This window comes from Anabrus simplex, chromosome 1, assembly GCF_040414725.1.
Source record: "Anabrus simplex isolate iqAnaSimp1 chromosome 1, ASM4041472v1, whole genome shotgun sequence".
Lineage (NCBI taxonomy): Eukaryota > Metazoa > Arthropoda > Insecta > Orthoptera > Tettigoniidae > Anabrus > Anabrus simplex.
The window spans coordinates 1,431,636,781-1,431,708,869 of NC_090265.1; the positions used below are offsets into that span (position 1 = coordinate 1,431,636,781).

Here is a 72,089-nt window from a genome sequence, read left to right on the forward strand (position 1 = left end):
TGACAAAACAATACTTCCCTGCAGATATAGCCTTTGATACACCTCCCCATATGTGATTGTTGAAATTTTCATGACGGTTTTGTTTCTGTCTTAACAGGACAAATAAGGGTCTATGTCGGGTTCCGTTTAATTTTTGGTTTCTTTGTCGGTTTGTTTGGTTGTAGAGGAGGCCATAAACATAAAACTCGATGTATGTCATGAAAACTGCTCATACAAAGAAAATATATAGAATGTATTTAAAACCTTTTCCTTATATGCCTTTTTCCGATACAGTGAAAATTGAGGGAAATATCAGTGGTGTTCGTGTGAAAGTTCAGGTCCAAGAGCCGATAGCTAAATATATGGAGAGTTGTTACGAAAATCATCTGGCAACGTTTTTTAATATTAACCCGATACTTGGTGTTTCATACCAGAAGGAAGACATCAAATCAGAAGCAACAATAATGCTAAATAAATTAAACTGCAAAAGGCTAGAGACAGCCTGGAAGCTAGTACGTCACGACAAGCCGCATATCTACCAATGTGCATCAGAATCTCAGGATCAATATGAAGGATCGACAAAAGTGTAGTCATGTGCAGCTTAAGTGATTGTCCCGTGAGCGATGGGTACAACAGATAGTAATAACGTAAGCATCATAGTACAAATGGCTACAAGACCACATGTACCTGAAAACTATGGGGTCAATCGATCAATCAATCAATCAACACTGATTTGCATTTAGGTCAGTCGCCCAGGTGGCAGATTCCCTATCTGTTGTTTTTCTAGCCTTTTCTTAAATGATTTAAAAGAAACTGGAAAAGTTGAAGTTCAAGAGCACAAAATGGGGCAAATATTAATTTATAGGAAGGGGAGTTAGGGATTGGAATAACTTACCAAGGGAGATGTTCAATAATCTTCATATTGTACTCTTTCCTACTTTTAAAGACGCCACTCAAACATATTCGTCTACTAATGTCATTCAACTCTATCTCTCCACTGACAGCTCGGAACATACCACTTAGTCGAGCAGCTCGTCTTCTTTCTCCCAGGTCTTCCAAACCCAAAATTTGCAACTTTTTGTAACGCTACTCTTTTGTCGGAAATCACGCAGAACAAATCGAGCTGATTTTCCTTGGATTTTTTTCAGTTCTTGAATCAATTAATCCTGGTGTGGGTCCCATACACTGGAAACATACTCTAGTTGGGGTCTTACCAGAGACTTATATGCCCTCTCCCTTGTATCCATACTACAACTCCTAAACACCCTCATAATCATGTGCAGAGATCTGTACCCTTTATTTACAATCCCATTTGTATGATTAACCCAATGAAGATCTTTCCTTATATTAACACCTAGATACTTACAATGATCCCCAAAAGGAACTTTCACCCCATCAACGCAGTAATTAAAACTGAGAGGTCAGTTGCAGTTGCTCACAATCTTGTAACTTATTTATTACTCTATAGATACAGAATAACATCATCCGCAAAACGCCTTACCTCTGATTCATATATATATATATATATATATATATATATATATATAAGAAAACATAAAGATCCAGTAATACTGCCTCCTTGAGAAATTCCCCTCTTAATTATTACAGGGTCAGATAAAACTTCCCCTACTCTAATACTCTGAGATCTGTTTTCTAGAAATATAGCAACCCGTTCAGTCACTCTTTCGTCTAGTCCAATTGCACTCATTTTTGCCAGTAGTCTCCCATGATCCACCCTATTAAATGCTTTAGACAGATCAATCGCGATACAGTCCATTTGACCTACTGAATCCAAGGTATCTGCTATATCTTGCTGGAATCCTACAAGTTGAGCTCCAGTGGAATAACCTTTCCTAAAACCGAAGCGCCTTCTATCGAACCAGTCAGCGCTGTAATACTACTTCGGCGTGTTCAACGAATTTTGAGATTATGTTGATTTTAGTAAACGGCCCTGTCATTCACAGACGTCAATCACATCAACGAATCACAGCGAAATCTATAAAAAGGGAGACGAATGCACAGTAATACTAAAAAGAAGCCAATTCAGACAATATTTCCTAGGTGCATACGGTAGTATCCAATATAACATTTGGCATATGGTTTCTAAAAGAAGAAATCCTTGCAGTACTGTACGCTCTGTCGGCTTTGTTTTCGTATAGCTCTGTACCCTATATGATTTAAACATATGGAAATTTCACCATATCATAAACGTGAAATAGAATGGAAATTTGTATCTCACTAATAGATGCATAATTTAAAATTAATTCAATTTATTTACGTAATAAACAATTTGTTGTTGAACAGTTAGTGGATTTTTATGAAGAGCGTATATATATCTCTGTAAGCGATTAATTTTAGGACCCTAGACTGATGTAACATTATTTTCGCAGTTTGCTCGGCCGAGGCTCCATGTTCGTGTTCTCGCTGGACCAGTTCTGCCAGCTGCTGGGAGTCGCTCCAGATTGGCGAGGAGAGGCGCTGCTGGACCTTGGTGCGGGAGACGGTAGGGCTACGGAGGCAATGGCGCCGCTCTTCCATCATGTATACGTCACCGAGATCTCGTGGTCTATGAGATGGATCCTCTCCAGACGAGGCTTTCAGTGAGTAAACAATGCAACCAAGGGTTCGATTACAGACTCTAGTGGTTTTGGTGGTGGTGATTATTGTTTAAAAGGACACAGATCGGAAGCTCTTTCTGTTGTAATCGGGAATTTTTACGTGGCGCAAAGGATATTTAACGCAGTGAAATTGTCCACGGAACGCAACGCAGTGAGTGGGTGAGGTAACGCCACTTGATTGGACGATTTTGAATTGAATCCCGAGGTCAAAACGCTTTCTAATCGGCACAGACTATAGTGTACGATACTCACTCACATTAGATGTATAGTTTCTCTGAAGGTTGAAATTCAGTTAACTCGTCCTCTTTAAAATATATTTGCTAGTTGCTTTACGTCGCACCGACACAGATAGGTCTTACGGCGACGATGGGATAGGAAAGGCCTAGGAGTTGGACGGAAGCGGCCGTCGCCTTAATTAAGGTACAGCCCCGGCATTTTCCTGGTGTGAAAATGGGAAACCACGGAAAACCATCTTCAGGGCTGCCGACAGCGGGGTTCGAACCTACTGTCTCCCGAATACTGGATACTACCCGCACTTAAGCGACTGCAGCTATCGAGCTCGGTTTTAAAATATTTATATACGAAGATCTGTCTACTGAGAGCTAGTTCTATCAGCGGTGAGTAGCCACACTGACTTATTCGAGGATGTTCTCAAAAAACATAATCGTAGATAAGTGATTTTACGCCCTGATTTGTGAGGATAGACACAAGGGTTTGCTTCTTCTTCTGCCACTTTTCCAACATCTGCGGGTGCGAACTATGTCGCACATGTTGAATTGGCTCTTCCTTACACCAACCCTATGTGGTGGTGATGGTGATTATTGTTTTAAGAGGAAGTACAACTGTACAACTATCCTCTGTTAACACTAATCAGAGGGAAAACGTAGAAGGGGTCCGACACTTCGCAAAATGAAGGTATAGGCGGAAGAAAGACAAGGGCCGCGAAGGGCGTGAAAATAATTCCCTAGGATTCGCAAACCTAATACCGCGGGGGTCGGAAAAGAACAAGAGTTGGCCAAGGGAAATTGGATACGATAGGTGAAAGTGAGGAGCCTGACACAAGTAAATGGAAGCAATGTCAGGACTCAGCTAAAGGTCCCGTGGTCGCCAGTCGATGCTCCCCTGGGTCCCTTTTAGTCGCCTCTTACGACAGTCAGGGGATACCATGGGTGATATTCTACCGCACAACTCACAGGGGGACAATCTTAAGAGGAGGGATGCATTTACTATTGAGTGTTTCTGTGGTGATTGGTAGTGTGATGTGTTTGTGAAGAGGTGTGTATTTGGAAAATCACAAACATACAGTCCCCGAGTTTGAGGAACTAACGAGGCGCGAATTAAAGCCCCGATCCGGCTGGGAATCGAACCCGGGACCCTCTGAACCGAAGGCCTCGATGCTGACCATTCAGCCAAGGAGCCAGTCATGGACTTGCTTAAGATATTTATTTATAGCTGGACTGGATGGCTCAGACGGTAGAGTGCTGACCTTCTGAATAAGTTGACGGGTACAATCCCAATTCAGTCCTAAGATACGCAGATACAACAGCCTCATGTCGTCAGAATTACGGCATGTAAAATAACTCGTGCAGAACATAAGTTCGATATATTGACGCCTGTGAAAACCATAAACGTAGGTAATCGGACGTAAAATTAAAAACATAATTATCGTTTATACAACGTATCATCCTTTACTCAGACAGACCGACAGCTTTTCACCCCTGTATACTGAAAAAAAGTCGATAACACGTTCTGAAATTTATGCTGGAAAAAGTGGAGTCTGGGACATTTTCTCCGGAATCCATCCCCTGTCTGCAATACAGTACTTCATAATATTATTCATTTCTCAACGCTCAGTAGGCATGCGACAGACCTCGTTAGTTGACACATTTCATTACCTTGGCGCTAGTAGAGATCTCATGACCTGACACAACACTTCGCTGTAATCAGTCACGTTAAATAGATTTTTAAAAGAGTATGTTGTATGTTGTAACATATTTTCCCCCTTCACTTACCCATTCCGCATTTATTGTGAACCTATCAATGCCAGTAGCACAAAATGTGCTGTCCTGTTGAACCTTTGCAGTCCGCGACAAAATGAAGAATGCTTTGCAACAACTGTATAAGATGTTACCAATTATGCTCTTAAAAGTGGCCGTAAGGCAATATTTATTTTGTGAAAATCATAGCACAGAAGAGAACGATTAGCAAGGCCAGCTCCGCGATATATTTGAGAAACTGCACCATTCCGTGTTGTGAGGTGCGCATTGTTGCCTTGACGGGGATATCCACATCCTCTACACCAGTTCGCCTCATGAAAATGTATTATTTGCCGCTAACTTCGAAACATGTACTACAGTTTAACACAATGTCGGTAAATCGTGATGTCCGTTGACAATGACAATGACTTAAAGCCGGTTCGATGACATAAAATGTAAAATATTACTCATACTCGCAGAATTGATGTTATTAGGATTATCATATGTGGCTGGTCCTAAGGTCTGGAAGTAGTATGTAGTTGTAAAGTTTGAATGTAATAATAATAATAATAATAATAATAATAATAATAATAATAATAATAAAGTAAACTCGTGTCCTCATCCCGAGGTGGTGCAGCTCTTTTCAGGCACACCCCCATTGGAGGTGAGCTGCACGTACCATTTCAACCACATACCAGCCTTCCTGCCATTCTTAAATTTCTGGCAGTACCGGGAATCGAACCCGGGCCCCCGAGGACGGCAGCTAATAACACTAACCGTTACGCTACGGAGGCGGACAATAATAATAATAATAATAATAATAATAATAATAATAATAATAATAATAATAATAATAATAATAATAATAATAATAATAATAATAATAATAATAATAATAGCTTTACGCCCCACTAATTACTTGACGGTTTCCGGAGACTCCGAGGTGTCGGAATTTTTTACCACAGGAGTTCTTTTACGTGCCGGTAAATTTACCGACACACGATCGATGATCGAACCTGCCAAATTGGGCTCAGAAAGGCAGCGCCTCAACCATCTGAGTCACTCAGCCCAGCTCGAATGTACACGTAATAACACCTATCTCAACTAAAGATCCAAACATTTGCAATTAAACGCATTACTGAAGATCTTACAATATCCTCCCCTGCGAACCATGTGACCTTGCCGCGGTGGGGAGTGATTTTAATCGTGGCTAAATATTTGAAAGATATTCCAATTATGTAGTATTCCGAAGCTTAGGAAAACTGTGATAGGAATCAAATTTAATGGAAATATACAGCCTATTTCCCAGTCAATCGACCGGGTCAGGATTAAAGCCCTTAACTTCATAGACTTCATAAGGGAGTAATCATGGTCAGTTAAACGACGGATGTGTAATCAAGACAACATGTGAGGGAGAAATTTCACCTCTTGGTAGAAACGTGCATGGGCGAAGTTTTATTTTCTGAGCTCGGTGAGAGCTTAATAGAAAATCAATGAGTTAATGCTTTATATCTGTCATTTTTCGTCTGCAATATAAATTCACATTAGAATTTCAAGTTTGTTTGTAATCAGCAAATGAATCAGCTGTACGTAAAAAATAAAATCGCGATGTGTATTGGGAAGAAAATATAAATCACACTTGTTAGATGATGACGGAAACATATTTTAATGCATGCTGTAGTAGTATTATTATTCAAGAGAACGCGTGCGAGAATTCTTGTGGAAAGCATTCTCGAGTAAAATGCAAGAAATGTTCACAATGTAGATCTGTTTACGAATAATACATAGAAGATGATGGAGTGTAATATTCCTGGACGAGGAGAAGGAGAACGCTAGAGGTAGCAAGTAATGGAGTATCCATGCACATCCCCACACACAATAAACATGTTTACACATGAAAGGGAATGGTCCGTCGGCACGCCGCGCCGTTCCATATGCATGACTGGCCAGTCTGGATGATACATTCGCTGGACGTGGCTGGACGGGTGTAGCGAGGCGAATACTCTGAAGCGAGTCCGTAGTGCTTCATTTCATGTATGTGTGTTCTGTTCTTTGCTACTGCTAGTATTGCCTGCTTGTCTGTCTTTCATGCGTGACGTACACGCAGTCAGCAGGACGTCTCTTTAGTCCTCCAGTGTAACTGTGGGGAGTTTCTAAGAAGTAGGTAGCTGCACTGTTTTTCTCTCCAATATTCATTCCTGCCAGCTGTCCGCTGATAAAGAAGTATAGGAGAGTTTATGTTAATTCATCGAACGGATACTTGTTGAAGTTGCCATAAGCCTGTCAAAATCGTGGTTTTACATTATTGTTGATATTGCGATCATAGCCATAGGACAGCCAGTTGTATGTGGATTCTGAACATGACTTTTCATTTCCATTGAACAGGATTCGAACTGCGACTGTCTTGGTGGAACGCCAATGGCGGTATCAAATAAGCTTGTAGTTTCACGTGACTATCAAAGTTATTCTTCTTCTTCGTTTTGCCTCATGACTGAGGCGTCGTGACTATCATAATATTCAGCCCTCTAGCCGATGAACCATACTCCGCCATTCTTCCCTATCTAAAGCTTTCAATGTGGTTGCTCTGAGAGAACACTGTAGGGGGCCGTTCACCGTGTCAATCCATCGCGTTGGTACTCGTCCTCGTTGTCTGGTTCCCTGGACTTTGCCCTCAACAATCAGCTTTTGAAGACTACCATCTCGGCGCATTATATGTCCAAAGTAGCGTACAATCCGCTGAGAGACCTTACACGATAGACGAACTTTTATCTGAAGTTGGTTCAGGATTGATGTGTTCGTGCGATGAGCTGTCCAAGGAATCCTTAACATTTTCCTCCAGCACCACATTTCAAAGCTTTCTATCTGTTCACGATCACGTTTGAGGATGATCCACGTCTCTGCACCATACAAGAAGACTGAGAAGACTAGAGATTCAACGAGCTTCTTTTTTGTCTTAATGGTGATGTTGTTATCTTTCCAGATCTTCCGCAGACGGATCATTGCTACCTTTGCTATTTCAATTCTTCGCTTTAATTCATCTTTGGAACCACCAGAACTGGATAGTGAGGAGCCTAGGTATACATACTGATGTCAAACTTTACATCCTCCAATCTGTTTGATATGTGGACTGTTGTTGTTCACACTCTGAATTGCGAACCTACTAGCAGTTACCCGCAGACTCCGCCCGAAAGTACCATGTTGTTCATTAATATCCCCACGATATACTTGCAAAGTTTCAAGGTAATGAAATAATACACATGAGCTGTTGTGGTAATAGAATGCAATATTTTATTGTTTAACTTTGTACGTATTTTTATACTGCGAAAGCAGTAATCTAGTCCCGAAAGATAAACAGTATTATGTGTCACACTATTAGGATCGTAATTGTATACATTGTTGGGAGTTCCAACCATTCCAGTCCTGGAGCACTCTGCATAAAATTGACCATGAGAGAAACACGGAGTTTCCAGATTAATCCCGCTACATTCAGCGATAGTTCTTGAGTCTTGCTTACAGTCATCGCGAAAGCTTCGTTACGCTGATGAATATACAATCTCATAAACCAGCAGCACTGCTAAGCATGCAATACGTACACTGAATCACTCGCCGCCATAAGACCTATCTGTGTTGGTGCGACGTTAAGCAAACAAAAAAAAAACAACACTGAATCACAAAAATATTCGACCACCCTATTTTTTTTTTAATTTGTACTCTTCCAACATTTGAAGTCCAAAAGAAACAATTGCCAGTCCATTTAGTAATGTGAATATTGACGTTCAATATAGCACACACAAGTACCCGTAAAATGTAATTAACTATATGCAATTTTAATTTTTGTTATAAGACACCATAATATGCAGCCACGAAAATATTCGGGCACTTGTCGCGCAGGCAGGAACAGGTGGGAGTGAGGGGTAGTAGTAAGCAGAAGAAGCTCATTATGTTCTTCGTTCCTGTTCTGTAAACACGGACGTTTTACAGTACGATGGGGCGGAAAAGAAAAAAAAATATATCATTTGAAAAGAGACAACTTGCTATTTTCCACCATGCTAAAGGGCGTTCTGAAAGAGATATTTCCGCATTGTTACAAATAAGTAAGAGTACTGTAGGTGATATTATAAGAAGATTGAACAGAAAAGATAGAATTGAAGACAAACCTAAAACAGGGCGACCAAGAAAGTCGAGTAGAAGAGAGGAAACTGGAGTAATAAGTAAAATTAAGAAAAATTAATAAAAATCCAAAGTTACAAGCAGCGAAAATTTTTGCCGCAGTGCTGCGCAGAGAATTATCAGAAGAGAAGGGTATAGTGGCAGAGTGAGCACGAAGAAACCCATGGCAAATGAAATAAATAGAAAGTAAAAAATTGGACTTCGTAAATCAGCACATAAATAAACCTGTTGGTAGGTGGGACGAAGTAATTTTTGTAGACTGAAGTCAAGTGCAGATGTTCTCTTCAAACAGAAGAACTCTGGTTTGGAGAAAACCAAATGTAGAGCTTCAAACGAAGAATCTGCAGCCCACAGTTTAAACACGGAGGTGGAGGTGTCATGATTTGCGGCGCCATGTTTTCATCTGGGATGGACGAATTAGTATTAATTCAATGTAAAACGGACAAGCATAAGTCCCTGAATATTCTAAGGGAAACTTACCAAAAAGTGCTGAAAAGTTAGGGCTTTCGGGAAAGTTCAAATTATATCAAGACAATGACCCGAAACATAAATAGGATATTGTGAGGCTATGGACGCTGTATAATTGCCCTAAAGTTTTGGATACACTTCCTCAGAGTCCGAACTTAAACCCTACTGAAAATCTATGCGATGAAATGAAGAGAAAAGTTAAACCAAACGCCAGTGACATCAAGGCAAACTTTAGAGGCTAGAATAATGAAAGAATGGAGACAAAAAGTTCAGATTACACGAGAAAAAGCTCTCACAGCATGTCTAAACGCTTGGAGCAAGTAATAAAGCAAAAGGGACTTCATACAAAGTATTGAAATGTACTGTGGTGTTTTTGATTCACATGTCGCCCAAAAACCTTTGTGGCTGCGATATTGAGCATGTTTCTTTAAGTATTATTGTTTATGTTGTTTTTGTTAAGTTTTCAAGTACCTATATAAATGCTGTAATGTTATTTATTACACGTGACCCATTTCAATTTATGCCAAGATTGTTCCAATATTGTATTTTTCTGTTAATAAAAGTCTAAAAATAGCACAAAACACTAGTGACCGATTACTTTTGTGATTCAATGTAATAGTTTTGCACTCCTCTTAATTTCTTGAATTAAGTAATCCGCACCTAAAAGCAATGATTCTATACTCATCCATGGAACTGATGTTAATTTTCCTAGATTTTTCTAATTGTGCTAGATTGTATAGTCGAGCAAAATCCAAGTGTAAAGTAAGATATCACAGAAGGCCTTGAAGGCTTAAAAAAACGTTTTTGAGGATGTAAGGGATGGCACTACAAAATACGCAGTTGTTATTGCTTTCACCGCCATTTATTGCGTACTGTTTCTTAGAGGGATGAGACATCTTGAACTGGCGTTACCATGATCCCTTAAAAATCCGGCCACTTGCCGGGAGTGTCCGAGGACAAATTCGGCAGGGCAGATGCGGATTTTTTTTTAATTTTACACCCGTAGGTGTCTTGATGAGGACGAAATGATGATGAAGAAGACGACACAAATACCCAGCTCTCGTACCAACGAAATTAACCAATTATGGTTAAAATTCCCGACCCTGACGGGTATCGAACCCGGGACCCCTGTGACCAAAGGCCAGCACGCTTACCATTTAGCCATGGAGACGGACTTCTGATTCATAGATTCCATTGGGTATTATGGGTCTTCTAACACCCGAAACGGCTCTGAAGATAAATAATATTCTGTCGGCTTATTACTAATGACGTATTAAGATTACCGCCCTTATTTCCAGTAATGAAATGGCGTATGGCTTTTAGTGCCGGGAGTGTCCGAGGACATGTTCGCCTGCCAGGTGCAGGTCTTTTGGTTTGACGTCCGTAGGCATGCTGCGCGTCGTGATGAGGATGAAATGATGATGATGAAGACACATACACCCAGCCCCCGTGCCAGCGAAATTAACCAATGGTGGTTAAAATTCCTGACCCTGCCGGGAATCGAAACCGGGACCCCTATGACAAAAGGCCAGCGCACTAACCATTTAGTCATGGAGCCGGGCATATTTCGAGTAAATCTATATATATATATATATATATATATGGTCGAACCTGCCCTAACGGACACCCTTATTTAGCGGACACCTCCCTATACGGACAGTTTTCCTCGGAACCGATTCTATTTTACATAAGACTAGTGTTAAATGGGCCTCATTTAAGCGGACACCTCGAATTCCGGACAGCGCCATTTGTCCCGTCCACTTGACTTAAGCGGACACTTTACATGTTGCAGGACAATTTATTACGCGGGACCACATGTCATCCTTTCTTTTAAAACCATTCTTCAGACATTAAGGAAATCCCTTTTGAATATTTGTACTATTTCGAGTGCAAGGGGAGAGAAGGTACATCGGAATGCAATTCTACCTAGTGGTGTATAGGCCTATTCCGAGAATTCTAATTGCTCAGAAATGCTGCCAGAGACTGTTGACTTACAAGTTATACCTGGGGATTTTCTTCCGTTCTTGCATCATTCTACTCATAACTCGGATTGTCACTGATTAGGTCGAGCTCAGGTGGTCAACTTGAGAAAGAAAAGACAATACAGGCGCTAATTAGTAAGACAGAAATACAGTACCCACCGCAGGATTTCAGTTGTCTGTAAAACATGAGTAACAACGGACGATCGTATTTAGATCTCGAGGCAAGAAGAAATGTAATTATAGAAAGGTGACAAGGGACCTTCAGTGAGAAAGCTTACCGAAAAATTCAACTGCGGGAAAACTCAAATAAACACTATTGTGAAGAATAAAACTTAAATTTTAAAGGAGTTTTGAAGAATATCGCAGTTAAGAAAACATGTGTTAAATTTACACAGACGAAGCTTCACGATTACTTCACGAAGCTGTAATGTTTGTAAATGATGTAAAATCACTTATAATAACTCTCTATGAAATACTAACACAGAAATGACCCAGAATAATAAAAATGAAGATATGTATGCTTATATTTAAGGTGGACGTTCTTTACCGTTAAAATGTTCGATTATTTTTACAAACTTGTTTTAGCGGACACCTCACATAACGGACATTTTTCCTCGGAACCGACGGTGTCCGCAGAAGGGATGTTCGACTGTATATGTATATAAATTAACTTGTCCTGACTGACTGACTGACTCATCATCGCCGAGCCAAAACTACTGGACATAAAGAAATGAAATTTTGGGGATACATTCATATTAATATGTAGGTGCTCGCTAAGAGAGGACTTATGGATATTCCGTCGCTAAGGGGGTGAAAAGGGGGATTTATTTTTAAAATGAGAATATCTATATCTCAAAAACTTAAAAGTTTACAGACGTAAAAATTGGTATTTGGAATCTCCTTTAAAAAGCGGGTGAATTTTTAAAGTGAGTACCGGTATATCTACATTATATGTCAAAGAACTTCACATTTTAATTAAAAGAGACGTGGTATTTGGAAGGTCATTTAATAATACAGGAACCTGTACGTTTTTGTTTTCGGAAAAAGCACTTAACAGGGGGTGAAAAGAAGTGAAAAAAGTTAAATTGTTTTTTATGAGGATACTTATATCCTAAAAACTAAAGATGTTACAGGCAAGAACATTGGTATTTGGCATCTCCTTTAATAAAGAAACATGTATTTTTGTTTTCGGAAAATACAGGTATAGCAGTGATATTTACATGCGACTTCAAATCAATCAATACTGATCTGCATTTAGGGCAGTCGCCCAGGTGACAGATTCCCTACCTGTTGTTTTCCTAGCCTTTTATTAAATGATTTCAAAGAAATTGGGAATTTATTGAACATCTCCTTTGGTAAGTTATTCCAATCCCTAACTCCCCTTCCTATAAATGAATATTTGCCCCAATTTTCCCTCTTGAATTCCAACCTTATCTTCATATTGTACATCGTTTAATTATAGAAGAAACTTGAATAGTCATTTTAAGGCAAAACACTTAGATCAGGTGGGGGAAGGGCTGATCAAGTGGTTGAATTCTTTTTATGGGCATACTTATGTATTGAAGTCTTTCTATTAAATAAATATAAACTGATAATGACTAATGGAAATTTGGGAGCCATAAATATACAAATAAATAATTCTTAAAATTTGCCGGCTGTTGAGACTCATTTTCCAGGGTCGTAGCCTTGTAACAAGGAGATCTGAATCACTGATACCTGGAAAATAATATTGGAAAAGGACTCCATCTGGTACTTTCCCCCACCCATAAAATTAAACAGAATATAACTTAATATCACAAAAATTTACTTAATCAATTAAACCAGAATATATCTTAAAATCTGAGCATAGCTCGTCGTAATACACCCTTGAACATATATATATATATATATAGCAAAGTAAACAGAATATTAATATGAATAATTAATGTCTCTATATTATGAAGTAACTCTCTCTCTCTCTCTATAGGAACTTAGTTTATCCCGAAACGCATATTATACACACGCAGTGATGACTTTTTCGAAAATGGACTCCCTTTTGCTGATAGCGTTGATATACTGTATTTTGGAACGGCCCAACACGTTACCTCATGTAGCCTGGTTCCGTCAACTGAAGATCTCCAAAAACTCCCAACATGGCATGAGACCTCTTCCCTCAACTCGTACCAAACACTTCTCTGATTACCACCAGTATCACCTCTGCACACTGCAAGCTGCAACTTCCAACTACTGACGCGTGCTTGCACCACACTAGCCCAAGCCAACACAACAGCATGTTAAAATAGCCCAGTTCCGGGAATTTCTGTACCTCAGCTCCGTCAACACGTAAACATCCACTCGGAGAATCGTCACATAGGTACACAACCAGGAGATAAACTGAGTGAACTAAACACGCTAGTCCCAAAAAAATATCGAGATTATATACAATAATGAGAGTTCCAAAAAGAGTTACTAAGCCGCGACGGCTAAATACACACATAATTGAAATATACACATGAATAAATAATAATAATAATAATAATAATAATAATAATAATAATAATAATAATAATAATAATAATAATAATAATATCTGATCGGGGTTTGTCAGGTTACAATACTCCCCCTTTGTTTTCCAACAGATGCAAATGTTGGCAAAAAACACAAATCAGGTGGCTGATGGCCCAAGGACAGCTCCTCAAAATACCCATCAAATATACAATATACAACATTAGGAATCCCGATGGTATCTCCTCAAATTGAACACATTATAAGTTCCAGTACATTTCCTATTAGCATCAATTAAGGAATATGCACACCTCCCTATCCTTCCCGCAACAATAAAAGGACCCTTAAACAATTGAAAAACTTAGACATGGTCTTATCCTCAGCGTTAGATGGGTGAGGCACTCGCAACAATACTTCATCTCCTACCTCTAAACTATCAGAGCACCTATTCTGAAATATCCTAGCACGTTTCTGACCAGACTTAACCAGCTTCTCCCTAGCAAGCTGTACAAATACGTCCTGAGGAACCTCCTCCACGCTCTCCAACCTCAATATCTTGGCCAACTCCTGACTTTCCGATACCATACTGTCATTAATTCTGATACTTGCACTATTAACTTTAACATCGACTTCATCCTCAACAATTTCCTCAATAACCTGAATATGACTACAATGAAGCACAAAACTACTCCTATCCACCTGATAATTAAGCTCAATCGGTTTACGTTCTTCACCAACAAGAAATTTCAAAACAGCAGTATCATAGTCAATCACACACTTGGTTTCAGATAGCCAGTCATTCCCCAGTATAACGGAATATACCAGATTAGGCACAACAAGACAACATTGCAACATGGTCTGACCACCAACCTCAATAGGAACAATAACCTGACTACAAATACGATTACCCTTAGCACCAGCTGCTGTGATAATAAATGTGTTCCTCACAGGAATCTCCTCAATAATCTCACCTCTGCGACGAGCTTCCTCACAAACTTTAAAATTTACACAAGACTTATGACTCCCCGAGTCTACAAGCAATTTCTCCTTAACACCCCATATGGTAGCCTCCATAGCTGGGTTGATCAATAATTCAGACGAACCACCTTCCTTAGCACTATCCTGGTCACACAACAAATCCTTACCAACATCAATCTCAAAAGCCTCCTTGATAACATGGATTTGCACATCAAGTGGGGATCTCCTAACGGACCTATTTAGGACATCCCGTTGGAGTTTAAATTCTGATTCTGCTGATTACCACTATTATTACCTCTCTCATCCCTTCTCCCCTATCATTAAAATCCCTAGACTGATTACTAGAATTAAAATTCCTACTATCTTGATTCCTGAAATTAATCCTGGTTTCTTCCTGCCTATTCCCATTACCCTGATCCCTTCTGCTATAGTCATTCCCATTCCTACGATTACTTTCAAATGCTACTCCTCTCCTGTGATTATTTTCCCCCACACTCCTATTTCCTACCTGCCTACCCAAAGAATCGAAACGTTGCAACAGCCCTTCCATTCCCTTAATGGTCTTAACGTGCTGGATGCACATGGCCAACTAAATATCTTAATTAAAATGTCTAGCCATCCTCCTAACAATATCGTGCTCTGGCAAACTCTCTTCTAAGTTCTGACTAATAGCCACGTGCACAAGAAAATACTCCGTACGAGAAATACCCTCATTACCCTTATACTTCCCAGCCATAATCCTATCTCTTTCCCTACCCTGAATCTCCTCATCCCAAAACTTATCCATAAACAACTCCCTGAATCCCCTTAAACCCTTAATCTGACCTCTATAAACATTATACCAACTCCTAGCTTCACCCGTAAACGCACTTGCTAACATATCATCTACCAAGTCCCACTGTAACACACCTTCTTCCAAGCTCCTAGTAAAACGTTTCTCCACTACCTTGAGAAATTCCAGAGGGTTGAACTGCTTACCATTAAACTTAGGCAGCTCAATTTCCTTAATAATATACCTTTGTATGCTAGAACTCTGAACATGACCTGAGGACCTGACTGATTGAATCTTTTCGTCAACCCTCTGTAATACATCTGCCTTCCATACATCAATATGACTAGCGTTCTCTCTGACCTGATGTTCAATTGCACCTTGTTTACTTATCACATTGTGAATACTGTTAAAGTTATCTAAAATTTTATCCTGACATTTAGAATTATTTTCAACAAGTTTAGCTTCAAAATTATTAGCAACGTTACAAATTACTCGGTTAAATTCACTTTTATTAGATTCAGATATACCCCTAATTTCTTCAATTTGCCTATCATGCTCAGACAATTTACCATTAATTTCTACACATTGAGAGTTTAATTCCTTCCTCATCTCAATAATACCTGAATCGACTTTCTCACTTAACCTCTTTACTTGATTATCCATCCTATCACTAATTTCCTGAACTTGTTTTTCAATTTTAGCAACATTAATTTCCATTTTCTGATTATTATCCTCAAGTTTACTTTCAAGTTTCTGTGTTAACTCATCATTCTGCTCTCTAAGTTTACTTTCAAGTTTATTTGTAAATTCACTCAAAATATGAACTAATTGGTCTAGCTGCTGGTCACTACTATCGCTACTCTGCTCTGATGGAGATGATGAAGCATTGTCCCCGGTTACCATCGAATCTAACACAACATTTAAATTATTATCGCCCATTGTGACTTCACTCTCTGAATTAATCATGTCAACGGTATAGTTTGCTCCCCCTCTACTACAATTAATATGCACTTTCCTTTCCACACTCCTCTTTCTTAATTTTAACAGATTAATATTTTCTCTCGTCCAACTCATCACCTTGCGTCTCCCACATACGCAAAATTTCCACAAGACATATTATACACTCCACAGCGAACAAGAAATCTCCACAACAACTGTACATATCATGAAATCTGAGAGCAACTATACCATTTCTGTGTGCATACCCTATCGTGACTCAGATCAGTCTTGCCCCACGTTGCTAGCGACATTGAAGTCTTTCTATTAAATAAATATAAACTGATAATGACTAAGGGAAATTTATTATGCAAAAAGTAATTGCTAATGTAACGTACATATGTGGATTATTATATTTAAGTTAGGTATTTCGAGTATTTGTTAAAATTACATATACTGGTGGTAAGAATCAGACAGACTTTTCTGGTACATTTCAACGTAGCCTACGTGTGTAATCTTGGGTACAACCGTGAATATGAATATCGAGGTAGGAACAGCCACGTGCATGTGATTTAAAAAAAGTCCGCTAGAAATTAGACTGATATCTTCCTTATTAATCCTCGTATCGGAATAATGCACATGAGAAAAAAGTTTTAGAAATTGCTTTCCATTTTGGTTGTATATATTTTCTCAACTTTATTAATGACTAGGAAATGTACCCGTGCTTCGCTACGGTATTCTACATTGTATACTGATATCGAAGTAAATCACTGTACATGCAGTGAATAAGATTTTTTTAAATTGCATGTCTCATAGCGTTATCCAGAAACAGCAGGGGGAGGTTCCCATATGTTGTTTCCAATGTAAAGTGCGAGTTGTGGAGTTGTGATGATAACGACAGACTCACTTGCCTACTGCCATTCACAATCTAGTAGGGAAGTTTTCATTGTAATGGCAAGAATCATTACCTACTCTACGATCACAAATGATTTGGGGAGTTTTCATTACAATGGCAGGCCCCCTTTCCTACTTCCAGACAGATTACAGTTGAGAAGATTTTATTAAAATGTCAGGCACCTTCCCTACTGCCAGTCAAAATTGAGTTGTGCTGTTATTATAGTGACAGGCCCTTTTATTAATGTTAGTCACGCCAAGTTTGTGAGTTTCCGTTATAATAGCAGGTCACTATGCCTAATGCCGGTCACATTTTAAATGGGGAAATTTGTTTATAATGGCGGGCACACTTGGCTACTCCCAAACACAATCGGTTAGGGGAGTTTTGAACAAAATTGCATGCTACCTTGACTTCTGCCAGTAAAACCGAGAAAGGAATTATTCATTACAATGGTAGTCCCTCCTTACTAATGCCAGTTACACACGGAGTTGGAGAAGGATCCCATTCCTACTGCCAGTTAAAGGCGATGTGGAGAGCAATGATTACAACAGCAGACGCCCTCCTGCTGATAGTCACTATCGATTTGGAAAATATTAATGATAATGATAGACACACCATTTCTACATTGCTACAAATCTATTTCAATGAATATATATAGATCGACATACGAATTATATGCATATTTACAATATTGCAAACCTTCACTTGCAGATTAACTGCTGCTAAACGATACATCATATTGACAAACGGATTGTACCTTAAGGCGCCTCATTTAGATGTCTAAATGGCTGGTCTTACGATATTTTCTCCTATCTCATCTATTTATGGCTAATATTGAGTTAGACACGTTGAATAGGGTGAAATTTGGGTAAGGTTTTCTCACAGTGCGTTACTTTTGGATACTTATGTGACAACTATAAACATAGAATTTGGCTCACATATGGATACTGGGTGGACCAATGTTCGTGTAGAATTAGATGATCCTATCTTTCGTATAAGTGATTCAAAGTATGAATGATACGTGTACAAAATACAGAATGTACGTACAATCGAGAAATAGAGACAAATCTAACGTATAAGGAATAGAGATACGACAAAACGACATAGGACCAAAGTTTTAGATCACTCCAAATTGGATATTGTGCCATCCGTTTTTATTTATTTATTTATTTATTTATTTATTTATTTATTTATTTATTTATTTATTTATTTATTTATTTATTTATTTATTTATTTAATTTCGGTTCCCTATAAGCCTCCAGTCCATTCGGGGAATTTGACATGTTATGGATAGGTGGATGCTAAATATGAAGTTTTCAAGTTATAAGAAATACGCTTTACACGCACCCGCTCTTGTGTTAAGTCCCTTGGGACTTGAACTGAAAAACGGTCCGTTAATGATATCTCCTTTATTAGTCCTCGTATCGAAATGATGAACATGAGAAAAAGGTTTAGAAATTGATTTCCATTAGGGCAGGTAGATTCCCAATAATTTGGGTTGTGTGTATTTTGTGGGAGTGCGAAATCACGGTTTCGGTTTCGTATGAACCCCCAGTCAGTTCAAGGATGTAGAAACAATATTGGCCCTAAACCTACCAAAGGACAGATGGATTCTAAACATGAAGTTTGGTAGAAATATATCCAGTAGTTTTCAAGTTATAAGAACTCAGACAAACAAACAAACAAACAGACACCAAAGCTAAAAAAATATGCAGATGGTCATTCTTACACCTCAAACGGATAACAGAATGAAAATTTCACCAAAATAGTCAATGTACAGACACATGGTCGTTACGATTTTATTTATATAATAAGGAGAACAAAAATAGCTGTTGCTGGTGACTCGACTTAGTTTGACGGCACGACGAGTTGCACAGTATATAGGAAATAAAACTATTTAATTTAAGCATGCATAATTCAACAGAGCTTTAAAAAGCAGACATTTATTTTTTTCGATTTGGGACTGTCTTGATCCTAAATTATTTGTCAATATTTTCGTAAAAATGAAGATCAGATCCTTCTTACTCATCATAAAGTAGGAAGTATGCATGCAAATATTCGCATCCTTCTCTCTGGAGAGACGTGGTGGAAAAATGTCAGTAAACTGATTTAATACATTGTTAATTGGAGAAGTATTGATAGGATCGTTCATGCTTTAAAAAAAAATGCTATTTGCCCATACTTGCACCATGTGATATGAACCTGCATGTAATTGGAATGGAGGAAGCGTAGAGTGTTGAGTGTGAGGAAAGGAACGTTAAGGATGACACAAACACCCAGTTCCCAGCCCAGGGATATTAATCATTTACAATTAAAAATCCTGACCCAGCCGGGAATCGAACCCGGGGCCGCCGAGTGACAGGCGGACGCATTACCCCCTACACCGCGGGGCCAGACATGTTTTCTACTTAGAATGTTGGGAATATTCAGTAATCGTATCTATTGAAAAATGAACATCTGTATACATTATTCATAATATTCTCCGCAAGAACTGGCTGAAAGAGGTCTCAATAATCTTAAGAAATCAATCACTTCCCTTATAACCTTAACCCAAAAGCAAAAAGACATAATCGCCTCTTTTTTTCAGTACGTGTGGTAGTGGTGCTGTTCTGTGTTTTTCATCTTTGGCAACTAATTATTTCGTTCGGTGTTATTAATATGAAGCATAAATGACCCCGGGTTTCCTGATTGAATAGATGACACTTTTCTCAGATATTTTACTTTCACGGTTTTCACCTAAACTTCATTTCATTTCTAGGTAACTGAAAGTTCTAAGATTGAAATGGCTCTGTAGGTCTCAAAGAAAGTAAGGAATTTGTTATTTTATATATAGTATACATTACGGTGTACAAACGCAACAAAATACCGGTGAGGTAAAGTAAAATATACATGACAGGTGAAATGTGAATAGTATGATAGGTTTATTTCTTTATTTCCTCTAAATTTTCTAAGATGAAATACATCTTATTTTGTGGTATAATCATGAGTCTTTAACTGAGATGATGAAAAATGTTTCTAATAAAGTTTTGAGTTATCCTTTCTGTAACTTTTCGTTAATTTAGTGTATTTTCATTTCATGTTATGATTCTGAGTCACGCATTTCCATAAATTAGTAGAGAATCCTAAAATGTACATGCATGTACTGGTAAGCGTAGATGTGTCCGTAGTTATTTTAAAGGTAAGTTATCAAAGCTGTCCTCGGAGACACCTAAGTAGAAACTTCACTTGTTGAAACAGCCAAGTCCATTTAAGAAGATCTTAACCAATAAAGCTGCCCCGTATCGCCGAGATATAATCAAATTATTTTGAAAGCTTTTTTAATGTCTGCTTACCATTAACTTTACGTGACATTGCCTCTCCCAGAGGAGCAGTTTGCGTTAAGACTTGCCCCAATCAGTTTAATTTATACGCAGAACGTCTTGCGACTCTAAAACTCGTCTTATGTCCAGCAATAAGACACACTAAGATGAGACTTAGCAAGGAGACTTAGCACTCCGGAGGTAACGTAATCACTTTTAGTGCACGTCTTGAGACTTCTGCGAAAGCAGTTAAAAACACTTAGGCAACCTTCTCTTTTAATATCATATGGGCAAATGAGTGCAGTACAGAAAGGACCAGAGGCGGAGAAGACTCATCAGCTCACTATACTTAGAAGGGAGAGTCGCGGATGTTACAACCGGACTAAAGACTTTTTCTACCCGAATTTGAGATGGTGTGTACTGTTGGTGACGGGAGTATATGCTCACTGGAAAATAAGAAAACACCCAATAAGAAACATGGCCAAGTTCTTTTTAGAAACACCGATGAATGTGTTGCTTGTATGAAACAAAGACAAATACATATTCTAGCTTCAAAGCTTAAAAAATTAGTATAAAATATCACAGGTGGACATGTGACAACGTTTGATAGCTTGTGTCATGATTTGAATATTGATATCGGTGGTTGTCTTGAACGAACTCTTAGCGAGGTACCTCCGTGGTTGGTTCCGCGACCGGATATACGTCTAGATCTACTCCGTGGACCCAAGGTGAACACGGATTCCTCCGTTCATCGGAGGTATTTCCAGGACTTTGTTCACCAATATCCGGCCGCGAGACTTATCTTCACGGATGGTTCTAAAATCGGAGATAATGTTGGTTGCTCTTTTGTCATTGATGATATGAGTACGAAGGTCTCGCTCCCTAAAGTATGTAGCGTGTATACTGCAGAGCTTTACGCCATTTTAGAGGCTCTGCAGTTTGCACTGCGTGACGAAAGAAGCCACTTTCTGTTGTGTACCGATTCGTTAAGCTCTCTGCAGTCTATTGAAACCTGTTTCTCGCAACACCCACTGGTGCAGCGGATACATGACCTTCTAGCCAGGTTAAGCGATGCTAGCACCAGAATTACTTTCGCGTGGCTTCCAAGCCACGTTGGGATTGCGGGAAACGAACTTGCGGATGAAGCAGCAAAGGAAGCTGCACTTTTACCTCCAAGAACCGTCAATGTACCTGCTAAGGATATTTGTTCTCAGCTACGTCGAACCATCTTGGCGTTCTGGGAATCGGAGTGGCTAGATATCCGAACTCCCAACAAGCTGAGAGCAATTAAGAAGACAACTACCGTGTGGCGGTCCTCTTTCCGACCTTCACGGAGAGAGGCCATAGTACTGTGCAGGCTGAGGATAGGTCATTTACGATCCACGCACTCTTATCTCCTAAAGAGGGAAAACCCCCAGTGTGTTCTTGTGGTGCTGAATTCACCGTGGCCCACATCCTCACAGAGTGCGCCGATCTCTCTGGCCTAAGACGGAGCCTCGGCCTGCAGGAAACACTCGAACGCATACTAGCCGATGACGCGACTACTGCTGATCTCGTCATCCGCTTTATGTGCGACAGTGGACTGATCAAGGGTATGTAAATTACAAGTGTACTGTTACTCAGGGAACGTACGTTCCCTTTTGACACGTTAGTAATCCTTTCGGCCTAATTCTATAATTGTTTTTTGTTTTATTTTGTACTGCGTTTCCAAATTCCTTTGTTGAATAAATAATTTTGTTTTATATTTTAAATTTCTTTTCCACTTATTTGTTCAGAGAGGATGATTACCTCGTTGTACTTCCTCTTAAAACAAAAATCACCACCACCACCACCACCATGTCTCTGGTGGTGCATACAGTGCCGCACACGTCTCACAGTATCTGCATAGATACGTCTTAACATTTCAGGTGTCACTGCAGCACATGCCTCATAAATTCGTTGCTGTAATTGTTCCGAATTTTCTGGCTTTGTTTCGTACACTTTCGATTTGATATAGCCCTAAAGAAAAAGTCCACAGGGATTAGATCAGGCGATCGTCGTGGTCACTACCAGGGTCCCCCTCGACCTATCCACCATTCAGGATATCGTGCGTCAAGGTGTTGCGTAATGGTTCGAAAGTAGTGAGGTGGTGCACCATCATGCTGGAACCAATGTTGCAGTTCTAGCTGCAGTGGAATACCTTCTAGAGGGTATCCTATTTACTTCGGGCAATGAAGAGAATTTATAACTTATAATAATGATAAACCAGCTTGGCATAATATAATAAATAGAACAAAGTAAATTATAATTATTACAAAGACTGCATTAAAAAAAACAAGATTATCGATAGCAGCAAAATTAAGACGACATAATACAGTTGCACAGCCTGAAATAACTTGTGATAGTGGAACCATTTTTAAAACTACTAATACAGCTGAAGTACGTAATAGAAAGAATAATAATTAGAACATGCATAAATAAATAATATCAAGTTAGTGGACAACGGAGAATAGCATCAAATAAAACTATTTATGAGAAAATTGAACTGGTATTGAGCACGATTAAGAAAAAATGTAAATCATTCTTTGGACATCTTATCAGAAGACGTGACACCATAATTGGCAGAATAATTGAACAATTATGCAATAGTAAGACCAAGATTAAATGGATTACAGATATTAAGGATGATATTAAAGAACTTCAAATAACTATAGATGATTTTAAAAACAAAAACAGGCCAAAGTAAGATACTTCAGGACATACACACCAGGCTACAGACCAAGATTAATAAAAGAAAGGAATATTCCAATACAATCTCAACAATAAGAAAGTAATATATCGGGTACTCATCATTCTTCAGTGATGCTCGTTTGGAATCTCCCATTCGCATGGTTTTGCATGGTATTAGTATTACTTCGTACTCCCAAGTCTCCTTCGCATTTTAGCACTCCATCATCATCGCTTTGCTGAAGACTTCTTGTGGTTCTTTAATAGAAGCAGCTTCTTCAGAAACGAGGCCTTCAACTACTTCTTGTACTGCTTCGAAGTAACCGGCGTAATAAACAACAGCTTCTCCAACTTGTAAGAACTGGTGAAGACGGGAGTGGCACATTGCCAACTGTATCCAAAAACATTCTTGCGACGTGGAGCCTTGAGAAATACTCTTTTCTGAGATCAAAACGTTTATATCAAGAAAGGAAACCCGGACTGCTTCAGCGATTCGATGAATTCCATGTGCTACAGAAGTGATGTGTATCATCTTGAGCCTCCCGTGGCCACACTAAGAAAAAGGGCATCATTGGAAAATCCAGCAACTCTTGAGTGACTCACCTTATTGTTCGGTAACACATCCATAGTTAGTAGATATGATATTTCTCTCTCTTCTTCCTCTCCTAACATTCCAAACACCAAGTTAATTACAGATTTTTGATCCACGTCTGTTGTTTCGTCTGGCGATACCCAAATATATTTTCCATCAGTCTTTTCACATACTGTAGTTTACCTAACACCACTGTATAAATCTCAAGTACGCAATTCTTCTTAATTGTTGATTCGTCTGGGACAGGTTGTTTAGTATACTCGTCCAGAAACTGATCTAAGTTATTATTGTTTAGCTTGGCCAATGGTATGTTTGCCGAGATAAACGCTTTACACAAGTCTTCATTGAATTTACTTCGTGTTGGTAGAGGTTTAACTAAACCTGTGGTTACAAGAGGCTTATGTTTTTGTTTCAAGTTTATCATTTTTAATTTATTGTGTTTCGTCGTTTGAATATGTTGTTGAACTTGATACATTTTAGTTGCCGTACATACGGTTAAGCCGTCACAAAAGTTAGTGATTCATGGTGCCCCCATTCGAACTTAGGACATGCGGTAAAGCCGTCACAAAAATTAGTTAGTGATTCATGGTGCCCCCATCTGGAATGTTCTCCATTGTCGTAACAGCTGTGCTACAGTATTAATTACAAAATAAAATACTACCGTCAGTTGAAAAGTCTTCAAACGCGCATACATATGCTTTCAATACATCACTAACAGATCTCGTCTCCTTAGGCATTAAAAACTAAGTAGCAACACCACAGTCCTTTATACTGTGAATTACAACCTGTTCATACACAACGAAAGCAGGACTGACAATAACTGATTGTGCATGAAAGGACATCGTATTTAACTATTTGTGAAGTGTGCTCTGTAATGTTGTGTATTGTGTGTTGCAAAGGTAGCAATTGCAACAGATGCTAAGAAATAACCTTCCTATATTATCCTAAGAGGAAAATGTGTTCAAAGCAATTTTCTTAATATGAATGTTATTCGCGTTCAAGAAAAAGGGTGGATGGAGACGGATTTGTTGTTAATCTAGAATGTCCGCCCGAGAATCGTGTTTTAGAAGAAGGTAATGCTTATGGGGACATTATTGTGGGCATCTTATCGATGCTATAAAAAATGTAGATGTGCCGAACGAACACCCACTTCCACAATAGTTCCAGACTTACAAGACAGCGAATGTGAACAATCATTTTGCTTTCTTTTTATTTCCCCTATTTCATACCCAATTCCATTAGTATTAATGATGTATTTTATTTAATTTAGTTCAGAAAAATCGACGACTCCTTATTATTATTTTTGTCATCATCCTCATCTTCCACCTTTTTTTTGAAATAGGCTACATCATTAGTGTTGTCTGATTATGATCCTTGGAAGTTTCATTCCAACTACCTAAGTTGTATTCATATCAACTTTTACTTTCTCAAATACCGTATTACTCACATGTGTTTCGCACTTCCTATTGAAAATTCGAGTTTAAAAATCGGGGTGCGAGGTATATGCGGGAATGTGGTAAATCGAACCTGATTAGAATGAAAAAATAAAAGTAATAAACACTTACGATTTCTCATAATTACGTTTTATTATGTTTCGTAACATTTTATTGTATATTAACAAAAGTATTAGTTCGTAAGTTTCCATTTGTAGCCGAATACGTTCCCCTGCCATGTCAGCTTCCTCTTCATGAATCGGGCTATCCAGCCACGGCTCACCTTCCGTTCCGTACTGCTAATATTCTACTTTGTCGCTATTTCACGCGCTTTAAATTATAGCGTTTCCCGTGATCCATTATCATGAAAATATTTGATGTTGCGGCAGTGAAGCAGTTCATTTTGTACCTCAAGAAACTTTCCACGTTTCGGCCCGCGGAACGCTTTTCTTGATTTGATAGTGTTTTTAGAAACACAGTTTAACCCCGTCACATTAAATTCTGGGCCCGCGGTGCGGTTACCGTGGTTCTTCCTCAAAATGAATCTCTCGAGCTTTAAAACTTGCCGTAAAATTTTAACTCTTCACCGTAACTCGCCTATAGGCGATTTCGCACTGGAAAGCAAGTTGCAGTGTCGTAATAACGCTGGACTCGATCCTTAAGCGCCCTGTACACAAGGAACATGGTTCGGCGAACTTGGTTCCTGAAGTTGGTTCGCGAACCAAGATCGCTGCTGTTTCGCTGCACATACGTTCGTACAGCATAAGGAACTCGGTCTCACTCTTGTCGTGGAAATGAGCGTTTTGAAAGTTGCAGCTGCTGTTATTGTGCGTGACGTGTTGGGTTGCTTTAAGGAGAAGGAGGAGGAGAAGAAGAAGAAGAAGAAGAAGAAGAAGAAGAAGAAGAAGAAGAAGAAGAAGAAGAAGAAGAAGAAAGGGAATACGTGGTTTAAGGACTGGTTACGGGAAAGAGACAAGTGATCGCAAGTGAAAAAGTCTTTCAAAATTTTCTGCCAATGTCAGATATAGAATACAGAAATTTGTTAAGGCCATTGATCACAAAGCAAGATACCATATGAAAAAAGCGATCATGGCTGAAGTGCGGCTCGTAGGTTCACTTTGGTACTTGGCTACGGGACGAAGTATGGAAGATTTAAAGTTTCAGCGGCAATTTCCCCTCAAGCTCTGGGAAAGAGAATTCCAGAAACTTGCAAAGGTATCTACGAGGTCCTGAAAGACGAATATCTAAAAGTGTTTTGGTATAGGGTGATTAATTTAAAAGTTCAGAGCGGAGTGCCGAGGATTAGGCGCGCTGGGAAGCGGAGTCAGCGAGCGCAATGCCCGCAATGACAAGTAGGCATAGTCGGCTCAAAGAAGCGGCATGATTACGCCTATAGAAACTAAATGAAACTGAACTCACCGGCTACATAGATGCTCTGGACAAATAAGTAAATTAATAAGCAAATAAATAAATCAAGTAGGAAATTAAACTGGACTCACCAGTAATAAATAAATAAATAAATAAATGATAAATAAATAAATAAATCAACTAGGAAATTAAACTGAACTCACCAGTATTTACAGACGATGCTGAAAGTGATCTCCTTCAACTGCAATGCAAGCTTCACATCTTGCAATGAGATTTCGAAACACACTTTGTAGTTCATGGACACCGATAGAATGCACAATGTTCCTAATTTCAATTTTTAATTCTTCTGCAGTTCGAGGATTATTCCTGTAAACTTTTCCTTTAAGATTTCCCCATAGATAAAAATCACATGTGCTTAAATCAGGCGAACGAGGGGGCCATAAGCCTTTACTGATGATCTGATCATCATCGAACACTTCCCGTAACCGTCACATAGAGCTACGCGCCGTATGGGCCGTTGCACTATCCTGCTGGAAATAGCCGTACCTTTTCTCTTCTTCAAGTCAGTTCAGCAAAAAATAGTTCCAGAATGTTATGAGTATAACGGCCAGAAGTAATTGTGTCCTTAAAAAATATCGGACCGACAATTCGTCGGGCACTGATAGCGCACCACACACCCACCTTTACATCGTGCAGAGGTCTCGGCTGTAAAATGTGCGGGTTGTCTGTATCCCAGATTCTATTGTTCTGTGAATTGACATATCCACTCAAATTAAACCAGGCTTCGTCGCTCATAAAAAGAAAGTTCGGATCAACTATACCGTCGTGAACACTATTCATTAGCCAATTGCAAAATCTTATTCTTGCATTTAAATCTGTAGGCAGTATGTTATGGACTGAGTGGGTCCGATATGATCATAAAGTAACACTTCTGTTGCATTACGTGCTGAAGAAGGTGAAATACCACTTTCCTGAGCTACTCTCCGAAGCGACTTATGTGGACTGACCTGGAGTCTTGCCTGTCTATCTTCTAACCTCTTCCGTGTGAGAGCTGTTCTCCTTCGCTTCTTTTTCTTATTGATTACGGAACCAGTACTACGCCACTTGTAAATGAGCTGATGCACGTAACGTTTTGATGGTACTGTCGCAACGGAAAATTGTCTACGGAATTTTCGAAGGCACCTTTTAGCTGGTTTCTTCTTATGTGTATTTAACCATCGTGATAATAACCTCACAACACACCTTAAAAGTCCAATAGTTTCTAGCGAACTGAGGGACAGAGTGCTAAACAGCTGCGCGCTGGCAGTGAACACTTCTTATCTCGTCAGTGTTGACACAAGCCATATGGCACTCGCTCGGGAATTACCACGGCATGCGAGCAGAAGTCTGAACTCTTAAATTATTATAATAAAATTAAATTATTCTCCCTGTACATGGACACTTCCTTGCGATCAACCCGTTTTTCTTTTCTACTCTTTGCCTCTCCTCACTTCCCTACGGAAACTGTATTTCAACGAATTAACTCTCGCAGTTAAAAACGCAAAATCTTCCTCGGGTATCTTCTCTCGCGTCATTCTCAGTAGCTCCTGTAATGCCCCTCCCGCTTATATCTGTCTCTATATTCGTTAGAATTCACTTTCCAAAGACAACGAAAGTCTCTGAAAGACTATAAAATTTGTCAAAAAGCTAGAATGCATGAAGGTCGCAGTGTTTGCCATCCCGACTACCGTTCGCTGCCAATGCCTGGTCTCATATTACCAACTCAGCCGCTCAAAACTGGTTTGTACAGTTGAAGCGAAGACCATGTTTGCATCCTCCACTACACACGCGCGAACATGGCTCGTCCCTGGCAACTCCGCGAACCAAGTTTTACAACTCGACAGAAATCCATACTCACCACGAACATTGAACGTGAGACAACTCACACAAGCGATCTTGGTTCGTGAACTTTGAAAAAGACCAAGTTCGCCAAATCATGTTCGTATGTGTACATCTTGTACATACCGTATACTGAAATTGCAGCCAGTTCAATAGGATCCAAACAAGGGGGCAGAGATGCTGCGACTGCAGGACAGTTCGACCTTGAGCTGAGAGCCAGCATTCATGCCAAAGGGTGGACCTTGTCGTATTTACATTGGCATATAAAGAAAGTTAATGGTAATGCGTACATTATTTTAGGTAATCTTGTTTGTTGCTTCACCGAAAACCCTATAAAAGTAGTTAGTGGGACGTAAAGTCATTATTATTATTATTATTATTATTATTATTATTATTATTATTATTATTATTATTATTATTATTATTATTATTATTATTATTATTATTATTATTAATCTTGTTTGTTAGTGGTTTTGTGTTTAAATCAATATGCATTGTATCCACTTATACTAAAGTATCAATGACAAATTTTTAGTTCTTCTCCGTATGTTTTTCACCACAGTCGAGGAGAGCCTTGGCGCCTTTCTTAGACCATTTTAAGGAGTACTGTACTGTAATTATAATTATTACGTACAGCAGGTACTGTGTTTTCTCACTGGAAATGTTGTTTTATTATCCAGGTTATTGGACATTGAGACGTGGAAAGAAGAGGGTAAATTCAATGTGATCTCTTGCCTCAACCTTCTGGACCGTTGTGACCGACCGCTCACCCTTCTACAAGAACTTCGTGAGGCACTGGCTCCTGAGGGCCGAGTCATCGTCGCTCTAGTTTTACCGTTTCAGCCCTACGTTGAAATAGGTAAGTGGATACCGATATATAATTTTCCACATCATTGTAATGCTGCCTGAGGTCGACTTTATCGTAGTTTAGCTCCTTAAAACAACAACAACGACAATAATAATAATAATAATAATAATAATAATAATAATAATAGAAGAAGAAATATGTATTAAAGGCTAAGACTTTATTCGAAATGCTTACTTCTACAGTCCTGCCGGGAAACCATCACTGTTATTTTCCCAAGACAACCTCATGGCTTTACCCAATCTCAAATTAGATTCCGGAATAAGTTCCCCAGTCGGCTCTCCGGGGAGTACAAGGTTGAGAGGAGCCTCGGCGTATGAAGATTTATATAAACCATTCTTACGAGTCATCATAAGAATAGCAACGTGGAATATACGAGGTCTCTTGCAGACGGGAAAACTTCACGTCATTGAAACAGAAATGAAACTTCATGATCTGGACATACTTGGACTTAGTGAGACACATTGGAGAAGCTGTGGCCATTTTATGACTCAAACAAGTAATACGGTATATTTTTCTGGAAGTGAGGATATGAGTCGTAATGGTGTCGCTGTAATAATTCCAAAGAATCTCAACAATGCTGTTATGCCCATCTGTGATAGAATCATCTGTATTAAGATGAAAGCTTCTCCTTGCAACATCAACATCATTCACGTTTCACTAGAAGAATAAATAGAAGAATTTTATGACCATCTGGAATATACCATTACTAGGATACCTAAAAAGGAAATATTAGTCATCCAAGGGGATTTTAACGCGAAGATAGGTAAGACTATAGATGGTAGACGCATGAGACCTATGGTTGGACTGTTTGGTCTGGGGGTGAGAAATGAACGCGGAGAGCGTTTATTAGAATTTTGTGTGAATAACAACTTATCTATCTGTAACACCCTCTCCCAATATCATCCAAAGCGTCGCTACACATGGATTTATCCTGGGGATAAGGTTAGGAATCAAATTGATTTCATTTTGGTGAGGCAGTGTTGGTAGACTTCAATCCATTGTAAAACCTACCCTGGAGCAGACTGTGGTAGTGATCATATACTGCTATCTATGAAAATGCGGATACAATTGAAATCATTGAAGATGAGAGTAAAACAGGTACGCACTACTGACAAACATATTCTCCATGAGTTTGGTGAAAGAATAAGAACAAAATTCCAGCAAGTAGAGGAGGAAAGAGCTTCTTCTCAAACATGGGACAAGATGAAGGAAATCATCAATTCATCCCTTCCCGAACAAGTTTCTAAGACCCCTCAAGCAAAACATCCCTGGATTTCAACATCTACACTACTGTTGATTGAAGAAAGGAGCACATTGAAGAAACGTGGTATACAAACTGCAGAAGATGAGGAAACATCTAAAGAACTTTGCCGTAAAATACAGCGTAATTGTAGAATTGACAAAACACAGTATCTTACCAATATCTGTAATGAAATAGACCACCATCACAAGCTAAATGAAACACGTGAACTTTACAAGAAGATAAATAGCATCACCCGAGAGTTCAAACCGCGTACATGGGTGATTGAAGATGTACAGGGAAATGTAATTGGTGACAAGAAAGAAGCAATATCCAGGTGGAAACAACACTGCGAAACCTTACACTGCAAAGGTAATACCATAAGAGAAGAGAACAATTGCATGGAATGTGACACAGAGCCTGCTATCCTATTTAGTGAAATTGAGAACGCCATCAAACATTGAAAAAACAACAAAGCCCCAGGCATAGACGGTATTACTGGAGAAATGCTTAAAGTAATGGGAGAGGAAGGCCTCCATGCTTTACGTTCAATATGTAATAAGTATGGAAAACTGGAGAATGGCCTAAAGGGTTAGTTAGAGACTGTTCTAATTACCACAACATAGCATTAATATCACATGCTAGGAAAGTCCTGCTGTACATAATGAATCAACGTCTAAAACTTTCTTGCAATCTCAGATTTCTGCTGAACAAGCAGGTTTTGTGGCAGGTAAAGGTACACGAGAGTCAATAACAAACATGAGGCAGATAATTGAAAAATGCCGCGAGTTCTGTGCTCCTGCCTATATTTTTTTCTTCGATTATAAAAAAGCCTTCGACTGTGTCAAGTGGGACAAGTTGTGGGAAGTTCTCAATGAATATGGAGTCCCAAAACACTTAACGTCATTATTAAAAGGTCTTTATAATAGTCATAATGCAACCATAAGGGTGGATGGTGAATGCTCAGAATTTTTCAATGTGACAAATTGAGTCAGATAAGGTTGCATATTTTCACCCCAACTCTACAATATCTACGCAGAGTATGTAATGGAAAGAGCACTGGATGGCTGGTATAGTGGAATTTCAGTCGGTGGTAGGAAAATCAACAATTTACTTTTCGCTGATGAAACTACACTCATTGCAGGAAGTGGACAAGAACTTCATGAATTGCTCTCTAGAGTGATAACCATTAGTTCGAATTTTGGTCTAGAAATTAATATGAAAAAGACCAAACTAATGGTTATCAACCGACAAAGTCAAATCCCAATCCAAATGTCAGGATGTGGTGTTGGCGGATAATGCTCCGTATACCATGGACAGAAAGAAGGACAAATGCCTCCATTGTAGAAGAACTGAGCATCACAAAACGTTTGTCTTCCCGCGTTAGTGAAAGTTACCTCGAGTTCCAGGGATACATTTTGAGGAGAGAAGGAGACAATTTAGAAAAGATCATTCTGCAAGGCAAAATTGAAGGCACCAGACCAAAAGGCAGAACAACAAGTAGATGGTTAGACCAAGCAAAGAAGATCACCGGTCTACCTCTTCACAATATCTTAAGAAGAGCTGAAGAACCGCTCAGGATGGAAAAATCTCGTTAAGGATGCAGTTACTAATGAAGTGAAGAAATGAGGTCACGACGCTCAGCAATAAGTAAACCGACTGATGATAATGATGATGTCGTTAGAAAGTACTAGCCAAGTGCGTTCAGAAAAAAGTCTGGCTAATTTCTTGGAAAACTCACCGGAAAGAAGAAAATCATTTAACTCTTTAACCGTTAAACTTATCGGAACCTTTTCAATTAGATTCTCTGACAAAGAAAACTTGAAACGGGCCAATTATATAGATGTTAGGCCCCTTTAAACAACAAGCATCATCATCAAAACTTGCGTTTTGTGTCAGAAGGTAAATTCCATAAACTTTATCACAACTTGAAATATTTAATGGTTGTAGCAGAGATGATACGGTATTTACTGCATTGTTTTCATTTATGGTAAAAACTGCATCCAAACTTAACATTTACCACATACGTTTCTAAAAACCATCTGCGAATCGATAATGGCTAGAGCTGGGCGGTATTTAACATAACAGTTAACAGTATTCCAGCCCGGCAACATGTTACCAGAATAACACGTTATTCAACTAAACCTGTGATATTTGTAACAGGCAGCAGTTCTTCCTCAAGCCTTTATTATTTCTTTAGCCGATTCGTCATTCTACATTACTTGATAATTACTGAAGTTATTTTAGTTCATTACGACTTTGCATGGTTCTTGATTTAATCAATTTTTATATATGTTGTAATATAGTTTCACACTGGAGAAAGCTAGGAACTTCCCATAGGTCTTATCACCAGTTGCATGATTTATTCTCCTTCCTCCTATTCGATCGGCTTATGTGTTATGCGTAACATTCGGTATTTTGAGCTACGCCTGTTTCCCGTGACCTGAAACACTGTTCCATTACAACGAGTACTCTGCCGAGGTAACACCAGAAGCGCGCTTCCTGATACGTTTCGTTTTGTTATTCTGTGGAACACTGTTGCATTGCCGTGGTTCTACTGCAACGAGTATTCTGTCGATGTAACAGACACAGCACTGCTCCATCGCAACCAGTGTTCTGTCGAGGAAATACCCTAGGCTCTGTGGAACACTGTTCCATCGCAAGTCCAGTAACCGCCACAGCATTGTAATTCCTGAAGAGTATCGATAATCTGCAAAGTCGTAACGTTTCGAAAGACCTCCTCTTAGATTTAAAATGAATAATTATACAATTTAGTCTGTATAAATACATATTTCTCCCTGAATGACACTGAAAATAAATTCAGTTCGTATAATATTTGTGATCAAGGGCTGTTTACGTCAACAGTTCCTAAATTCAAAAATCCCAATCTAAATCTGGGAGCCCGTTCTAACACAGCCTCTTCAATTTCTACCGGTACTCACAATATAACGAAGATGACTCTGCATCAGTTAAGGCCTACTGTACTTTCAATTTTAAATGAAAATATTGGAGCAGACATTGGTGTTATACCTAACATATATAAGGTATATTAAAAAGAGAGAGCCTCATGTAGTCTACATATAAAATCCTTTCTAGGTTCAAGTTTGTCCTATTTCTGTATTGTACACATTTATCGGCCGTAATTAATCGAAACCGTCACGTAGCGGCTGTCACTGGTGGTATTTCCTGTCATTTCCATAGCCAATATACACAGCTGTCGGAGTAGTATACTATGCTGCACGTGGCTGTGTGGTCAGAGGCGATAGACTGCACATGAATGATTCTCAAGACATCCCACCCCTTCGACGGATTGCGCAGTTTAATTCACACTAATATGCAAGATATTACGAATTGACAGCAAATGACAATGAACATAATAACAACACACAATGATGCACTTGCTTTGACGATACCGAGGCTGTCAATTCAGCATACAACAACAACAACAACAGCAATAATAATAATAATAATAATAATAATAATAATAATAATAATAATAATAATAATTGTACCGTAGGTACACCCGCCACACGCATTTAAATTAAGCGCCTTGGAAAATGCCGTCTAAAATATAAAACTTGCAACACTAGTGCAAGAAATTGGAACATTTCTCAATAAATGTCACTACTATAAACTCATGTTGTGCTCTCTGGTGTGAGGATGAACTATTAAAATTCTTGAGTAATTTGGTATGCAAAGGTTTCCTAAACTGGGATGTTGAGCGTTTGCTTTCTGATTTTCAAAAGTTTACAACACTTCTATCTCTTCCCGCCAACTTAAGATGTCCAGTGAAAAATTTTGTGCATTTATTTTTCTATCAATCAAAATTTTCTGGTATTTATTTGATTATCCAATGAGAATTAAGGGTGTATCGGGCCTTAGCCCAGAGTTTTCTGGAACTTTTCCCTCTACTATAAAAGCTGGCACATTTTCGGACCAGGTTGTCTTAGTGATCTCTCCAGTCTAGAGTGTGTGTATAAAGGAGGCGGAGGCACCTTGTCCATCTTCGGGAGGTCACCCAGCTCAAGGTAATGGCAGATTCAGTATAACCATGTGACAGTCTTTGAAAAATAGCTCGAGGGGAAGGTTTCCAGGCTTAGTAATGTAACTTTTCTTTTCTCCAGTGTACATTTCAAACTAGTCGAAAGAACTTAACCAATATCAGAGAAAAGAGAGTGAAGTACCCTCTCGAATTCCCTTTCAATTGGCTTTTGAGGTGACTATGATTTTGGAACCTTTTCTATGCAGTACTTTCCATAACCTAAATGTTCTCTCCATCTAGTCACCTCAGTAATATAGGCTTAGCCTCTGTAACGTCGGGCCATGATGATTGTCACCATAGACCAGATAATGAGACACTGCTCCAAGATGAAGTAGGCGGTTGTGTTACCGCACCTCAGCCCTTTCCGGTAAGGATGGTGCTCAAGTACGCCGTCATGAAGGAGACTGGGCCAGGGCGTGGTGGGCCTTTACCCCACGGCAGTATCACTCGCCAGATATTGTAATTCGGCCGCAGATGACAGAGAAGGCACTGAAACGATAATTTACTAGGTGACAGAGATTGTTTTTATGGAGAGCGAGAGTTTGTTTATTTTTAAGCTGCAGGTTCAGGTGAGGCGGGTGGCATCGAGGATGAGTGTGTGGAATGCAAGCTAGGATTTGGAGGCGGGGGAAAGGTAATGGCAGACAGGCAACAGAAGAAAAGCACCCATTTTTAGAGGGGAAGGTTGTCCACAGGTGAAACAATAAAAGGTAATACACTAGAGGAATATTAGTGGGTCAGAAGGCCTCCACTTTTCCATTTACAATTTCAAGATTCTGAGCTGTTAAGGAAAGAAATATAGCTGTTTTCTTACTGTCATGACTTAGCAGCCTACACTTGCAAAACAAAGATTTCATATAAGTGTCCGGCTCCACGGCTAAATGGTTAGCATGCTAGCCTTTGGTCACTGGGGTCCCGGGTTCGATTCCCGGAAGGGAGGGGAATTTTAACCATAATTGGTTAATTACGCTGACACTGGGGCTGGGTGTATGTGTCGTCTTCATCATCATTTCATCCTCATCACGACGCGGAGGTCGCTTACGAGCGTCAAATCAAAAGACCTGCACCTGACGAGCCGAACTTGTCCTCGGACACTCCCGGCACTAAAAGCCATACGCCATTTCATTTTCATATAGGTTTAATTTGAGAACGGTGCACTCTAAAAATTCTTTCTGTGGCTGGATTACTCACCAAAAGTGTGACCGGTGGTAAGAAATCCAAAATAATACACGACCCATGAAATCTGGGAGCAAGCTTACCTGCAGGAACGAAATTCTTAACCATGACCTGATCTCCAACCTTCAAATTGGTTGGCCTCCGTCCACGATCATATCTCTCCTTAACTTTTTCATGAGAGGCGTTAGGGTTACTTCCAGGCTTCTTCCACAGGTCCTTGATATTATCGGGATCTATTGTATCTGGCAATATCTCATTGATGGACCAAAGATTAGACAACGGCGTGTTGGGAACAAACTTAAGCATGAGAGAGGCCGGAGTAAACTTGTGTGACTCACGAACGGCCGAATTCAGAGCAAAACCTAACCATTACAGAGAAGTATCCCACCTGGAATGATCTTCATGATGAAAGACTATCAAAGTAGATCTAAGATTACGATTGACCAGCTCAGCCAGAGATGGTTGAGGGTAATAAGCAGAAGTAGTTACATGGGATATGGACAAATCAAAACAGAATTTTCGGAATAAGTTATATGTGAAGGCCTTTGCATTATCGGAAACTATATATTGAGTAAAAGAAGCAAAGATAGTAAGAAATAATGCAAGAAATGTTAGCAATCTACACATACAAGGATGAATTTATTCCCATTCCCCTTCGATTGATGCGATGACAATAGCCCTAGCTTAGACGACAATGTGGGCTTACTGAACAAGCAAGATTTACAAGATTTAACCATTTCTCGGATTTCGCCGTCCATACTCTTCCAGATAAACATTTCTCTTATCTCTCTGGTTTTAAAGATGCCTAAGTGCCCCCTAATGGGGTCCCATGATGATATTTGAAGATCATGGGCACAAGAACAGCTGGAACCACTACTTTCTTTTTCTGATCGTGCCTCGAAGGGCAGCACGGAACCTCATTCCTCAGTACATAAGGGACAACATGTTCGCCAGAAGAAAGGGTTTCCATTATAGGAGCCAACACTGGATCTTCCCGCTGATATTTCTCGATATCACGAAACAACATAGGGGCATCAGTCAGTATAACACTAACACAAGAAGGTATGTGCATGGGAGGAGGAGAACTGTCCTCCTGTTCACTGGACTTAATGTCACTAGAAAACATGCGGCTGAATCCATCTGCGACTACATTCTATGATCCTCGAATGTGTCGCACGTCGAATTTAAAACCTGAAATTCTGATAGCCCATCGGGCGATACGTCCGGTACGACGAGGTCTAGCTAAAACCCAACTTAAAGCTTGGTTGTCTGTTTCTAATTCAAATTTGATATGCTCCAGATAAAGGCGGAACATCTCCAAGGCAAACAGGACTGCAAGTTCTTCCAATTCATAGATGGAGTATTTGGCTTCTTGGTCCGATAAGGTCCTAGACGTATAGGCAATAGGCCACTTTCCGAGTTCCGTTTCTTGAAGAAGGACAGCAGCAACAGCAGATGGAGAGGCATCGGTTTGGACTATGAATTTCTTAGAGAAATCGGACATGGCTAATACCGGGGCGTTATAAAGAGCTAACTGAAGATCTTCAAAAGCAGCTTGCTGCGATGGGCCCCATTCAAACTTGGCACCTTTCCTACGAAGTAGGTTTAGGGGCGCCGTCCTATTAGCGAAGTTAGGAATAAATTTACTGAATAAATTCACCATGCCTATGAACCTAGCAATTCCTTTGTCGTCCTTAGACGGCTTGAAGTCACCAATAGCCTGCGTTCTGGAATAGTCGATAGCAACACCATTGGGCGACACAGTATGCCTTAAGAATGACATAGGAGGTTTAACAAAAGCTACCTTAGATAATTTGACAGTCAACCCAGCCTCAGGAAGGCGATTGAGAACTTCCTTAAGATGATAAAAATATTCAAATTTGATGTCGGAGAAGACTCTATCCAGCAGTCTAGTAAGGACAGCCGCGCCCGTGGGGAGCCCGAAAGGCACGCGGTTGTATTCATACAAATTCTAATCAGTGGCGAAAGCCGTTATATATTTGGTTTCTTCTGCCAGAGGTATCTGATGATATGCTTGTTTAAGATCTAAGATGGTAAAGAACTTAGCCTTGCAAAACCATGAAAAATAGGAATGATGATCAGGAAGGGGCACTGATTGTAATATGACCTTACGGTTTTTAACGAAAGCTTACATTCTTTACCCGATACCTCCATTTCGAACTCGTAGTTCGGCTGCCTAATCAGATGAAATGGGGTCGCTCAGCGGATACCTCAGGGTGTTCAGATGCCAAGTAAGACATGAAATCTTACTTCAAGTTACGCTTTACGTGAGTATGAAAAGATTAACAACGCACGGGTGACGCCTATAGAATCTCATGACATAATAGTAATAATCATCAACCAATTTCTTAAATCAAAGTATTCAACGACGTGAGAACTGGTCATGACTAAATGGAGTACTTAATTAATCAACAATTCACTTAGCTAAGCAACTAACTTACCAACTAGGCTATAATGAAAGAATTCATGACACATAAAATTGTAGAAAAATAAACAAGATATTTATTGACTAAATATTGGACTATTAAATTGGAATTTTATCCAAGGCATTATTTGTCATTGCCTATTTACAAGTGTGGATTGTGAGTCAGCGCTGGCTCGTAGAAAGAGAAATAATATCTAGTATTAAACTATGTAGATCAGTTCCATCATGAAATCAAAATTGAGTATGTACATATTTACAATCGATAACTGGACATCTAAGGTCCATTCTGAAGTTAAGTCATAGATACAACACCAACATAACTAGGTTGTTACGAGAGCTCATTTGCTTTAAGACTAATTAAACAAGTCTGAATAAAACACACGGTTAAGCTGAAGTATATATAAAGTCCACTAATAAGCTCAAACTTGAAATTAAACCAAATTATAACTTTAAATTGCAGGACTGAACTATATATCGCAGTTATATTTAATCACCAATCATATTAGAATTGAGCGTTGAGAATATTAAATAGTAAATCGTAGCTGATACTCAGTAAATGACGAGTCACTAATAAGTAAATCCACATAAGTACACTCGAATAAGTAAATCTGGATGCGTAAATTTGAATGCATAAATCCATATGAATAAATCCGAACTCATGCTTTATTACTTCTTTCACGTTGTGCATGGACAACTACTTACGGACTAAGGCATTTGTTCCTAGTGCCTGTTAAATTTGGCTCCTACTCTAACATTTCCCTAGATGTTGTTCGTTGAGAAAATGCAAGTTCAAACATAGTATATGTTAGTCTATTCAGCTATCTAACTAACTTCAACATAACCTTTGGCTGTCATACACATGTCTTTTAGGCTCAATGTCCCTTTCCTTCGTTATATTCCATAACATTCTATTTCAATGCAAGCTATTTAATTCATGCGCGCAGTTACAATGAAAGTGCTATGTCGTTGTATTCAGAAACCTAATATCATATTTATCGGTGTCGTGAATGCATTTGGTCAAAACACAGCTATAAAACGTATCGTAGTATTCCGATATTCATTACAGCACATCTAAAGTTGACATACGATCCCGTCACAAGCATAATTCTACAATAGTAAATTATATTCATACCTTGGCTTAGGTCAATCCTGCGGTGTGGGCAATCTCACGTATACGAATCTAAAGAATGTAGCGTGGCATATCTTAAACTGCAGGCACTCAATGGCCCCTACGTAGTGCGTATAAAACTCCTCATATCACTATATAACTCATACTTGTCCTCAAGTTAGCACAATTGTAACCTTATTTCAACATTCATATAATATCTTAACATCGTAGCCTCAATATTAACTCGTCGCGTTCCCATATACATGACCATGTCAAACTACCACACTATGTTTCTTAAAACAACATTTTAAAGTTGCTATATATCATAACCTATGATTGAGTTCAATGCCCTTATTGCGAAGCAAAATAATGCGTGATTCCATATGTTTATTTTACACCGCGCGCAACCAAACGTGACGTCGACTTGTAGCATTACCAATACGAAATCTCTGTAATCTGCCAGTATGTCATTCCTATCAGCTGTTTCCAAAATTCTCTTTCAAACCTCTCGCTACATACGTGTATTTTGACCGATATACGATGACGTATATATCCAACACATTAGAATCTTATGCTATATTGCTAGATCATGTAACTACGGACTTAAGTATCTCGCACTTCACTGGTAACACTCACTTGCATTTCTTATACACTGACTGACAGAGCAAATGCAACACCAAGAAGGAGTGGTTCGAAGGGGATGAAAGTTGGGGGAAAAAACAGAGACGGCACGGACGAATAATTGATGTTTATTTCAAACCGATATGCAGGTTACACAATGCGCACGGCATCGACTCAGTAGGATGTAGGACCACCGCGAGCCGCGATGCACGCAGAAACACGTCGAGGTACAGAGTCAATAAGAGTGCGGATGGTGTCCTGAGGGATGGTTCTCCATTCTCTGTCAACCATTTGCCACAGTTGGTCGTCCGTACGAGGCTGGGGCAGAGTTTGCAAACGACGTCCAATGAGATCCCACACGTGTTCGATTGGTGAGAGATCCGGAGAGTACGCTGGCCACGGAAGCATCTGTACACCTCGTAGAGCCTGTTGGGAGATGCGAGCAGTGTGTGGGCGGGCATTATCCTGCTGAAACAGAGCATTGGGCAGCCCCTGAAGGTACGGGAGTGCCACCGGCCGCAGCACATGCTGCACGTAGCGGTGGGCATTTAACGTGCCTTGAATACGCACTAGAGGTGACGTGGAATCATACGCAATAGCGCCCCAAACCGTGATGCCGCGTTGTCTCGCGGTAGGGCGCTCCACAGTTACTACCGGATTTGACCTTTCTCCACGCCGACGCCACACTCGTCTGCGGTGACTATCACTGACAGAACAGAAGCGTGACTCATCGGAGAACACGACGTTCCGCCATTCCCTCATCCAAGTCGCTCTAGCCCGGCACCATGCCAGGCGTGCACGTCTATGCTGTGGAGTCAATGGTAGTCTTCTGAGCGGACGCCGGGAGTGCAGGCCTCCTTCAACCAATCGACGGGAAATTGTTCTGGTCGATATTGGAACAGCCAGGGTGTCTTGCACATGCTGAAGAGTGGCGGTTGACGTGGCGTGCGGGGCTGCCACCGCTTGGCGGCGGATGCGCCGATCCTCGCGTGCTGACGTCACTCGGGCTGCGCCTGGACCCCTCGCACGTGCCACATGTCCCTGCGCCAACCATCTTCGCCACAGGCGCTGCACCGTGGACACATCCCTATGGGTATCGGCTGCGATTTGACGAAGCGACCAACCTGCCCTTCTCGGCCCGATCACCATACCCCTCGTAAAGTCGTCTGCTGGAAATGCCTCCGTTGACGGCGGCCTGGCATTCTTAGCTATACACGTGTCCTGTGGCACACGACAACACGTTCTACAATGACTGTCGGCTGAGAAATCACGGTACGAAGTGGGCCATTCGCCAACGCCGTGTCCCATTTATCGTTCGCTACGTGCGCAGCACAGCGGTGCATTTCACATCATGAGCATACCTCAGTGACGTCAGTCTACCCTGCAATTGGCATAAAGTTCTGACCACTCCTTCTTGGTGTTGCATTTGCTCTGTCAGTCAGTGTATATCGGTATTATATTCAACCTATCGGCACATGCCTAAGGCACATGTGTAGGCAAACCAAAAATTATGCGATTAAGTAAACTGAATTGTTGGTCCTGGTCCAGCTGTTCTGCTTCCCAAATGGATGTAGTTGGGTCTGCGGTCAGGTCATGGGTTGGACATCTTGTACATCATCTGCTTCCTCATCACAGGATTGCTGTCTGATTTCTCATTCCCTTCCTCATCATGGGTTGGTCAAATGGTTTCCCGTCGCCTTCGTCATCATGGGTTGGTCGAATGGTTTCCCCTCGCCTTCCTCATCATGGCTCAGTCGTATGGCAAGATGTATTGGTCCCCAGCTTGGTCCATCATGTATTTTTAGCACATCATCTTCATGGTATTCTTGTCAGCAACTAAAATATGGATTACAGCGCAGTGAACAGCCATTATATAATCCTTTTTGGAGTTTGTAATCCTTGAATTATTATTTCTTTCGTTGGTCTCCGCCGAATATCTTCGGTCTCATTGGTGTTAATTTCAGTGAATCTATCTCTGTCGGCTGCTTCTTGTGGATCTTGAAATTTTTTAATTCTGTTTCAATAAATCGAGATGTATCTCTTCTTGTATGAGATCCTTTTCTTTTAGATGCTGGCTTGGTCTTCCTTTGCAGGGTATATATCAAGTGCGCTCTGTATCCGCCTACGCGTATTTCGTGGTACTAGCTGATTTCTTTTTCTTAATACCTCTAATCAACTCTGCTTATTTTCCGGTGAATTAACTTGTTTTCTTCACTTTTCCGACGCTTTTTCCTTTAGTATATCCTTAGATCGCTTCTTCTTCCTTTAAAATTATAGCGCGGTCGGCAGTTCCGTCTTCACTGTCCATTGAAAAAAATTAAGATGGAGTTTTCTTAGCAATCCGTAGTTTTCTACTTTTTTCGTAAAATAATACAGTAGACAGTCCACTGTCTGTTTCACTCTCAATACTCGACCGTTCCATGACGTGTATGGCCTTCCATGTCGCCGCAAGTGGTGTCTATTCTTTGCTTCCTATAGATCAAATGGGCCGTACCTTCACTCGGCGCCATTTTGAAAGCTGTCGCGGAGGTGTGAACGGGCACAGGTTTAAAGCCCTGTAGATCAGTAGTGTTGATTGATTGATTGATTGATTGATTGATTGATTGATTGATTGATTGATTGATTGATTGATTGATTGATTGATTGATTGATTGATTGATTGATTGATTGATTGATTGATTGATTGATTGATTGATTGATTGATTGATTTCTGTGTCATTCTCGTGTCGTACGTTATTATTACAAGTAATGAACTTTATTACTCAAGACCTGGAAATAGAGCTGAGACTTGGAAAGTCAAACTGGTAGTTCCACTTCACGTCACTAGGATCGCGGCTTAGCGCCCTAGTTGTCTATTGTTGACCCACATACTCTTTACACGTGTCTTCTGTAGCATTTATTACTGGGTTTTCTCCAGTTCCACCCCAACGATAAATACAGCTCATTCTTTGATGAAATTCATGTCACTGCAAGAATTTTTCTCTCAAGTGGTTTACTTTTGAGATTCAGAAACGTGCACTACTGCTCATGCGGTTCGCAGCAATATTTTTTCAAAGTGAGCGTAAGATCATTTCCTCTCATTATCGTGAATCAGTCACTTTTCTTCAGCTGTCAACCTACATTTTGCAAGTGACTTGACACCTGTCTCTCCGTTCGTGGACCCAATGTAAGTTTTCAGTGTTCATGGATGAGGAACTTCTAAAATACTGTATTCATATCTCTCACTAAGCGGTAAGCGGACGGTGATTTATTTGAGAGCAATACACCAATTTTTATTATTGTTTCATTGTATTTACGCGTCTTTTTGGAGAAAGCTGGAATTTGTTCAAGTAAGAAATTACCTTTCAAGTCCCCACGGCCCGCTTCAATCTTAAGCTTCGATATAATATTTCAACATCGAGTTTGTCCTACCATTGCAGTGAATGTAAATTTTGTTTTAACAATGCCTTGGTCAGGTTTAGCAAGCATGAGGCAAGTGTACTGAGAGCGTATGCGCGCATGTGTGATTCCAGGGAGTGAAGTTGCCGAGTTGATGGAACCAGGACCAACGCCTTGGCGGCGTGGCAAACGGTTCCAGACAGTGCTGAGAGTAACTACAATGCAGTATATGGAGTAGAACAACGAACGATAACAAAAAAAACACACTATAATGTAACATTATATTGAACAGTTGAAATAAGATAAAATAATTTATTCTTTTTCTTTAGATTGTGTTTACACACAACTTATACACACTGAGAAAACGCCTTTGAACCGAGACAAAGTAGAATGAGTGTGGGGTCTCCCATGTTATACATTATGGTTGCTGATCTGCATGAACTTATTTTCCTTTAGTTGACTGTGGATGAAAATTGTGAATTAATGTTGGTTCCTGTCCTCATTTAATTGTTCTTATCCACTTTATCACCACCGACGATTATTGAATTACATTCTGAATAGAGTAGAATTTATTGTCATTAAACAACATACATTGTAATATTGTAGATAAAACCAAACAATCCTTAACAATATTTTGAAAATATCATGGAAGTACAAGATTCACAATATACGGTACCTAAATTAGCCGTGTTGATTTCCCTCTCAAGTAGATCAGCAGCAACTGCAGCTGGCTTCCAGAAAGCATCAAACATCTAGAAAAATCAGGACTGTCATTGAAAGATTCTCTGGCTGTCATAGAGGATGCTATTGAAAAATTAATTTCTCTACATGGGAAAACTTGTGCAAGTATATTGAGTAATTGCAAAACGTTTTGAAGAGAAATCCTGATTATTCAACACTTTACTGTATGTGCCAAATTCTAAATAGAGATGATGGTAATCTATCAGAGGACATTTCTCCAGCAAAGTTCCTCTCCTAAAATTTGCCTCAGTTACATCATATCCATATAAGAACATCCTGAGTTACAATTATCATTTTTAAAGGTACAGTCGAAGGTTCCATTTTTACAATACTACGGTATTTTTTGTTTAATTAGAAATTAACAAATGTTGGGACATGTTTCGTCTGTCTTGGTGGAAATCAGCCGAATACTTGTAAAATAATTAAAATAGACACAGACAAATTCACATTAAAAACGATTCGGGTTACCGAATACATCAAGTTAAAATGCATGATACAGTTTGAAGAATGCTTTCAAAATGCTGGAGCACAATTGCTTCTCAGTTCTATTAAATGAAGATAAAATTGTTTAACACACGTAATAGTTCCATTAGAATTCGATGATCGAGCTCTTCTAATTTTTTTCTAGTTGCTTTATGTCGCACCGACACAGATAGGTCTTATGGCGACGATGGGACAGGGAAGGGCTAGGAGTGGGAAGGAAGCGGCCGTGGCCTTGATTAAGGCACAGCCCCAGCATTTGCCTGGTGTGAAAATGGGAAACCACGGAAAACCATCTTCAGGGCGGCCGACAGTGGGGTTCGAACCTACTATCTCCCGAATACTGGATACTGGCCGCACTTAAGCGACTGCAGCTATCGAGCTCGGTAGAGCTCTTCTTATTGGCATGATGATGTGTTATTGATAATCCTTGGTGAGGTTATGAGGCAGGCAGAATATTTTACTATAAGTGCACACATGGAGAAAAATTGTGTCGTGGTTGAATATTCCTAGAACGAAAACCTTAAAGATAATCAAGAATAATTTTCAGAAACATTGCAAATTAAGCACACAGGAAATTGAACAGTTCTTAAATATTTTAGAACTTGTAACTTCCAACAATTACTTTACTTTTAATGGTAAACTGTGTTCTGGACGCGTTATGTCGACGATACGTTTGCTTTACTAGATCACATCATCACCAACGGTGATATCATCCTTGAACAGTTAAATTCATTTGACCCATGGATTAAGTTAGTTCACTTCCGAAGTTGAAACCAATAACTCTTTAAACTTTTTAGATCTCACCATTAATAGCAGCTCAAACAAACTTTCGTATAATATCTACAGAAAGCGTACCCAAACCCTAAACACCATTCGCCAAGATTCTATGCACCCGGACTCTCAAAAAGAGTGACATTTTATAGTCGTAATTCATATATTTATTTGATGCGAATCGAAGGAAATAACTCGACACCATCTATTCTTTATTGCGAGTAAAAACGGTTTTGGTAGGCATTTCATAGATAGGATTTTCAGTAAAATTGTAAACAAATCCACCTGAACTCTGGTCAGAGAGACTAAAAACAAAATAGACAACTATGCCACCTTCACTTACTCCAATAGAAATATTTCTTAAATCACAAACATTCTTACGAAACATAATGTCAACATTGCTCATGGGCCGATGAACTAGATGTTAGGCCCCTTAAACAACAAGCATCAATATTGCTTATAAAACAATCAGTAACAATGCTAATCTCTTCTATAACCAGTACAAAGTCAATAACACCAATAACAAATACTACAAATCAGGTGTATACATATTAAATTGTAACCAATGTCCAGCGAGTTACGTTTGTCAAACTGGAAGAAACCTTTTATTAGATATAAAGAACATGCCATCGCCTCCAGACACAACAAATATTCCGCCGTGAGTACCCACGTTACAGAATCCAACCACCCTTTCATTCCCATAGAGCAGGACTTGAAAATTCTTTGCTTAATAAATAATGACAATTTACTTAACATCTTAGAAAACGTTTTCATTAACATAGACTAAAATGCAATCCTGCTCACAGATTAAATGAAATTTTGGAAACTGTGAATGTGCTTTTCGACGCATCATTTAACAATTTCTCCATGAACAAGCCTCACAACAAACTCTTACACACTCGCCCCCCCCCCCGCAAGCTGTATCCAACCCTCCCCTACTCTCCCTCCCAGCTAGCATTCATCACACATAGCCTCCACAGTTCAGCTTCAGTCAGCCGTCAACTATAACACACGTTTTGACCCTAACGTTTCTTGGGCAGACAAGGACGTTAGTAGTCAGATGTGTCGCATACTAATTCAATTCCACTTATAAGATACTTCAACCTTGCCTAATTTTAACCTTACTAATAGCCGTCGTTTTCGTTCCAGGAATATTCAACCACGACACAATATTTCTCCATGTGTGCTCTTACAGTCAAATATTCCGCCTGCCACATAAACTAACCAATAATTACCAACAACACATCATCACGCCGACAAGAAGAGCTTGATCATCGAATTCTAATGGAACTATTACGTGTGTTAAACAATTTTATCTTCGTTCCCATTAATGCTTTCACGGCCCGTGCATATAGACATGATATTTTATAGGCTTTTGGGCTTGTGGCGTGTCAAGAAAAGAAAGTGAAATTCTTAACGTTTCGCAGAAAACTGTGCTCTGCATCCTCAGAAGAATTCTCGACTGTCCACGAGAAAGGCTTCTTAAACAATGACACGTTTGAATTTGGAACGTTATAATAGTAGAAGTGGAAATGGTACGTTCATTCACCACCAGATAGCCCTTAGGACGTGGCACAACGCTAGCGTTCGAAGCGGAAGCTGACCGAACCATCACAATCAGACTAAGCGGTTCACATAACGTGTTTGCGTAACATATGACAGGTGTAAGATATAGACATAAGCCTGGAATGAAACATCTGGCGACGAGGAACGTACGAATTTGGAAAACACCGAGACTAAATAACAATAGTGAAGGGGGCAGGGAAGGGAACTACCTACGTAAATTCTTAATGGCTGTCAACCAGGTATTACGTAATTGATAGCCGGTGTCCCTGTTGAAATTGTTAGGATTACTACGTATTTCCACAGCTTCCCGTATAATCCTGGACCTGTAGTGTCTAGTGTGGGTAAGAGCTCGAGCATCTTGGAACATGACATCATGACCCGACGATAGAGCGTGCTTAGCTATTGCTGATTTGTCAGGTTGGTTGAGACGAATATTACGTTCATGTTCTTTGATACGGGTACCAGTGGACCGGCATGTTTGGCCGATGTGTACTCTACCGCATGTACAGGGAATTTCGTATACCCCAGGATGTAAAAGTGGGGACAATTAGTCCTTGATTTTACTCAGACTGATGCAAGGAAGTAATTGAAGAAATATTTCATCCATATCGTACTAGTTGGCTGAATGATTAGTATACTGGCCTTTGGTTCAGAGGGTCCTGTGTTCATTCTTACTTTTGTAGCATAGATAATTTGTTTTTCTTTTATTTGGAGGGCAAACATGACAAATTTTTCTCCTATGCCTTTCTAACTTGTCCTCAGTGCAAACCTGCTGGGGCAAATCTACAAATCAGCAGTATGTCCAGTGAGACCCCTAGGACCACACATCATTCGTAGTTAATGGTTAAAGACAAGTTTTCAATTAATTCAGATTAATCCAAGCTACATTGTATTTTCTAACTTACTTCACATTTTTTCCAGGTCGTGTTGACCATCGACCAACAGAGTGGCTTCCTATCCAAGGCACTACTTTTGAAGACCAAGTTGTTAGTGCCATCAGTGATGTCTTCGAACCAGCAGGCTTCTTTGTAGAGCGGTGGTCAAGAGTTCCATACCTCTGTGAAGGAGACCTAAACCAAGCCTTTTACTGGCTAGATGATGCTATTTTTGTTTTGAGATCTCAGGAACAATCTGAGAATGATAACAGCTGATAGGTTTCTTGGTACACAAATGTTTCTCATCACATCATAATGAAAATTAACATTGAATTTTTATGTTCCCCAAAAAAGTACAACTTTGATACCAGTACCGTATTCTTTATGTGTGATCGTGTTCTTGACATTACTTAAGAAAATATTGCTATTTCTGTACAATGATTGTATGAAAGAATTTAAACTTTGCCAGTGACCTTATCATTAATTGTAAAAATTATTTATTCATCATTTTCCTGAACCTTGCTAGAACTGCCTTTTACAGATCAGTTCACCACTACAACTATAGTCTGATATAAGTACATAACAGATTTGGTGGGAGTGAATAAAATTGTTGCTCACCAACAATTATCTGATTTTTGAGTTAATTTTATAAGCTCTGGGTATTGTAGTGAGCCAGTAATAGGAAAAGCAGGTATTTTTTGGGCAATTGGAGAAATCCAAATATAATATTTAGAACATTTTAAAACTATGCACACTTGATGGGCTAGGGTTATATGCTTTGTAATGTACTAAAAAACAACTGCAGCAAAGTGCTCAATATTAGAATTACAGTAAAGAAACCAACATTTCCTAATATAGAAATGATCGTCCATCTTCTTCTAGTATAATAATGCATTTGTTGAACAGGTCTTCAGTGGTCTCAAAAACTGTAAAACAGCTTATGAAAACAAGTTAAAAACTAAACTAATGGCTGCAAGGGAAGGAATTTCAGAAAGTAATGGGTCCATTAACTTTGAGCCAACAACAATTATGCTGAGGAGCAGTGTTTAGAAGAAATTGAGTTGACGTCTGATGAGTGACTATAACAATAATGACATTTCTACACCTGATTTTATATGGCAAAGCAGTGAGGGTATTTTGGGCAAATGTTTATATCACTGGATGGTAATTTTACTGGTAATCCTGCTGGCTGTGTTCCTATTGGCTGTTAGGTGACAGAGTAGCCAGTGTGAGCTGCTGGTTTCATACTGTTTGTTAAAATAACTACAGTAGTAAATATGATAACAACAGCAAATGCCATTCAGCCTCCTCTAACTAGAAGCTGCCCAGTAGACAAAGCATTCCAGACATACATGTCTTATAATAGAGATGAAAAGAGAGAAACGTGTTCTAACATAAGAGGTCAGTGTTGTTCCAAATATCATTTGCAACTGTTATACAGGTTGTCCCTCAGAATAGTAATAAAAAATCATAACACCCACCATAGCCACCATGTTCATAAATTGTTTATTCAATCAGAACAGCTTATAAAACTGTGCAAATCCAACTATTATTAAGCTTCTAGCTCCAACTTTAGGGCTCACTATTTCTATAGATGTTACATTTTTCTTTATAGTATGGAATTACAGGGTCATAAGCATCACACTTTTATGAATGTCTGCTGGTGGATTTCAGAAGCCTCAGTTCTAAAAGGTCTCAATTATAAAACCATGAGTCGAGCCTGTTGGAATAGCTCTCATATCTATCTGCTTAGAGCACAAGCCCAAGTATTTCCTCATTTACTTTATTTTGATGTTCTCTGAAGACATCAGTAATCATGGTATGAATACAGTGAAGGCAGGCATTTCTAAGAGCTTCACCATGTTTGCAGGCTCTCAGTACATATTCAAGGGTTTCTATCTCCTTGTAGTAACAACGACAGTGTCTTCCATCTTGAAGAAGGAAGTTCAATCATTTCACCAGTGGCTCTTTGATTGTTATAGATTTTGTTATTTGTGAATATTTATTATGTTAAATATGTGATTTGCCCTCTGCATGAGAGATATTATTCTGGTTGTGGTGTCCAAATAAAAGACATCTTTAAAATGAAACTGATTTCCCATTGACATTTCAGATGCATTTTATGAAAGGTTTGAAACTCTTACATCAGCCTCATATTGAAGGCAATGCAGGGCAGCATACCTGAGAAATTAGTAAGCCATGAAAAAGAATGAGGCATAGCATGTTGCAGCAGAGCAAAGGGCAGGCAGGGTCTCTAGTCCCTTTGTGACAAGGACACACTATCCTCTGCAGAGATGGTGTGCAAGCAAGGAAGTATGGAATGTTTAATTGAAGTTGTGAGTGAATACCCTGTTCTTTATGACAACATGCATCAAGACTACATCAGGACAAAAGTGAATAACGAGATATGGAGAATTAGCCATGAGATTTGTTAACCTCAAGGTAAGTTTGGGGACGAAAAATGTAAAAAGAAACTATTTGTTGATCTTGGCACCGAACAAACACCTATTTAATAAAGATATACATATAACTATTAAATGAAGTTATCCGTATGTGATACAATGAATTTATTATCAAGTTATTGAACACATTAGAGCTTTTATTAAATTCACAGTTTTTGAGCATTGCACTGGTAGTAGTAGTAGTAGTAGTAGTAGTAGTAGATTTTTTTCATCTTAGTTACTAAATACATCGATACTGTCTTTGTTCAACAGAGCATTGTTGCCAGGAAACACTCCCTACAGCTGAATTAAAACAGAAATACTTCATTGGAATGTCTTATTATATTTGCTGCCAATGGAAGCAATTGATTGTCACTTAAAGCTTCCACAGGATTGACATCACCATTCACTTCCTTTGATATCCAGTTCAATTAAATTGTGAATTATTCCAACTGATTTTAATATTTTGAATTCTATCTCTTCTTGTTTTTTAATGGATGATCTTAAAAATTTCATTCTTACTGCTTGGGGAAAGGGAGAAAAGAAAGTAAAAAGCATAATTTTACAATCATTTTCCTCCTCCTGATGGGCTTGACTGTTCACAACACCACCAGGAAGATGTTGAGAAGATGTTTCAAAATATTCCCACCACCTCTCCAGTGATTCCCTGGGATCTATTATGAGTTCACCTGAATTACTCAAAACACTGTTCTTCTTCTTTTTCCCTCCCTTCCTAAGATTCTTTATTACTGTCCAGAAAGGTTTCCCTGCTGCTTGACCTAGCTTTTCCAGGTTATTACCAAAATCTTCCCATGACTTCTTTTTAGATACAACAACTATTTGTTTTGCTCTGTTTCTTTCATCTACGTACAAATCCCTGTCTGCCTTGGCTCTTGTTTGGAGCCATTTCTGATAAGCCTTTTTTTTTACGTTTACAAGCTGCTCTCACTTCATCATTCCACCAAGATGTTCGCCTTTTCCCATTTTTATGTACAGTTGTTCCTAGACATTCCCTTGCTGTTTCTACTACAGCATCCCTGTATGCCACCCATTTTCTTTCTATATCCTGAACCTGCTTACTGTCTACTGTTTGGAACTTCTCACTAACCATATCCATGTACTTCTAACTTCCTTGTCCTGGAGATTTTCTACCCTTCGTTTGCAGACATATTTCACTTTCTCTATACTAGGCCTAGAGAAATTTAGTTCACTACAGATCCGATAGTGGTCTGTATTATCGAAAAATACCCGGAAAACTCGTACATTCCCAACAGATTTCCTGAATTTGAAGTCTATTAAGATATAGTCTATTATAGATCTGGTACCCCTAGCAGGCCCCGATTTATAAATGGGCGGACTGGGCATTTGCCCAGGGCGCCAGTTTTCGAGGAGCGGCGGTCGGCGGATCGAGTCATTATGGCCTGCGTGAATTACGTCTTAAATTCATTACACTTAAATTACTTTTACTTTCCACAAATTATTCCAATTATTTTATTAGCCTATATAAAACACTTTCAACTATTCTAACTTTAAAACCTGAATTTAATCTATATATTAAAATTTTATGAAGAAAATTAAATAACTGGAAAAAATAAGAAAGGTATTATTTAACTCGTGTGGGTGTGGGAGGGCAATTGTAGTTGGTGGCTTGGCAACCCTGTTAATCTAGACAACCTTGTCTGTCATTGGCTCGTGACGGTTCGTGTGCGTATTGCTGTTTACAACCGCTCACCATCAACCGATAACCTCACCTAGCCAACTCATTGTCCCATGCAATTCTTACATGTTTTTCGACATTTAACAATGAGTAAAATGTTAAGTGGTGCTGAATACAAACAACGCGCTGCTAAAAAGCAGAGTGACGAACTTAAACTACTTAAGAAAGTGCCTAAAATGGGGAAGTTATTTACTTTGACTCGTTCAACTCCAACCTCGGAATGTCCGACTCCATGGCTAAATGGTTAGTGTGCTGGCCTTTGGTCACAGGGGTCCCGGGTTCGATTCCCGGCAGGGTCGGGAATTTACAATGATGGCACGGGGGCTGGGTGTATGTGTCGTCTTCATCATCATTTAATTTTCATCACGACGCGCAGGTAGCCTGCGGGTGTCAAATCAAAAGACCTGCACCTAGCGAGCCGAACATGTCCTCGGATACTCCCGGAACTAAAAGCCATACGCCATTTCAACCTCGGAATCGGAATGCCAAGATGACTTAACAAAACCTTCGACTTCGTCATCGGTCCCATTTAACTGTACACAAGAAGACGTACAATTCCTAGGTAGGCCTACACAGACTGATCAGTCGTGTGTTAGTATGAAATTGAACGATGAGCCTGAAGTTGTCCAGCAGCCGGTTGGAGCTATTTCACAATCACATCCTTGCCTAAATCATTTTCTATACATGATCCTGCTACTTGGAATGTCAAGTTAAATTCAATAGTTGAGAATGTTATTAAACATTGTCCAAAACCAAAGGTAATGGTGGATTTTTAAATCTCTGCGAAGTTACAATGATGGTAAAAGAACATTGTCTCAAAACATGTTTAAGAGTACTCTTCCTAATGGAGACGTTATTTTAAGAGATTGGTTATTGTATTCATAGTCATCTGGGAAAGTATTCTGTATTCGATGCTGTTTATTTCAACCAGACAATGCAAAAGCACATTGTTCTACCGGTTTTAGTGACTGGAAGCACAGCTACGAACTACTGACACATCATGAACATTCTCATGACCACAGGCGTAATGTTCTTACGTACATCACCAGACAAAAACAGTTAATGCAGGTTGATAAAATTCTGTTTACACAGTATGAAGAAGGGGTAAACTACAGTCGGAGTATAATGTCAAGAATAATTTATGTTGTACGGTTTTTGGCAGTTGGGGCTTTACCTTTCCAAGGAGACAATGAGGATTTTGGATCAACTTCAAATGGTTTGTATTTTGGATGCTTCGAGTTAGAGTGAATATGACCGTTTTCTTGCTCAGCACACCGGAAAATATAGTAACAAAGGTCAACGGCACACCTCATACCTGTCTTCTCAAATATGTAATGAATTTATTGAAGTTATGGGGAATTGCATGCTTGAAACTGCAGTTGATGAAGTAAAAGAAGCCAGATACTACTCATTGAAAATTCGACGCCTGATTGCTCTCACACTGACCAGTTGGCTATTGTTTTACGATGTGTACCTCAAACAGAGCCAAAGCCTGTAGAACGACTCATTGAGCTTCTGCTTGGAATATCACATACATCTGCTGGACTAGAAAAAGCTGTAGTTGACTGTCTCGAGAGTTTCGAAATCAACATCAAGAATTGTAGGGGCCAAAGTTATGATAATGTTTCCAATATGTTAGGAATTTACTCAGGTCTTCAGGCCCGAATAAAGCAGCAAAGTCCCCTTGCTGAATACATACCGTGTGCAGCACATTCATCAAATCTTGTTGGTTCGGCTGCCGCAGAATGCTGCACTGTCGCAGTAGTTTTCTTTGGCTTCGTCCTGGAGTTGTATAATTACTTTTCTGTTTCAACGTACAGGTGGAGTACTTTGAAGCAATTCTTGGGGGAAAAAAAACATTTAAAAAAACGGTTCGCCAGTGGTAACATCTTTATCAGAAACCAGATGATCTGCAACAGCAGACGCTGTCAGAGCTTTGGTAATGGTTATGAAGAAATACAAAAATCGTCGAGGCAGCTATCTGAAGACTCTAGTGTAAAACCTGCTTGTAGACTTGAGGCACAAAACCTTGAAACTATATTCCAGAATTTCGAGACCACTTTTCTGTTAGTTGGGGTGGAATGACATTTTGGAAAGAGTTGACAAATGTTCTAAAAACTTGCCGTATGAAAATCTTAATCTTGAAGGAGGAGTAAAACAACTGAAAACCCTGGAAGGATTCAACAAAGTGAAAAGGGATAAGTTTGTCATATATGAGCAATCTGTTTTGAAAATAGGTGGACGTGATGTTCCAAGCTACTCAAGAGTAAGAAAACGGAAAGTATTTGCAGATGAAACACGTGGGATTGAAGGAGACCTAGATGCAAGACAAATTTCAAAAATGATGTGTTCCTTAAAATAATGGACACACTTATAGGAAACTTAGCAAGAAGGAAAGAAGCATATGAAGTCGTAGCTTCCAGATTTCAAGTGTTACCTCTACTACTGACTTGCTCATCCGAATCATCAGAAGTGAAGAACGCTGCTTTGAAACTTAGTTCGCTGTCCCCTGAAGACATCAGTCAAGATTTTGTAAACGAGTGTGTACACTTTCAAATGTATGTTGAACTGGAGGGATTCCAAAACTTGCCTAAAGTGTATTTTTACCTTAAGCAAAACAAATTGTCAAGTACTTTTTCCAAACGTTCAAATTGCAACTAGGATGTTTTTGACCTTACCAATAACCAACTATACTGCAGAAAGGGATTTTTCAGTTTTAAGCAGAGTAAAAAATGCTAAGAGGGCAATTCTTCTTAATGAAAAGTTAAGCTCATTAGTTCTTATGTGCACTGAAAAAGATTTAACTTTGAAAACCAACTTTGATGAAATTGTTCAAGAGCTTGCTAGGGAAAAATCCTTTCTGTAAAGTAGTATTATATTCAAGTAGCCTATAAAAAACTTGTATTTTAAATCTGAATGAAGTAAATTACAATAAATTAATGATAATGTATGTGTCTTATTTCTAAAAAAATTTAATTACACACAAACTTTCAAACTGAAAATAAAACAAAAACAGCCCGATTCTTATTTGGCTGTTACCTTTATTTGACTTGATCAATTTAATAATGAGAATTAACTTTATTTGCATAATATGCTGTTTTAAAACTACTAATCTTCACAACTGTAATCTTTAATTTGTAAATAATTAATTTTTAGAGGAACAGAAAAACGAGCCGTGGGGCGGGGGGGGGGCGGCTAAATATTGTTTGCCCAGGGCGCTAACTACTTGAAATCGGGGTCTGACCCCTAGCCTCCTATGTGTAGCCTTATGCTTGAAGAATGTATTCGTAACAGCTAGCACAGAAGTCCAGCAAACGCTTCCCATTCCCATTAGCTTCCATATCTTCCCCACATTTACCAATCACCCTTTTGCATCTTCAGTTCTATTTCCAACCCTCACATTGAAATCACCCATTAGCTCTATTCTATCCTTGCTGTTGACCCTGACCATGATGTCACTCAATGCTTCATAAAACTTGTCAAATTCAACCTCATCTTCACCCTCACATGGTGACACTGAGACAAATCTCATCCTAATTCCTCCAACTGCCAAATCTACCCACATCATTCGCTCATTTACGTGGCTAACAGAAACTATATTGCGTGCAGTGGTATTCCTGATAAACAGCCCTACCCCATACTGTGCCCTTCCCTTGCTAACACCCGTCAAGTACACTGTATAACCTTCTATCTCTTCCTTGTTATCCCCCCTCACCTGAATATCACTTACACCTAGCAAAACAAGATGCATCCTTTTTGCTGACTCTGCCAGTTCTACTTTCTTTCTCCCATAAGCCCCATTAATATTGATAGCTCCCCATCGAATTCCATTTCGTTCGCCAAGTTCTTTCGAAGGAGTCCCTCGCCTGTCAAATGGGAGTTGGACTCCGTTACTCCCTTAGGTCCGAGGCTTGCTTAAAATGTTCTGAGCTCAGCAAATTCATGAAGCAGGATGCTACCCTACTTGGCATTAGAACTTAAAGTAATTTTACTGAAAAGTTATACTTATGTAGTACAGTTACTACAATAATTTGTGATTTTCTCTAATAACCCGGTGTCGGGATGTGTTGCCCTCATCACCCAGCATCTCTCTTGGTGTTGTAGACAGTCAGTAACTTCTCCTTTTCTACTAATACTGCTTTCAGTTTCCGTTCCCTTTTCCTTCATTCTTTTTTTTTTTTTTTTGCAATACTTCAAGTATAGTAACAATGGAGGCATTTATATTATATGCTATACTTCAAGTAACCTATATTATGCATATAATATAATGCATCCATTGTTATTTATTTATTTATTTATTTATGTATTTATTTACTTTCTACCGAGCTCGATAGCTGCGGTCGCATAAGTGCGACCAGTATCCAGTATTCGGGAGATAGTGGGTTCGAACCCCACTCTCGGCAGTCCTGAAGACGGTTTTCTGTCGTTTCTTATTTTCACACTAGGCAAATGCTGGGGCTGTACCTTAATTAAGGCCGCTTCCTTCCCACTCCTAGCCCCTTCATGTACCGTCGTCGCCAAAAGACCTATCTGTGTCGGTGCAACGTAAGGCAACTTATAAAAAATCTTACTTACATTGGTGTTACACTTATTTTTCAGAGACAATGAGTAAAATAAGGGAAAAGACTTCTTTCAAAGATGACTGGTTGGACGGAACAATAAATTAAGATTGGAACTGGCTTCAGAGAGAGGAAAGTGATAACTATAAAGGTTATTGCTCTTTGTGTAGGAGTATTTTTGATATTAGCAACATGGAGGGTGTCTTCAGTTCGATCTCATGCCAAAGGCAGAAGGCACATCGAAAGAGTAAACACTTCAAGTTCCAGCAAAAACCTGCTTCACACGATACCTGCCAAGTAAGCAACTACAGACTCTGTTCCTGTGAATTTTGCTCCAACAACTACAAACTCTGTTCCAGTGAAAGCTGAACTTTGTGAACTGCTAACTGCAGTTGTTAACGATAAGAATACTTCTGTTGTGCCTAGAGGCACTCTAATTTTGTCATCAAGGATGAAGCTATTACTGCAGAAATACTGTGGGCTATTACTAAAGTTGTGACCCATTCATCTCCTAGAAGTTTTGGCATTTCTAGTGATCTTTTTAAAATTTGTTTCCTGACAGCAAAATGACAAAGAATTTCAAGTTGCACTAGGGTAAACTTGGATACATACTTACATATGGACTGGGTCCATACTTCCAACAAGAATTGACAAACTTGGTTAAAGAGTGCCCTTGTATTTGTATTTCTTTCGATGAAAATCCACAGCCTGTTTCCAGTCATTAAACCGTCAGGAATGGAATGAATGAAGCCCCATCTAGCGGTGAGGATAGGAATTGTGCCGGCTGGTGAAGCCTGTCGCACTCCTCTGGGGAAATTATTAATGAATGACAGATTAAATGAAATGATAGTGGAGAACGTTGCTAGAATAAAATATGACAGGGAAAATTGGAGTACGCAGAGAAAAACCTGTTCTGCCTCTGCTTCGTCCAGCACAAATCTCACATGGAGTGAGCGGGATTTGAACCATGGAACCCAGCAGTGAGAGACCGGTGCGCTGCAACCTGAGGCACGGAGACTACCTGTATTTCTTGTGAGGAAAGTTTAAATTCTGTCACTCAGAAGGGTCAAATGGATATGGCTGGTAGATTTAGGGATAGAAACTTAATTCAAACAAAATACATCTGCATTTTAGGTCATGCTGCTGCTGAGGACCTTTTTATGACATTTGTGTAAAACTTGAAAGACATTGGTTTTGATGCGAGAAAGATGCTGCAAGTTTTTGAAAGATCTAAAGAAGTACTTAGGTGATTCACCTTCAAATCTGGAGCTGTTGGATTTTGGTACCTGCTCTTTGCGTTCTATTCATGGTGCATATAAAATGGCACACAACAACTCTGAATGGAACATTCACAGATTTTTGCGCTCTCTATATTACTTCTTCAAGGACTTTCCAAGTAGACGTGCAGATTACAAATGCATAATAGGATCACATCTCTTTCCTCTGAAGTTCTGTACAAAAGTTATTGAAAGAGCTTTGGAAATGCTGCCACACATTAAGAGTTATGTTGATGCTTTTGAGGAAAACCCTCTGCATCCGAAATCTTTGGAGTTATAAAAAGTTTTGTAGGAAATCATCTGCTCCCAGCACAGTTGGGATTCATGTGTCCTGTTTTCCTTGAACTGGAACAGTATCCCTCTAAGTATCAGAGTAATGATCTTCTTTTGCCTTTTATGTTCTATGATCTGAGTACTATGCTTACACACCTGTTGGAAGAAGTGTAAAGAACCACATTTTAGAATCAGCGAACACTGGTAGGAAATTTCTCTCGACTGATTTGAAGAAAACAGAAAACCTCAAGCCCTTCCATGCTGTTGACAGTGGATTTGCAGCCTCAACACCTTTGAAAGGTAAGGGAATAAAAGATGTGAAAGTTCTTCAGTTCTCTGGAGACTGCAGAAAATTTCTTGTTGATATTTGTATGAAGATTTTTGTCAATAGCCCACTTGTTTTCAAGTGTGTGCGAGGTGCCAGCTGCTTCAAACCTGCAGTTATGACCAATTCGTCTCTTAGGACCTGCAGGGTAACTGCTGCATTAGAAGTTCTTGTTGAAACAAAACAATTATCTCCTATGGAAGCTCATATTGCAAAACAAGACTACTTAGATTTCTCATCAAAGGATGAAGTATCTCAAGAACTTTGATCACAAAACTGATCGACTAGACAATTTTCTTACCACCGCCTATTTTTAACACAATGTTTCAAAAGAACTGATCCACTTCACATAAAAAGTGCTTGTTTTGTTTCATGGCAACACTACTGTAGAAATATATTTTTCAATAAACAAAGAATACCCAGTACAGAATCTTCATGAAAATAGCTTGATTACACAGCGTTTGGTGTATAATGCAGTATCTGGAGCTGGTAGAGTATTAGCTATCAGTGTTTCGAAAAAGATGATCCCTGCAGCCAAAAATACATCAACATTGCGAAATGAAGCTTTAGAAAAGTATAAAAAGAGTACAGATAACATTGCACCCAAAAGAAAGTTAGCAGCGGAAGAAATAAAACATACAGAATTAAAGAAATGATGCATTATGCAGTGCTAAGAAAGAGACAGAAGGACTGGAGAAAGAGGTGAAAAGACAAAAAATTACAGTCGTAAGTGTGTGTTTTTTTAAGTATAAGCTATAGTCATTGTAAATTAATAATTAAATACATATGACATTAATTCCCAAATTTGTTATAAAATGTATAAACTATATAGCATAGCACACAACTTTGTGTACATTACATATTTTATAAAGCATCAAAACTACTGCATATTGCGCCTTTCATGCGTCCAGGGCGGGTCGCGAAGAAATCCAGACTAGCACGCTCAAGTCCAATTTCCAATTAAAGTTTATCTTCTTCTTCTCGTGGATTCAGAGAAATTGCGAAGGGTATTCTGGCCTACGGATTTTTCATCAATCGCCAATGCTGATGGACGTCTCCACCGTACCAACTGTCAGTTATGCCAAAATAATTCTGACTATATCTTAAATTACGGGTGACTACATGACCACGATGCTTATACTAAAGTATGAACATAGATGCCAATATTTTTATTACATCTATTTATTCAAAATCTAGAACATTGAGGAAAAGAATGAAATATTGTTGAAAAGAATTATTATCTTCATTGAAAATTCATATTAATTAACTTCTATCATTGTATCAAAGACCTTTGATTAAGCTGAAATAATAATAATAATTATGTACAATAGAAAATTAGAATAATTCTGTAAGGCTCAACTCATGAAAATGAAATCCCATCGTGATCCTTGTATCATTCGTTATCTGTGTGAAAGAAAATGTCCCTAACTTCAGTTAAAGTTTCTCAAAATATTTAAAAATCTTGTTGGGAAAATAATACATTTCATCATCAATAACATTTCTTCTTGTAATTACATCTTCTTTTAGTTATTTAGGATGATGATAAAATTTATTATTCAGGTATTTTGCTTCATGGACACATCAGAAAAAAGATAAGTATTAACCACATTATGCGCTATTTCTGTATTAATATCTACTATCATTTAACAACTCATATGGATATCATTCACCTCATAAATCTTACAAATCAGATTAATTATCTAAATGTGTCTGATGAAATCTATCATGAGGTAATTAATTAAATTCCAACACCTCACATACCGTTATTTATTGAAATAGGTATAGAGTATTGCACCCTTTGTTGCAACGGTTTGCAAAATATATCCCAGCAGCTCAATTTCTTCTCAGGGTTTACCATTGCACATAAAAAATCTGAAAATTTTTGCTAAGTTTCGCTTTACGTGAATTCTATTAGATACAAGATTACCCGGAGACGTAATATTAAGAAAATAGTTCGCCTATATCAAGTGCTGACGTTGTAATCCCATAATAAATTCTATTCAAACACCTATTCAACAAATTAATTATATGTCTTACATACCAGCTTAACGATTAAGTAAGATGAAAGAATTCACCACTCACATATTCTATAAAATAATAATCCATATTTTATTTAGTAAGAGGATTACCCTAAGAAAAGTAATTAGATTAATGATAGTATTTTCTTCGTAACTGTATACAATGAAACATTCTAAGTCAGCGCTGGCTTGTAGAAAAGGAAAATAAAATGTAATGTTAACTTATTTTAAGTCGTTGCTGAAATGAAATCAAATATAAATATTATTATTCATAATTAACCATAGGACATCCAAAGTGAACTTGAAAACAACTCCTCTCATTGAAGATGATATTATAATGATGTCTAAACTCCTCATAATCACCTGTATATCACCATACTGAAGAGGTAAGCTACATAAAATCTGAATAACATCTGAATAAAATCTGAATAAAATGAAATAAAAATGAACAAAATAACCTTCTCAGTCCGTATGTAGCATATGCTCTACATGTGGTTTTGTCTACTTACAATAAAACAAAGTAATTTAGGGAAAAGGTAATAATGGTAGGAAAGTCAACTCTGAGTCCTGATGTAGCATATATGCTACACGAATAAAACAACTTAGTGAAACACACTAATTTTCTATGGTGAATTTTTTAAAATTATTTGAGCAAAATATAACACATCGAATGCATCAACAGGCTCGGGACTGAAGAGGATAAATAAAATGAACTAAAATCTGAACTCATTTAATTCGAGTTTCTTCTTGGATATGTTGTAGTAACAACTCACGCGCTAAGGCTTATATCCCTAGTGCCTGTTAAATCCGGCTCCTAGCCTACCATTTCTCGATCTATTAACCTCTTATAAAATGCAAATTCAAATAAACACAGTTCCAGAAGAAGTAAATTACCTATATAAATATTCACATAATTCTTGTTTCGCATACATATTCATTTCAGGCTCAATGTGCTTCCGTCTCCTTATATTCCAATCATTACCTTGCTGCGCAAGTTACTCAATTCATTTAGGCAGTCTAAATATCACACATCTATGCTTTGGGATTATATTACCGCGTCTATCTATATCATGTCTTCCTTCTGGCCTATACACTACTAGAGAATATGCCAAAGTGATCTCATGCTTCAAATACAGCATCTACTAGTATCATATTATCTCATCTAAATCTCAATTAAATTTCAGTATATAGTACTCATACCTTGGTTCAGGTCATTCCCGCGATGTACTTCTACTTACGTACCGGTATATGCATCGTTTATAAGAATCCTTACCTTTTTTAAATGTGACATAGCATTTCTTTAAACACACATATTCTTTGCCTTTACCGTAATTCATAATATAACATTCTGCATTACAATATATATCCACTCATTTCGCAGTCTATATCATACTGTAACATCATTTCAACTACTCAAATCACAGTTCCATTACCATAACCTACGATATGCAAATGTCGCGATTATTCTAACATTGCCTTGGTAAATATGTCACAAATGCATTACACTCAAACACTTCTCATTAAAGTTATGTTCCATAACCCTAAATAAGTTTCAATACTACCATATCGTCGTGCAAGGAGTATCTAATTATAATTATTCATTTCTGACGCGCGGTCTGACTATGACGTAATCCATTAGTATGTCCAATGTGAGATTTATCGAAATTCCATAAGATGTGTTAACTCTTAGCAATCAGGTGTTAGGTAAAGACACTTCATTCATATTCTCGAGTACCGCACTGCTTAATCTGACCAATATGCGGTAACGTTTTTGCAACGTAAATAGAAAATCTAATTCTATACTGCCTTATTATATCATTCTAGACTTAAATATCTCACACATCAACTAGATATTATTCACTTGCCCACTTAATTAGATTGTGTGTATCACCAACTTCAAAGCACATGCCTAAATAAACATATCTACAAACCAAGAATTATGCTACTAATTATGTTACTACATCAGGTGCAGTTGTTCGTCTTTCACCGGGATGTAGTTAGCTCTGCGGTCTGGATCTGGGTTTGGCCATCATTCTTCCTCCCGTTCAGAACCGATTTCTGGTGGGTAGTGTTCCTCTGTCATCACGGTCTGGTCATCAGGTTGGATGATCCATTTCTCACCATGGGCTGGTCATCTGGTTGGACTGTTCCTCTCTCCAGTTCGGTCCATCATGCACGTTTAGCAGTTGATCATCATGTAAATTCTGCTGGCAACAAAAATAGACATTTCCGAGAAGAAAATTGTCATAATACAATTCATCTGAGAATAATGTTTCTCCAGCAACTGTTCTTTTCTTTCTTTTGAGCTATAAACTCTAATCTCATCGATATAACGTATTACATATATGTATCAGCTATCTCGGGGAAAATCTCCAAATGTTGCTTAATAGTATTTAAAGTTATTCTTCTTCCAGCTTGAATAAGAATAAAATATTCTTGCTTCGGTTTATATATATCTCTAGTGTGGTTCGAATTGGTCCCTTCTTGCAGATTTGATAAGCTTGCTCTCGGGATCCTGCTAAGCGTATTTAATCGTATCTTGCTTAGCTATGATATTTCAGCTAACTATGGTTTCTCAGAAAGTTGATTTTACTATTTTCTTTTCAACGAGAATATCTTTTCTTCAGGAATTTTTCCCAAATCTCTTGTAATTTCGTGCAATATGTAGCTCGATCGCTTGGTCACGTCTTCACTCTTCCGATCCAATTTTTAAGTAAGTTTTTTTAAACAATCCCGTCATTTCTATTTTTTTAGGACAATCTACCTGACTTTTTACTATTCCGTACTGCCTTCAGTATCTGTTCGTTCCTAGACATACATGGCCTTCTATTATATATCGCATTATATACTCATTGCATGTTCTTCTAAACCGAGTGGGCCATACCTTCCTCCGGGGCCATTTTGTAAATGTCTACGAGATGTAACGGGCACAGTATTATTCATGAAGACTCTATCAGACATTACCTTCTGGAAATATATGTGGAAAAAATTACCATACTTGTGTGTAGGATTAAATAAGTGCCATGTACTTGTTCAGCAAATATTCATCTTATAATAATACTTTAATGATAATACTTCATTGACGGTAATACCATTTATAATAGAGATATGGGCCAATTTCTGATCAGTATCTTACTCAACATAATACAATGAATTATCTCGATGATTTACTAGTGCCTTAACTTCTTATAAACTTCATAATACCGCTACGTTTTAATGCATGTTGGATATGAAATACCTATTAACTATCACACATCTTGGTATCAAGTACATTAATAACCCTGGATTACATCAACCTTCTTATTTTTAACTTCATAACAAATTATTTCCATCCTTATCGACGAAACAATATGTATCACATTCATTATTCTTCTTCATACACAATCAATATTCATATATCACTTTCTTCACATCTCAGTATCATATTTCTTCTTTCTCTTGCATTTAACCTTCATATATACCTTAATATGATGCACAGAATTCTCTAACCATCATTTATCCACTTAATTAATCCATTTCTTCTCAATCAATCAATCTCTGTTTCCCTTCATATTACACTCATATCATCCAATCCTGATCTACTACGGCACTGTACGATATCCATATTACAAGATATTAACCCTTACTCACTTATAATCTCAACTATTTTATCATTATAGATTTCTACATTCATATATAATAACCTCATCATTTTATTAAATGTCACTGCGATAGCATTTACATGTTATTCACTTCACACATATCCTAGCCAAGGATTGGTTATGTTATTATTCCTGCATTTCGACACAAATATGTCATTAATTCGCGAGAATCTACCATATCTAAGCTAATTTGATGATCACAACGCCTCACCATTTATTCACCAACAAATTAAAGATTGTATTAAAATCTGCGAGATTTATTTCACTTACTGTGCTAATAAAGAAGCCTTACCTTTTTCCATCCGGTCCATCAGGATTGCATTAGATGCTCCAGGACATCTGTAGTTCGGGTACAGTAATTACATCCCCTCGCTGGTCATGAGGATGCTCTGGGATAGGTAAGATTTCTTTGCCGTCACCTCAGGTCAGTCTCCTCCGGACATCGGGTCATCGTCTTCTTAGAACATCTTGAAAGCCATGTCTTGCGCAAATGCAACAGAAATAAATAGGGATGAAGTCAATTGCGTCATGATACGCATTCCATAGCCTTCTAATAGTGTAACTTAATATCAAGTCCGTGGTTTTAATTTTAACAACGCCTTTGTTTCAGATATTTGTGTTATATTGGCTATTATATATATGTTATTCAGCTACTTCCTGTTTCCTATAGATTTCCTTATTGGTAACTGTATCAACGGTTATCCCTTTCCGATTTGAAGATATAATGTAAGACTGTCTTACCATCTTTCTTTTTGACTTGCCGCTTTATTTACGGTTTTGTATTTCTGCGTTCTTCAATCTCTCTCTATATATATATATATATAATAACACTGACTGACTGACTGACCGACCGACCGACCGACTGACTGACTGACTGACTGACTGACTGACTGACTGACTGACTGACTGACTGACTGACTGACTGACTGACTGACTGACTGACTGACTGACTGACTGACTGACAGACTCTTCATCGCCGAGACTAAACTACTGGACATAAAGGAACGAAATTCTGGGGATACATTTATATTAGAGTATAGGTGTTCACTAAGAGAGGATTTTTGGATATTCCGCCTCTAAGGGCGTGAAAAGGGGGTGAAGTTTTAAAATGAGGATATCTATATCTCAAAAACTAGGAAGTTTACTGACGTAAAAATTGGTCTGTGGAATCGCCTTTAAAAATAAAGAAACACGCATTTTTTTGTTTTCGGAAAATCCAATTAAGGGAGGTGAAAAGGGGGAAAGGATTTGAGCACCGTTTATGAAGAGACTTATATCTCAAAAACTGAAGATGTTACAAACATGAAAATTGGTATTTGGAATCACCTTTCAAAATAAAGAAACGTATATTTGTGTTTTTGGATAATCTGATGAAAAGGGGGTGAACAGGAGTGACAAACGGAGTGAATTTTTAAAAAGATTATATCTGCAAATTTTCTCAGACACACAACATATTACGGACTTGAAACTAGGTATTTGGAATTTCCTGTTAAAGTAAACATAAATATTTTTTTGAAAAAACACTTAAGGTGAACTGAAAAAGGGGGGTGAATTTTTAAAATTAGCATTACTTTATATCCTTTAAAAATAACGAAACACGTATTTTTTGTTTTCAGAATATCCACTTAACGTGTGTATATACATACCAGATATTGTAATAGGAGCTGAATAATGGCTGAGAAATGGTATAATGGATGCAGAAATATTCTCACGGAACTGGAGTGTGTATCGTAGAGATAGGATAGGAATGGTAGGAGGGGGAGTATTCGTTCTGGTGAAAGAAGAATTTGTAAGCTACAAAAAAGTTAAGGATGAAAAACATGAAATTCTGGGTGTAAGGCAGATCTCTAAAGATAATAGGCAACTTGAAGTGTTTGGAGTGTACAGACCGGGAAAGGGTAGCGCTTACGCTGATTCAGAATTATTTGATAAGATAATCAGCTATGTTGGAAATGGTATGGAAAGGAATGTGATAGTAGCGGATGATCTCAATTTACCAAATACCAGTTGGGAAGGTAATGCGAACGACAGGAAGCATGAACAACAAATGGCAAATAAGTTAATATGGGAGGGGCAGCTGATTCAGAAAGTGGTGGAACCAACTAGACGGAAGAATGTTTTGGATGTGGTGCTGATAAAACCAGATGAGCTCTATAGAGAAACCGAAGTAATAGATGGTATTAGTGATGACGAAGCTGTTTTTGCCATAGTTAAAAATAAATGTGAAATAATGGAAGGTATTAAAATTAGGACTATTAGGCAGTACCATATGGATGATAAAACAGGCATGAGGGAGTATTTAAAAAGTAACTATGATCACTGGAAAATGGTAAATAAAAATGTAAACAGACTCTGGGATGGGTTTTAAGCAATTGTTGAGGAAAGTGAAAATAGGTTTGTACCTTTCAAGGTGGTAAGGAGTGGTAAAGTCCACTATATTACAACAGAGAAGTAAAGAGACTAAGAAGGAGGTATAGGTTGGAACGAAATAGAGTTAGAAATGATTATGGAAGGAGAAATTGAAGGAACTTACTAGGGAATTGAATCTAGCCAAGAAGTCAGCTAAGGATAACATTATGGCAAGCATAATTGGTGGTCATACTAATTTTAATGAAAAATGGAAGGGTTTGTATAGGTACTTCAAGGCAGAAACAGGTTCCAAGGAGGACATTCCAGGAATCATTAATGAACAAGGGGAGTGTGTATGCGAGGATCTTCAAAAGGCAGAAGTATTCAGTCAGCATTATGTAAAGATTGTTGGTTACAAGGATAATGTCCAGATAGAGGAGGTGACTATTACTAAATAAGTATTAAAATTTACCTATGACAGCAATGACATTTACAGTAAGATACAAAGGTTGAAAACTAGAAAAGCAGCTAGGGATATACTAAAGACAATGGGTTGGGATATAGTACCATATCTGAAGTACTTATTTGGTTATTGTTTGGTCGGAGGAGCTATACCAGATGAATGGAGAGTTGCTATAGCAGCCTTTGTGTATAAAGGAAAGGGTGATAGACATAAAGCTGAAAATTACAGGCCAATAAGTTTAACATGCATTGTATGTAAGCCTTGGGAAAGCATTCTTTCTGATTATATTAGACATGTTTGCGAAATTAATAACTGGTTTGACAAAAGGCAGTTTGGGTTTAGGAAAGGTTATTCCACTGAAGCTCAGTTGTAGGATTTCAGCAAGATATAGTAGATATCCTGGATTCAGGAGGCCAAATGGTCTGTATTGCAATTGACCTACCTAAAGCATATGATAGTGTAGATCATGGAAGACTACTGCCAAAAATGAGTGCTATTGGACTAGAAAAAAGAGTGACTGAATGGGTGGCTATATTTCTAGAAAATAGAACTCAGAGAATTAGAGTAGGCAAATCTTTATCTGACCCTGTAATAATTAAGAGGGGAATTCCTCAAGGCAGTATTATTGGACCTTTATGTTTTCTTATATATACACCGGATCCCGTGAGATATATATCAATGATATGTGTAAAGAAGTGGAATCAGAGATAGGACTGTTTGCAGATGATGTTATTTTGTACAGAGTAAAAAATAAGTTACAAGATTATGAGCGGCTACAGGGTGACCTCGATAGTGTTGAGAGATGGACGGTGGGCAATGGTATGATGATAAACGGGGTTAAAAGTCAAATTGCGAGTTTCACAAATACGAAAAGTCCTCTCAGTTTTAATTACTGTGTTGATGGGGTGAAAGTTCCTTTTGGGGATCATTGTAAGTACCTAGGTGTTAATATAAGAAAAGACCTTCATTGGGGTAATCACATAAATATGATTGTTAATAAAGGGTACCTACAGATCTCTGCACATGTTTATGAGGGTATTTAGGGGTTGTAGTAAGGATGTAAAGGAGAGGGCACATAAGTCTCTGCTTAAACCCCAACTAGAGTATGGTTCCAGCGTATGGGACCCTCACCAGGATTACTTGATTCAAAGACTGGAAAAAATCCAAAGAAAAGCAGCTCGATTTTTTCTGGGTGATTTCCGACAAAAGAGTAGCGTTACAAAAATGTTGCAAAGTTTGGGCTGGGAAGACTTGGGAGAAAGGAGACGAGCTGCTCGATTAAGTGGTATATTCCAAACTGTCTGTGGAGAGATGGCGTGGAAGGACATCAGTAGACGAATAAGTTTGAGTGGTGTCTTTAAAAGTAGGAAAGATCACAATATGAAGATGAAGTTGGAATTCAAGAGGACAAACTGGGGCAAATATTCGTTTATAGGAAGGGGAGTTAGGGATTGGAATAACTTTCTAAGGGAAATGTTCAATAATTTTCCAATTTCTTTGCGATCATTTAAGAAAAGGCTAGGAAAACAACAGATAGGGAATCTGCCACCTGGGTGACTGCCCTAAATGCAGATCAATAGTGAATGATTGACAGTGACTGATTCATTGAAAGAATTGAGAAATTAGTTGAATTATTTGTATAAGAAAATATATACATATATATACCAAAAAATTATTAAGATATTACAAACGTGAACATTTGTACTTGGAATCTCGTTTAAAAATAAAGAAACACGCATTTGGGGGGATCAACTTGGTAGGGGCGGGATGAAAATGTAGATGAATTCCTTTTTACGAGGATACACATATATTAAAAATGAAGATGTTGCAATCGTGATAATTGGTAAGTGGAAGCTCTTTTAAAGAAACGCGTATTGTTTGTTTTTGAAAAATTGTGTGTCCCCGATGTCTGTGCAAAAAGTGCGAACGAAGTGGAGGCGTTTGCTCAGGGAAATGGAATATTTTTGCCGAATCTCGCACACGGAGTTCAGTCCTGGCATTTTGAAACTGACACTGTGGTCCAGTCACTCGTTGGGAGGCTGTTTGCAGAAGTCCCAGAGTTGGTGGAACGTATGTACTGTAGATAAGCTGTAAAATATATGCCTGTCTAGTCTTGCAGAAGAGTCAAGTGTAATAATAATAATAATGATTATAATGGCGTCTGGCCTCGGAGAAGCCTGGTGCGCGTATTTTTTGAGTAGACGGCCTGTAAGTGACCTGCATGTCTCTGAAGATGCAGCCTCACCTAAGATGATTTCTAAGGAGGAAGACACCACAATCACCGAGCCCCTGAGCCAGACAAATTAACCAATTACCGTTAAAATCCCCGACCTAGCCGTAAATCGAATATGGAACAATATTCCTATCAAAGGTTAGCCATGGAATAGGACAAGATTCAAGTGTATATTGAAAAATATAACACTAAAATTATGAATAAATGTGCTATTATTCGCGTATGAATTACTTCATACCCCACTCCATCTTCTGTTCAAGGGGGTCAATTACATATCGTCTGATATGAATTTCTCCAAACGGTTTCATCAGCATCACTTCCATCAAATAATGAGGCAGTCCATTTTCCCAGAACAGGGAAAGGCATCTCTGCAACTTCCATTATCTCACGATGTGTCCAGCATCTTGTCGCTGTGACAAACAAATCATTCCTGGCTAATACTTCCTACCTCTGTCCTTTGTAAGACACTGTGCTAACATCATCTTCTTATTATTATATCTCTATCATAGACTATTATGTCTTTCAGCTTTCAGTTTGCAAGCCTCTGTGAATTTACTAAACGCCCCCAGAATCCTCTGTTTGTATATATTTCTAGTTCTGTACCTCTTATTTTTAAATCGTTAGAAACCAGTCTAATCACCATCGCCTTGGTCTCCCTCTACATCTCTTACCTCCATAACAGAGTTCATTATTCTTCTGGGTAACCTATTCTCCTTCATTCGCCTCACAAGGCCCACCACTCAAGCCAGTTTATGCGTACAGTTTCATCCATCGAGTTAATTCCTAACTTAGATTGTATTTCCTCATTTCGAGTACCCTCCTGCCACTTTCCACTTATTTGTACCAGCAATCATTCTCGCTACTTTCATGCCTGTTACTTCAAACTTATGAATAAGATATCCTGAGTCCACCCAGCCTTTACTCCCGTACGGCAAAGTTGGTCTGAGAACAGACCGATGTAAAGACAGTTCCGTCCGGGAGTTGACTTCCTTCTTACAGAACACTGTTGATCGCAACTGTGAGCTCACTGCATTAGCTTTACTGCACCTTGATTAACTCTCACTTACAATTCTACCATCCTGGGAGAACACACATCCTAAATACTGGAAATTATCTACCTATTCCATCATGGTATCCGCAATCAGACATTCAGTTCTCTTGGATTTCTTACTTACTGACATCAGTTTAGTCCTGGAAAGGCTAATTTTCATACCATACCCATTGCACCTATTTTCAAGTTCCAAGATATTAGACCACAGGCTTTCGGCACAATCTGTCATTAAGACCAAGTCGTCAGCGTAGACCAGACTGCCTACTACACTTCCACCTAACTGAATCCCTCCCTGCCACTTTATACCTTTCAGCAGAAGATCCGTGTAAACTATGAACAAACCCCACAATTACCTTGAACCAAGAACTCATTCTCACTGCAATTCTCACTGCAGCCCAATTGTCAACATAAATGCCGCTGATTGATTTTAATAATCTACAATTAATCCCACAGCCCCCAGCGTGGCTAAAATTTTTTCTCTCGGTACTCTGTCATATGCTTTCTCTAGATCTACCAAACAAACTGTCTATTCTTCTCGTAGCATTTTTCTACTGGCGCATACTGAAAATCTCATCCTGAGAACGCTCTGCGGTCTCAGACTACACTGGTTTTCATACAACTTCCTCTCAGCCACGGATCGCACCCTTTCTTCCAAGATGCCAGTGAAAACTTTGCCTGGTATACTGATCAATGAGATACCTCGATAGTTATTGCTTGTAGATAGGTGCAATTACTGTATTTGTCCAATCATCTTACCAACACACCATGCTAATCTTATTACTCTAGGAAGCCACTTCATCCCATCTTCTCACTATATTTCACCTATTTCATCTATTCCTTCTGCTTTATGAAACTGGGATTTGTTTACCATCGTTTACAATTCATCAAGCGTAAATTTCACCAATATCATTGTTCTCCTCCCCATGAACTCGGTTGTTCGTAACGTCACTAGGACGATTTTCTTTTATGTTGAGAAGATTTTCAAAATATTCCTTCCACCTGTCCAGTGATTCTCTGGGATCAATTATGAGTTCACCTGAATTACCCAAAACACAATTCACTTACTTTTTTCCTCCGATCCTAAGATTCTTTATTATTGCCCAGAAAGGTTTCCCTGCTGCTTGACCTAGCCTTTCCAGTTATTACCAAAATTTCCCACGACTACTTTTTTTTTATTCAACAACTACTTTTTCGCTCTGTTTCTTTCATGTACGTACAATTCCCTATCTACAACAGTCCTTATTTGGAGCCATTTCTGATAAACCATCTTCATACGTTTACAAGCTGCTCTCACTTCATCATTTCACCAAGATGTTCGAATTTTTCCCATCTTTATACACAGTTGTTCCTAAGCAATCCCTTGCTGTTTCTTCCAAAGCATCCCTGTTTGCCACCTTTCTATATCCTGAACCTGCATACTGTCCATTGTTTGGAACTTTCCCCTAATCGTATCCATGTATTTCGGTCTAATTTCCTCGTCCTGGATATTTTCTACCCTTATTCGTCTGCAGACATATTTTACTTTCTCTATCCTCAGCCTAGAGATACTTACTTCACTACAGATACGATAGTGGTCTGTATCATCGAAAAATCCCCGGAAAACCCGAACATTCCTAACAGATTGCCTGAATTCGAAGTCGGTTAAGGTATAGTCTATTACGGATCTGGTGGCCCGACCCTCCCACGTGTAGCGGTGAATAGCCTTATGCTTGAAGAATGTATTCGTAACTCTTAAACCCATACTAGCCCAGAAGACGAGCAAATGCTTCCCATTCCTATTACCTTCCATATCTTCCCCACATTTACCAATCACCCTTTCGTATCCTTCAGTTCTATTTCCGACTTTCGCATTGAAATCGCCCAATAGCACTATCCTACCTTTGCTGTTGACCC

At 38.8% G+C, this 72,089-nt stretch overlaps 1 protein-coding gene across 1 annotated transcript; it reads left to right on the forward strand.

Moving 5' to 3' along the window:
- The first annotated feature begins 2,374 nt into the window (after nt 1-2,374).
- On the forward strand, nt 2,375-49,169 carry LOC136860198 (protein-L-histidine N-pros-methyltransferase). Its single transcript, XM_067138742.2, has 3 exons — nt 2,375-2,579; nt 29,215-29,393; nt 47,896-49,169. Exons 1-3 carry the CDS (start codon nt 2,389-2,391, stop codon nt 48,123-48,125), a joined length of 600 nt encoding a protein of 199 aa, XP_066994843.2. The 5' UTR covers nt 2,375-2,388; the 3' UTR covers nt 48,126-49,169.
- The last annotated feature ends 22,920 nt before the right edge of the window (nt 49,170-72,089 follow it).

Coding starts and splice junctions, on each gene's coding strand:
- LOC136860198 (XM_067138742.2), top strand. CDS start 2,389: ATGTTCGTGTTCTCGCTGGACCAGTTCTGCCAGCTGCTGGGAGTCGCT. Junction 2,580..29,214: donor CTCTCCAGACGAGGCTTTCA/GTGAGTAAACAA, acceptor TTTATTATCCAG/GTTATTGGACATTGAGACGT. Junction 29,394..47,895: donor TCAGCCCTACGTTGAAATAG/GTAAGTGGATAC, acceptor CATTTTTTCCAG/GTCGTGTTGACCATCGACCA.